The 72,089-nt window shown below is 42.1% G+C and overlaps 2 protein-coding genes across 3 annotated transcripts; both read left to right on the top strand.

Annotated features, from left to right (window-relative positions):
• The first annotated feature begins 1,436 nt into the window (after positions 1-1,436).
• Positions 1,437-25,810, top strand: CBY1 (chibby 1, beta catenin antagonist). 2 transcript variants are annotated; one of them, XM_089681984.1, is made up of 5 exons: positions 1,437-1,570; positions 9,263-9,402; positions 19,669-19,774; positions 21,672-21,784; positions 22,553-25,810. In XM_089681984.1, exons 2-5 carry the CDS (start codon positions 9,316-9,318, stop codon positions 22,631-22,633), a joined length of 387 nt encoding a protein of 128 aa, XP_089538110.1. In that variant the 5' UTR covers positions 1,437-1,570; positions 9,263-9,315; the 3' UTR covers positions 22,634-25,810. The 2 variants fall into 2 exon arrangements, with proteins under 2 accessions (XP_089538110.1, XP_089538111.1); XM_089681985.1 differs by having other exon boundaries at positions 1,489-1,558.
• An 18,215-nt stretch (positions 25,811-44,025) lies between these two features.
• On the top strand, positions 44,026-61,295 carry TOMM22 (translocase of outer mitochondrial membrane 22). The gene is made up of 4 exons (XM_089681983.1): positions 44,026-44,184; positions 48,590-48,708; positions 55,239-55,356; positions 60,308-61,295. The coding sequence occupies exons 1-4, from the start codon at positions 44,095-44,097 to the stop codon at positions 60,368-60,370; spliced, it is 390 nt and encodes a 129-aa protein (XP_089538109.1). The 5' UTR covers positions 44,026-44,094; the 3' UTR covers positions 60,371-61,295.
• Positions 61,296-72,089: the final 10,794 nt, after the last annotated feature.

Here is a 72,089-nt window from a genome sequence, read left to right as displayed (position 1 = left end):
AAACATCAGTGGGTGCGACACTTTTTTTTTAATGTAATTTCTTGTGTCACCTTCTTCTGTTTACTAGCTCAGTAAATACCAATGCTAATAAAAGAGTCTTTTAGAAGTCATCTAAACATGGCAATCACATAATGTTGCTGATTTTTTAAACTTGTCTCCAGTGTACTTACAGTAAAACGCATACACAGCCCACATAGTAAAACAGCACACAACACACAGTTAACCCTTTGATCGCCCCTCATGTTAACCCCTTCCTGACCAGTGCCATTAGTACAGTGTCAGAGCTTTTTATTAGCACTGATCACTGCATTAGTGTCACTGGGGATGTCAGTGACACCAAGTCAGTTCCCCCCAGTGTCAGAATGCCCGCCGCAGTCCAGCTAAAAGTCATTAATTGCCACCACTACTAGTAAAATAATTTTTTTTTTTTACATTCCAGTATATATACCGCCATTTGTAAACGCTATAACTTTCACGTAAACCAATTCATTTACACATATTGGGATTTTTTTTTTTAGCAAAGGCATGTTGCAGAATACATTTTGGCCTAAATGTATAACGAAATTTGATTTTTACATTTTTTTACTGGACATGTTTAATAGCAAAAAGTTCCAAATATTGTTTTTTTCCCAATATCGTCGGTCTTTTTTTGTTCACAGCGCAATAGATTAAAAAACAAACAGTCAATCAAATACCACCAAAAGAAAGCTCTATTTGTGGGACAAAAGGCCATAAATTTAATTTGGGTGCAGTGTTGCATGACCGCACAATTGTCAGTTAAAGTAATGCAGCACTGTATCGCAAAAAATGAAATGAAAAAAAAAGGGGAATCCTCTGGAGGGCAAGTGGTTAAACAATATGTACAATAATAACAACAACTATCTAAACAATACAAATTATAGTTATGATGCGTCACCTCTCAGTTTCTTGAAATCTGAGCTATTTCTTACCCAAGGGATTTAGGAGTTTACTCCTGGACGTTATCTCTTTATTGAGAACGAGGTCTCGCCTAGCGTTGCTGGTTACCATAGAAACGAGGTGGACTTTACCAAAGTTTTACGTCCTGCTGTTAGGAGGACTAGTTTTCTTCTGAATGCTTCATTAGAATATTATATAATATGATATAATAAAATTCACACAAAACAGTAAAAGAGCTTAGACCTCCTCAACGTTACATATGTACAGTAATAGGTTCTTTCGTCCTTACAGAATGGTACAACCCAGAATCACCGGCGGTTGAGCCGCAAACCGTTGTTATGGCAACGGAGGCTTTTGGACTGAACCACGTTTACAGTGTGGGGGTTATATTAGTCGTCTCTTCATTTATATCTCGGAGAGTTCAAATCTGAATGTATAGAAACTTACATTTGCGTTCTTAAATATTGTAATCAGAAACATTCAGACGTAGCCCAGGGAGCTGGTGAGGCGGACTGGTGGTTATTTCCAACCCGTCTTCGGTCTGTGGTTGTGACTGTGCCGTGCACATGCGCAGTGTGAGAGGCAGTTGGTGGTCTTAGAAGACTGGAGTGTTCGGTGGGTGCTGGGTGTCCTGAGCAGGGTGAGCAGTGAGGTAACTAAGTGCTGAGTACTTTGTTTAGCTTTAATAATCATCTCTTGGGTGCTTGTCATTGGAACTGCATGGAGTTCTTCCATGTGAGCTCGGTGTGGTATTAGGGTGTAGCTAATTGTATGTAAAGTGTTTCTGATGATAATGTTTGATACAAATTGCCACTACTGTGTCCATTGCTCCTAGATCACTGGTGGTCAGCATAGAAAATGTAAACAAATATAATTACCCTAAAGTATAACTACAAGCAAAACTTGTTTTCGTTTTGGATGGAGTGGAGAGGGATTAGAACCCCTGTCAAGTATTTATTGCTGCCTGTATTCTATTAGGGAGATTTGCCCTCTCTATTCGACTAGTTTACTAGTATCAACAAAAGTGGAAACAAAATCCCAAATTTTGGGTTGTCACCAGAACAAGAATTAAAAGGAAATCTTTCACCCCTAGTTCACATATATGTGGCCCTGCGGGCCGCATTTTGCACGGGCACGAGAGCCCATTCATTTGAATGGACTCCTGTGCCCGTGACACACAGGGAAGAAGTCCCTGCACTTCTTTGGAAAACGTAGCCCGAACGGGAACCTCGGTTCCCGTTGCGTTTTCCAGTGCGGGCGGCATGCCATTAGAGCTAATGGCACCCGCTCGCGGGTCCACATTTCTCTTTGTGGGTGGTGCGGCTGCACGGATTTTTGTGCGGATCCACAGCGGCACCACCCGCACAGATGTGAACTTAGAGTCAATGGGGACACTAGTCCTGGTGACAACTAGGGATTCCCTCACTTTGTAGGGATTTCCTCTCGTGGCTATGGAATGGGAAGTGAAGGGAAATTTCCTCAATGAAACCTAGATAGGGAAAAAAAAAATGGTTATTACCCTCCCTTAAGGTCCTTTTACACGGGCATTCCATTTCTTTTTTTTATCAGTTAAGTCACGATTTTCATCAGTTTATATCAGTTTTTTACATCCACTATCAATGCAAAAACAGGCGTAAAATCAGACCGTTTGTCTGTTTACATCTGTTTTTCCTCTGTTCCGTTATTTTTTTTTAACAGAACAAAAATAGTGCTTTGACCCGTTCCAAAAAAGGGATGTTGACAGATGCGGGTGATTATTCGTTTTTCCATAGAATTGCATTGCTGTCCATTTTTCATCTATCAATAGATGGAAGGAAAACGAAAAAAATGGACCACCCGTGTGAAAGGGGCCTTAGGGTCCTTTCACACAAATGCCATCCATTCATTCACATTTTTGCTAACAAATTCAGTATACATCAGTTTGTACATTCATCTTCAGTTCAGTTTCCATCTTTGTTTATGTTCGGTTCAGTCTACATCCGTTTTGTACCCTTTTTTTTTTTTTGCAGCAACCAATTGTAGGGGACAAAAGTATAAACTAAAAATGTTTCTTGAGTAAAAACGAATGACATTGGTTTACATCTGTTCAGATGTTATATAGTCTGGCTGAAAAAAGACAAAAGTCCATCCAGTTCGACCATTAAAAAAAAAAAAGTTATAATCCTATACCCATAGATGATCCGGAGCAAGGCAATAAAAAAAAAAAACAGTAAAGCAGGGTCCAGTTTGTTCCTGCAGGGAAAAAAATTTCTTCCTGATTCCCCGAGAGGCAATTGGATATTCCCTGGATCAACTTTACCTATAAATGTTAGTATCCAGTTATATTCTGTGTATCTAAGAAAGAATCCAGAACTTTTTTAAAGCAATCCACTGAGCTGGCCAGAACCAACTCTTGAGGGAGTCTATTCCACATTTTCACAGCTCTTACTGTGAATAAACCTTTCCGTGTTTGGAGATTAAATTTCTTTTCCTCCAGACATGAAGAGTGCCCCCTTGGCCTCTGTGATGATCTCAGGGTTAATAGCTCTACACCAAGTTTACTATATGAACCACTGATGTATTTTATACATGTTGATCATATCCCCCCTTAATCTCCTCCTCTCAAGAGAGAATACATTCAGTTCCTCTAATCTTTCCTTATAGATGTGCCTGAACAGAAAAGGATGCAGCCTTGTTCAGTTTAAAAAAAAATGGATCTGAACAGACACAGATGTAGGCAGATATAAACAAATACATCTGCTTGCCAATAGATATACACTGTGGATCAGTCTGGATCTGTCTGAAAAACTGACAGATGGATCTAGGCTGAACGCTTGTTAGCACAGCACCAAACAGATTTGTTATGTATAATGTTGTATATCCCATTATCTGCCTGGTAAAAATCATCCCTAGGGAGCTTCCTCATTGCTGCCAGATACTGCCTTGAGCAGCTGTCTTCCGATGCAGCCGCTGCTACTGAGAAAAGTTGCATCATTCACCACCTTCTGCCCTCTTTACCATTCATATTTCTCATTTTACTGCACTTCCACAGTGGATTGAGTTTTGTGAATGGAGGTGGAGCAGCTGAATGACAGGATCTCTACTGCCCATTCACAGAGCACAATGCTTTGTGGAAGTGTAATACAAGCAATATGAATAGCGGAGAGGGCAGAAGGGGGTGGCTGAGCAGTGCAACTTTGTTCAGTGGCAGCGACTGCTGTTAATCTTCATCGCACCGGAAGACAGCCACTCAGCACAGTATCCAGCAGCTATACAGAAAGTACAGCAGGGATGATTTCTACCAGAAGCTCCAGTCTGCAGATAATGGAATACACTCCATTGCACATAACTAATTTGTCTAGTGCTGTTTCGCCCAAAATAAACAAAATTATGTTTTATAGTGAAACTTTACTTAATGCAGAAGAAAATCCTGAAAACTTGTTAGCAGGTAGGGTCTTTTGGTACATGGGACTTACTCTCTTATATCAAAAAACTTTTACTTACATGCTAGCAAATGTTTTTAATGGAGCCAGGTGCTGAGATACTGTAATTCCAGCACACATGCACTGAAGTTACAACATCTGTACCTGCCCAGTGGGTGAAGCAAGGAAATTGTGGACCTTGCATAAGAGGAGAAGGACATGGACCCCTCGGGTACCAAGTGAATGCAGGGAGCTTGGACCTAACATCGTTGGAGGAGAGCACACCTAGAGGTTTATGTGTCATATTAATTTTGCAAGTATGCTGAGCAAATGCTGGCCACCTCACTTCCCTTTATTTCTGTTCTAATAAAAACAATTTGATGGCAGAAAGGCTTTTTATTGCAGTAGAGACATACAATTTTTCATCTGCAATTAAAACTACTTGCCTGTCTGCTAGCATACTAGAAGGAACAATATCGGCATTCTTAAGGACAGGATGAAGTAACTCCTGTGCAGGAGTAAGGTCATCCCAGGCTGAACCCAGAAAAAGACAAGAGAGCTTACAGAGATCACATTGCTGAAACAAGGGTGAGTTTAATTTTGCTCTAAGTTCCCCCCATGCATTCACAGTCCCTACAATGATAATGTGCAATTATTAATAAATGATGTTGCTATACACCAAAAAAAGAATCAATCTGTTATATCTATTAGTAGTTAGTCACATTTCTCTGTAGTGTTCAAGATTCTTCATAGCTTACCTAGCCACTTGTTCAGTTGCTAGAATATCAGGAAGGTACTCTACATTTATATTCATGCCAGTCACCATGGAGTGTGTAAATGTTGATTGTCCAAGACAGGGCTTGACAAATATCAGGAGCCAAGTCGCCATGGCTCTTGGGATTTTGTCAACCCATTCCTAGTTGCCTAATGATGGCTATAGCGTGGTCGGCTAATTCTGGGAGGACGTCTGTTAACATCATCCCAAAACCTTGCCCTCCCATGCACCTCAGGGGCTCGCATTGGGCGAACTCTGTGATCACTGTGTCCTTTGTACACAACTGCTCACAGATCGAAGTAATGGGCCAAACACAGCAGCCTTTTACCATGTGATCAGCTGTGTTCAATTACAGCTAACCACATTGTAAACAGACTTTGCCGTTTATCAGCAGTCCTTTCCTTACTCGCTATCACAGTGTGAGGACAGAAGAGCCAGTAACCAGCAATTCTGACACGCACATTTGCACTGATCATCAGTGCCATTATTAACAGTGCCTATCGGTGCATATTGGTGAAGAAGAAGAATTACTTATTTGCAAAAATTTTTTAACATATTAAGAAAAAAAAAATGTTTTCACAATTTTTAGTCTCTTTTTGTTTGTTTTTGCAAAAATAAAAACCCCAATAGTGATTATGATAAAAATTTCATTAGGGTAAAGTGATGCAAGACCTCACATTTGTTCAAAGTGTGACAGCGTTGAAAGATGAAAATTGGCCTAGGCAGAAAGGGGGTGAAAGTGCCCAGTGGGCAAGTTTTAACATGGTAAAAAAAAAAATTAGCTCTGCTGCTTACCTGCAACAGTTTTTTTCAGTTTTTTTTTTCTTCACATACAGGCATCTCCATGTATTCTCCGTGTGTCACGCATCTGTAAAGATACACATTGGGGCTACATAAGAGGAAGGCTTTTGTTGTTAGTTAAAAAAAACTGGCTCCTAACTTTTTTAGCTGGCTCCTAGATTCAAAGCAAGTTTAAGTTTTGGTCCAAGAGCAGGATGAGAGGTGTGAAAGTTGTAGTGCTATCCTGTCCTGGTTAAAATGCCTAATATAATATACACATAAAATACTGTTATAACATCTCTACCTTGGCGATTTGATGACAGATCACACCTTTTAGCCATGTAAATCGAGGAGCTAAAGCCAACCATAGACAGTTCGAATCTCGGCTGGTTCAACAGGGACTGGCCAAGATTGGAACCATGCATGGGCAGGCTTAATGTACCTAAGCTGATCTATTGATCAACCTGGGTACAACCAGTCTGTCAGATTTTATATGCGATTATTGCTAGTGGCTATTAAAACCGCTAGCTGTAATCGCTGTGTTCTTCGGGTGGGGATGGCTCCCACTGTGACTGTGATGTGGGAATTGAGCGATTTTGGTTTTTTTTTTTTCTTTCATTCTTGCATCGCATGCTTGCAGGAAAGAGAATCGCTCCATCTATGGCTGGCTTAATGCCTATACAGGTTTCCTGACACCAAAAATAGGGTTATGTAACTAGGAGTTCTGCTACAATCAAACCTGAATCATAAGCTATATAATACAAGAGAGGTTCTACAATATTGGATATTCCAATAGGTTTTTTTGAACTAGAAGTACAATCCTGTAAATCCTCTAATCCAATCTTGGCCATGGATTAACAGGATGAAACAGATAACCTTTATGCTATATTTGAAGCAGTAGCGTGTAAATGTACATATAGTTTTAGCTGTCCCTCTACATTTGGGCTGCTCATTTTAATTAATTTTGTCTTTCTGTGTATTTTTTATTTTTTTTAATGAAATGTTTTTCGTTAATTGTCCTCCCTGCAAAATATGTGACATTTGTTCAATGCAGTTACAGTTTGAAAGGTCTGAAATGGGGCTAGAAAGTTTTGCTGGATTATCCTAAATTAATTAAAACGCTTCAGCCGGAGATGGACTGAATTATGGGGATAACTTTCTTTCTCCCTTCCACTCCTCCCCCAACTAAATGTTTGGATTCGTTTTTTTTAAAAAAAGAAAATCTATAGAAATAGAAACCTCCCTTTTACATACCTAACTCCATTGTCAGGTGTCTGTTCCAGAATCCAGAATCTTCTGTCTTCCTCCCTGCAGAATAGTAGGGTCCTTCTATGGTTGTCCACATCAGTGTTTGGGTGACATGGACATTTCCTTTTGGCTGACCAGTGATGAAGTTCTCACAGGAACCAGAACTCTGCTTCAGTGTTTGACATTAGAAAGATGAAACATCGATGGTACTCCGTTGTAAATATAACTCGCTTTTATTGGTGCGAGTAACATACATACACATGAACCTTAATCTCATCCCAGTCTTAGTCCGTAGGGTTCAATATTGAGTTGGCCCACTCTTTGCAGCTATAACAGTTTCAACTCTTCTGGGAAGGCAGTCCCCAAGGAATGGGAATGTTTGACCATTCTTCCAGAAGTGCATTTGTGAGGTCAGGTACTGATGTTGGATGAAAAGGCCTGCCTCGCAGTCTCTGCTCTAATTAAGCCCAAAGGTGTTCTGTCGGGTTGAGGTCAGGACTCTGTGCAGGCCAGTCAAGTTCCTCCACCCCAAACTCGCTCATCCATGTCTTTATGGACCTTGCTATATACACTGGTGCGCAGTCATGTTGAAACAGGAAAGGGCCATCCACAAACTGTTCCTACAAAGTTGGGAGCATGAAATTGTCCAAAATGTCTTGGTATGCTAACGACTTAAGAGTTCCCTTCATTGCAACTAAGGGGCCAAGCCCGACCCCTGAAAAACAACCCCACACCATAATTCCTCCTTCCCCAAACGTTACACTTGGCATAATGTAGTTAGGAAAGTACCGTTCTCCTGGCAACCGCTAAACCCAGACATGTTCATCGGATAGCCAGACAGAGAAGCATGATTTATCACTCCAGAGAACACGTCTCCACTGCTCTAGAGGCCAGTTCAGTGGCGACATGCTCTACACCACTGCATCTGGTGCTTTGCATTGTACTTGGTGATGTAAGGCTTGGATGAAGCTGCTCAACTATGGAAACCCAGACCATAAAGCTCTGTACTCACTGTTGTGCTAATCTGAAGGCCACACAAAGTTTGGAAGTGTTTAGCTATTAACAGTTGGCGACTTCTGCGCACTGTGCGCTTCAGCATGCGCTGACCCCGCTTTATCATTTTACCTGGCCTACCAATTCGTAGCTGAGTTGCTTTTGTTCCCAGTTGCTTCCACTTTTTTATAAAACCACTAACAGTTGACCATGGAAAATTTAATAGCAAGGAAATTTCATGGATAGACTTATTGCATAGGTGGTGACCTATCACAGTACCCCGCTTGAATTCACTGAGCTCCTGAGAGTGATCCATTCTTTCACAAATGTTTGTAGAAGCAGTCTGCATTCCTGGGTGCTTGGTATATACACCTCTGGCCATGGAGGTGATTGGAACACCTAAATCCAATGTAATTGAGGAGTGTCCCAATACATTTGGCAATATAGTGTATGTTGTGTAGTCACCATTTTGGGGACGCACAGGGTACTTTCCTCATGGTGACATAATTAGTCATTATGTCACCTTGAGGAAGGGACCTTTGCTGACTCTGAAACTTGGCTACACATGACGTGTGAATTTGCACCAATAATAGTAAATATTCTTTGCACTTGAGCGCTGGTGACGTTTCCTCTTTCTATACTGTGGTCTATGCTGCACCATCCCTTAGTTTCACTACAAACACCTTTCTACTCTCAAGGTTGAACACTACGAGGAGTGCAGTCCACACCTACATTTTTGCCTGCCTCATTGTGACGACATCACAAAGAGGTGAATGGTCAGCCAAGGAACTGCAGTGGTGGACCCCTTGGATGTCCTTCCCAAAGTGACACTAGTGAGGACATGGATGATGGAGTTAGGTGAATTTTTAAAAGACTTATGTGCTGAGTGGGGAGATCTTTGCATGGAGCTGAACTTAAAGTGAGTAGCTGGATTTCGACTATAAGTGTGGATTACAACATCCCATGATACAACTTTTGATACAGTAAGATTGGCCATCAGATATTTTAATACATAAACTAATATTGATAGATGGAAAGTATGCAGTGGGAAAACCTAATTAAGAGGCTAAGAAAGAAACTTGCCCAGAGTTTAGATTGTGGTGAAAATATTTCTTTGTAACTGTGTTTTGTTTTTTGCTTCTTGAAGGAAAACTGCATTGAAAAGGGAGTTCTGGGTCAGCACTGGAGTCCAGCAGACTAATGGGCAAGATGCCTTTCTTCGGCAACACTTTTAGCCCAAAGAAAACACCACCCAGAAAATCGGCATCACTTTCAAACTTGCACGCAGTATGTTGTTAAGTATAGCCTTTGTCCTGTCTGTGTGGTATTGACATTGGCCATTATTCTGCAGTCCTGTAGGACACACTAATATATAAATAAAGGCTAGTAACTCAGTTTACAGAGTTACTATATACATGAACTTTGGTAAATGTATTTCTTTGGAAGATCAAATAAAACTTTAAAATACCTAACAATTTAAACCCTGGCAAAATTTTTGATCAAAGTAGCATTAAAATGACATAACTTTTCAGTCTGCATGTAAATGTGAAGAGAGATATACAGTACATAAAGGCATGTAAAATAAAAAAGGGAATTAATATACTGAATGCTATTATATCATTAATAAACCATATACTGTTATTAAAATAAAATAGTTTTCACACTAGTGTTCCTTTGGGGCCCTATTCATACTGGAGGGTTTTGTAGCTTGACGTTCAAAGCTTCAAAACACTCAACAGGTTTCTGTGATATAAAAAAATTAGACAAAGATAAATAATTTCTGAACTTTTTCCACCTTTTTAATGTAACCTATAAACTGTACAACACAGTTGAATAACATACTGAAATCCTTAGGTGGAGGGAAGTAAAAATAATTTGATTCCAAAACTCAGTCTTTTTTGGTATGAGTCCATCAGCATGACACATCTTGGCAATATTTGCCCACTCTTTCTTGCAAAAACACTCCAAATCTGTCAGATTGCAAGGGCATCTCCTGTGCACAGTCCTCTTCAGATCACCCCACAGATTTTTGATCGGATTCAGGTCTGGGCTCTGGCTGGGCCATTCCAAAACTTTAATCTTCCTCTGGTGAAGCCATTCCTTTGTTGCTTTGGATGTATGCTTTGGGGCATTGTCATGGTGAAAGATGAAGTTCCTCTTCATGTGCAGCTTTCTAGCAGAAACCTGACATTTGTACCAGTATTGACTGGTATTTGGAACTATTCAAAATTCCCTTTACCTTGACTAAGGCCCCAGGTCCAGCTGAAGAAAAACAGGCCCAAAGCATGATGCTGCCACCTCCATGCTTCACTGTGGGTATGGTGTTCTTTTGGTGATGTGCAGTTTTGTTTTTGCACCAAACATATATCTTTTGGAATTATGTCCACAAAGTTCAACCTTGGTTTCATCAGACCATAACACACGCATTTTCCGACATGCTTTTTGGGAGGCATATGTGTTTATGCGAAATGCCGGGCTTGGATGTTTTTTTTTTTTTTTTTCGTAAGACATAGCCCAGACATATGAAGAATACAGAAGATTGTTGTCACATGTACCACGCAGCCAGTACTTGCCAGATATTCCTGCAGCTCCTTTAATGTTGCTGTAGGCCTTTTGGCAGCCTCCTGGACCAGTTTTTTTTTCTTGTCTTTTCATCAATTTTGGAGGGACATACAGTTCCTGGTAAAGTCACTGTTGCGCCATATTTTCTCCACTGATGACTGTCTTCACTGTGTTCCATGGTTTATCTAATGCCTTGGAAATTCTTTTGTACCCTTCTCCTGACTGATATCTTTTAACAATGAGATCCATCTGATGCTGTGGAAGCTATCTGTGGACCAAGGCTTTTGCTGTGGGATGTGACTAAGAAAATGGCAGGAAAGACCTACTAGAACAGCTGAACTTTATTTTGGGTTAATCAGCGGCACTTTAAATGATGGCAGGTGTGTAATGACTCCTATTTACCATGATTTTGAATGTGATTGCTTAGTTCTGAACACAGCTACATCCCCAGTTAGAAGAGGGTGCAACCACATTATTTTAGTTTTTTATCTTTACCCCCCCCCAAAAGATTTCAGTTTGTTTTTGAGTTGTACAGTTTATAGGTCACATGACAGGTGGAAAAAGTTCTGAAATTATTTATCTTTGTCCTATTTTTTTTACATCACAGAAACCTGACATTTTAACAGGGGTGTGTAGACTTTTTATATCCACTGTAAATCCATTGTTTTCAATAGCCCAATTTCACATCTGAGTATCCTACCACTTGCAGCTGGGTGCCTATTGCTCAGAAAAGTACATGATCTACTTTTCAGGCAGAATTGAAAATTTTTGGCCTCAAAGACTTCAAATAAAAACACTCAATTTAGGATATTTTTAAAATTACGGATCTCCTAATTCTTTCTATTGGCTAAAACAAAAGTGCCCGAAGCTTGAATATGCATGTTAAAAAAAAAAAAAAAAAAAGCGTGAGGTTCCCCTTCCGCAAATCCATATCAGACCCTTATTCAAGCATGCAGTTTGGCAGGCCAGGAAAAGGAGGGGGGGGGGGCACATGCCCACAACATAGTGGTTTACAAGAGGAGGGGCCCTCCCTGGCAAAGTACCTTTTCCCCTTGTTTATGAGGAGAAAAGCTTGTTTCCCAGAACCCTGGTCCGGTGGTTGTGGGAGTGCAGATGGGTGACTTATCTGAATCTGGAAGCCCCCTTTAACAAGGGGCCTTCCAGATCTTGGCCCCCCCCCCCCTTGCTATGTTAATAAATAAAAAAAAAAAAAAAAAAAGTGTTCCCTAGAAACAAGCACACCAAAATGTTTGACAAATCCTTTATTAAAAAAAGTCTCCCCATGTACATACATTGTTAATCACGATGAACGCCGTCCACCAACCTGCACAAGAAAAGAAAAAAACTCAACCCACCGACTAACAGTCCACTTCCCCTCGCCACTTAAGTGATGTAATGGGTGGAGCCACCCAGTGATGTCATATCCATGTTGTGGAGGAGAGGCCCTTATCCTCATCAACATGGAGATGAGGTTCTGCTATGAATAGATGACCCAAATATCACATGTGATATCCTTTTAGTAAAGTGAAGAAAATTAATTATATCAAATTTATATTTCGGCACTTATATTGATGGCAAGCTTGCAAAATATTTAGTTTTTATGATTAATCATAATTAATATTAAAATGTTTGAATGTCGCCTTAAGCCGATGATAGTGTTTATTTTTTCAGTAATAAACTGAGAAAGCTGAGCTAGCTAACCAGCTGAAAGCTGAGTATAATAAGGCATAGCTGGTTATAGGACTCTGGTGGAATATGACAAGGGTGTTAGAAGTGACTCAGAATAGAATAAGTATTATAATGTATTTTATTAGTATCTGTGTGTATTTAGCATATGATTTATAAGTTGGTAATATTGTTACATATGTAGATTAGTGGTTATACATTATTGTGATGTTGTGAAGATACATTCTTAATTTATACTATCATTTAAATATGAGTAGCTGATGTTACATCACCAGCTTATTGTGGACATCACATATGTACCTGTCAATCAAAAGGCCGTATATGTAGCGTCCCCTCCCTTCTATGAAATTGCTCTGCTAAGCAGTATTGATTTTCATACAAGGTCCCAAGATCACAAGTTATGATGCTTACTTGCTTTATAAAATCACCTTAAGGGACAGTCTAGTCACACACTCATACATAATCACACACACGGCTGTCCAAACAGACACGCATAAGAACATTCTGAGAAGCTGGAACAGGTGCGTGCTGTAAGACAAGAAATAGTCATTAACGTCACTTCCTTCTTCTTGCTCGGACTCAGCTGCGTTGATCAAGACAAGACCACATGAAGGACAAACAGCACATGGCCGGACAGCCATGACAATAATGGTGACTTATCTTTAAACGTCTGCTTGATATTTCTGGTTTTATCTACATGGAACTGTTCATGATACGCTTTACATTGTTATTTTATGCCATTGTGTGATAGAATAAAATCACACTTTATTTTTTATTTCAATGGCTCTTTTATTCATAATTGCCTCAAGACACTAAAGAAGTATTATATGTGTCAGAAAATCCAACATAAAGTGAGCCCACACAGAGATGAAACAAATCCTCCTACATACAGCGGGTAAAATGGGTATTGAACATTACACCATTTTTCTCAGTAAATATATTTTTAAAGGTGCTATTGACAAAATGTTCACCACATGTCTGTAACAATCCATGCAATCCATACATGCAAAGAAACCAAAACAAATAGTTTCAGAAAATAAGTTATGTGTAATAAAAGGGAATGATACAGGGAAAAAGTTTTGAACACGCTAACTGAAATGTATTTAATACTTCGTACAAAATCCTTTGTTGGTAATGACAGCTTCAAGATGCCTCCTATATGGAGAAACTAGTCGTATGCATTGCTTGGGTATGATTTTAGCCTATTCCTATTTAGCCTAATCTTGAAGGTTCCGTGGGCCTTTTCTATGAATTCTGATCTTATTTCCGTATATTTTCTATTGGTTTCAAGTCAAGTGATTGGCTGGGCTATTCTAGCAGCTTTATTTTCTTTTTTTGAAACCAGCTGAGAAACCGCCCCACCATGATGTTCCCACTTTCAAATTTCACTGTTGGTATGGTGTTTTTGGGGTGATACAGCGAGGAACAGAAGTATTTGAACACCCTGCGATTTTGCAAGTTCTCCCACTTAGAAATCATGGAGGAGTCTGAAATTCACATTGTAGGTGCATTCCCACTCTTAGAGACAGAATTTGAAAAAAATTCAGGAAATCACATTGTATGATTTTTAAAGAATTAATTTGTCTTGCACTGCTGAACATAATTATTTGAACACCTAAGAAACAGCAAGAATTCTGGCTCTCAAAAGACCTGTTACGGTGCCTTTAAAAAGTCCACCTCTACTCCACTCATTAGTCTAACTTAGTAGCACCTGTCTGAGCTCTTTAGAGACACCTGTCCACCCCACAGTCAGTCAGATGCCAACTACTACCATGGGCAAGACCAAAGAGCTGTCAAAAGACACCAGAGACAAAATTGTGGACCTCCACAAGGCTGGAAAGGGCTACGGGGCAATTGCCAAGCAGCTTGGTGAAAACAGATCAACTGTTGGAGCAATTGTTAGAAAATGGAAGAGGCTAAAGATGACTGTCAGTCTCCCTCGGACTGTGGCTCCATGCAAGATCTCACCTCGTGGGGTATCACTGATGATAAGAAAGGTGAGGAATCAGCCCAGAACTACAACGGAGGAGCTGGTCAATGACATGAAGAGAGCTGGGACCACAGTTTCAAAGATCACTGTCGGTAGAACACTACGCCGTCATGGCTTCAAATCATGCATTGCACGGAAGGTTCCCCTGCTCAAGTCATCACATGTCCAGGCCCGTCTGAAGTTTGCCAGTGACCATCTGGATGATCCAGAGGAGGCATGTGGTCAAATGAGACCAAAGTAGAACTTTTTGGTGTAAACTTCACTCGTCGTGTTTGGAGGAAAAAGAAGGATGAGTTGCATTCCAAGAACACCATACCTACTGTGAAGCATGGGGGTGGTAACATCATGCTTTGGGGGTGATTTTCTGCGAAGGGGACTGGACGACTGCACTGTATTAAGGAGAGGATGAATGGGGCCATTTATTGTGAGATTTTGAGCAACAACCTCCTTCCCTCAGTCAGAGCATTGAAGATGGGTCGTGGCTGGGTCTTCCAACATGACAACGACCCGAAGCACACAGCCAGGATAACCAAGGAGTGGCTCCGTAAGAAGCATATCAAGGTTCTGGAGTGGCCTAGCCAGTCTCCAGACCTAAATCCAATAGAACATCTTTGGAGGGAGCTGAAACTCCGTGTTGTTCAGTGACAGCCCCGAAACCTGACAGATCTAGAGGAGATCTGTGTGGAGGAGTGGGCCAAAATCCCTGTTGCAGTGTGTGCAAACCTGGTCAAGAACTACAGGAAATGTTTGACCCCTGTAATTGCAAACAAAGGCTTCTGTACCAAATATTAATACTGATTTTCTCAGGTGTTCAAATACTTATGTTCAGCAGTGCAAGACAAATAAATTCTTTAAAAATCATACAATGTGATTTTCTGAATTTTTTTTTTTTTTTTTTTAAATTCTGTCTCTGAGTGGGAATGCACCTACAATGTCAATTTCAGACCCCTCCATAATTTCTAAGTGGGAGAACTTTCAAAATCGCAGGGTGTTCAAATACTTCTGTTCCTCACTGTATGCAGTGCCATTTGACCTCCGAACATGGTGTGTATTATGCCATCCAAAGAGTTCAATTTTGGTCTCATCTGACCAGACTATATTCTTTCAGTATTTCACAGGCTTGTCTTAACTGTTGTGCAGCAAACTTTAAACAAGATTCAACATGCTTTTTCTTCAGCAATCGAGTCTTGCGTGGTGAGCATGCATACAGGTCATGGTGGTTGAGTGCATTATTTAATGTTTTCTTTGAAACAAGTGTACCTGCTAATTCCAGGTCTGAAGATCTCCACAATTGGTCCTTGGCTCCTGGACAACTCTTCTGAATTTTTTTTCTCTTTTCATTCCTCTGTCAGAAATCTGGTCGTGGCAGGTTTATGGTGAAATGATGTTCTTTGAGCTTCCAGACTATGGCCCCAACAGTGCTCACTGGAACGTTCAGAAGTTTAGAAACCTTCTGTAACCAATGCCATCAGTGTGTTTTGCAACAATAAAGTTGCAAAGGTCTTGAGAGAGCTCTTTGCTTTTTATCCATCATGAGATGTTTCTTGTGTGACTCCTTGGTAATGAAAAAACTTTTTATAGGCCATCAGTTGAGACTGAACCAGCTGATAATAATTTGCACTGACGAGGGGTAGGATTCCTTTCTAATTACTGATAGATTTAAGCTGGTGTCTTGGCTTTCCATGCCTTTTTGCACCTCCCTTTCTTCATGTGTTCAATACTTTTTCCCTGTGACATTCCTTTTTTATTACACATAAATTAATTTCTGAACTTATTTGTTTTGGTTTCTTTGTATGTATTGTATGGGTTGTTACCGACATGTGGTGAACATGCTGCAACTCCCCATCCTATGCCAATAGCACCTTTTAGAAATATATTTACTTAGAAAAATGGTGACGCGTTCAATACTTATTTTACATGCTGTAAGTTGTACCTGTTTATCTGTAGCCATCTCTTTTGTATGCATTGCATACTAGCACATTATGTGAAACTTAGTGGTGCGCTGTCACTACTAACCAGGCTTCCATCTTCACCCGGTCTTCCTTCTGGGTTGGCGGGCTCTGGTCCTTTTGAATGGCCGAGCCACAATGACTCCTTTATGCAGTTTTCCCGACTGATCTTTCGAGGCTGTACCCAAACCCCATGATGCTAAAGATGCAGGGCCAGCTCTTAATGTGACCCTAGGGCACTGGGCTCTGCTTAGGGTAATTTCCAGACACCAGACACAATTATTTGTGAGTCGGCTGCAGAGTGGTTTACAAGTCCTTACCCTCAGTAAACCTGCTGGCCTCTGTTCCTGAAGACTTCCTATTGAGTGTGCCCTTCAGAGGGGTGAAGACTGTCTGGATGGGGCTTGTTCCCTGGGTCCTCTATTGGCACTTTTATATCATAAACTGCTTTGGTGGTCTGCAGGGTGCCTTTTGGACCAATGCAGCAGTAAGTCTGAAGCCTGCTGTTTGCCTTACTGTTCTCTGGCTGATGTTTACAACCCTGTCTGCAACTCCCCATTTTCAAAGGCCCTTGGCAGAAATGCCACTTTTGCATTGTATCACTCACGTCAGGCTTTCAGAACCTGCATGACTCCATTATTTTGTCACTTTACTGCACATGTGCCATACCGCTTTCAATATTGTGCGCATGTTTGAAGCCTTTCCTGTCTTCTATGCAAGGCCTCAACCATTGCCACAAGGCTCCACTGCAAGAGATCATCCATAGTTTCCCTACTGCTGCTTTACGGTGAGTTAAATGGCTATATAACCTTCCCTGCACCTGCAGTTAGTTTGTGAGTACCCTCTTGTGAGAACTTGCACACCTACATATACGATAATAGTCGGAGAGAAAGCAGGCCTGTGGGCCCTTCCAGCTCCTAATCCAGTAACAGCTCTGGGCCAGCTTGCAGTACCCCTGTCCAAGTTGGACTAACAGGTAGCATGGATATTCGCCCTCTGCTGGATCCCTCGAACTCCTTGTTCTTCCCAAACTTTCCCAGGTGTGACCTCTTCCTCTGCGTTTAGCCAGGGAATTGTAAACCTTTTTTGGCCAAAATCACTTCCAGGTTAACTGACTTGGAATGCTGAGGGTGTAAGCATGCTTCTTCACATTCTGCTTTAGAGTCTGTAGAGTTTGCTACTGAAACCTGTTTTGCATGGTGAGTGGTCTAATCCTCACACTATTATTATTAGTTATTCACTCCTCCCATGCAATTTGCTCAGCAGTAGTCCATTGAGAAGGAATTCCTTCAGAAGTAGGTTGTTCCCGTTCTGGCCAAACCCCCACTGTTTCTGTTGAGAACATTCCATTGTCTAAAGATCCTGTAGATTAAAGACTGGGAGCCCTTTCCAAGGTTTTTTTGTTTTTTTTTTCTCCTTAGCAAGGCCTGCTTCAGCCGAGCATTGCTGTCATATCTATCTGCCAGACCCATTGTGTGGGGTCCAAAAATAAGTCTAGAAATCCCGAATCGATTCTTGCTGATCATTTTGCTCTTAACAGTTGGAATTTTATACCTGCTGCCCTGTAATACTTTGTTGATGGGCTGGCAGATATCAGATATCATATACCTGATATCTATAATGAGCCTCCTATCTGTGTATATATGGAAGACCCTTTTGGCTCAAATTGCAGATCAGTGCAAAAAAGGCCTATTGCTCATGGCCTTTGATGATGAGCGCATCTTTGGTGCCTCACTGGATAACATTATTAAGGACACCACAGATGGAAAACCACCCTTATGCCCCAGCATAAAAAAAAAAAGACTAAGCTTCCGACTGGAAAATCTTTTCCCTCTTAGGCTAAGAAGAGTTTTTCATTTACCCCTAGAATTCTCAAGGTTGAGGCTCATCTGTTAGCCTTTGCTTCAACCTGGACCCACCTCATCTTGCGTAAAGGATCTGGTTTCCTGGTGCTACAAGCTGGAATTTCTAACCACACCTCTATCTTTCTTATGTAGTAGAACCTTCCAATATCCCTACAAAGACTAGCAGACGCCACATTGCCCTAGCACATTTCCTCTCTCTCCATGGTCCCAGAAAAAGAAATGTATCAGGGTTTCTATTCAAACTTGTTCACTGTCCCCAAAGCAAAATAGGGCGTTCACTCCATTCTGGATTTAAAGACACTCCATTTCTTCCTTTGTGCACCAAAATTTATCTTTTGAGTAAAGCTTTTTTTCTGGCAGCCTGACTCCATTTTTCTTATTTCAGAGGGACCCCATTAGGGACAGGCTGTTATTCATTCCAACATTGCCAACTGCAAAATCAATCAGTATGTCCACAGTGTATGAATATCCAGTGCTACAGTGTATCCACTTAAAGTGCACCCCCTACCCCCCAAAAAATGATTCCAAATGTGGCAGAGGTGGGTGGGGGAAAAGTGGAACTTTCCCTTTTGGGTGATCCGCTTTATTGAGTTGAACATACTGTTAAAAAAAACCCTGCAAAGTTGGCAATATGAGATGGTAAACAGTCATCCAGTGTCACTAATTCTTTTTGGCATATTCCTGTATAAATGATACACCACTCTGTATACAGATGATCCAAACTGACAGTTGTGTTCTCTTCAATGAATGCCTGATGGTAAAGCAATATGGCTCAAAGGGCAAGCACTAAGCCCTCTCTGAGTCCCAGTCGCTGACTTCCTGAGTGGTGTACGGTTTAGATGAGTGGCTCTTACTGACATCACCAGGTTCCCAAGCAGTACTTCTGACACATTTCAATCTTTTTCAAGAACAGCTGAAGATGCATAGAGCGCTCTAAATAATGTACTCTTCCACCTCTTCTAGCCATTAACCCTTAAACCACTGTGTATTTTAAAAATAAACTTTTTCAAATCTGTCCATTTTAAAAATGCACAGTGTTTGAAGGGATAATAGCGGGAGGGAAAAAAGCTCATTATATGGAGCGCTCTGTGTATCCATATCTCTGCTTAAGAAAGATTTTTAGTACAGTTGAAACATGTCAGATGTGATGCTGGGAACCTAGGGACATTACTCAAAACAGATCTAAATAATCAATGGCTTAACACACTTAAACCACCAACCTGTCAGAAAGTCAGTGGATAGGACTCCCAACAGAGATCAGTGCTCTCCCTCCCAGCCATATCACTTTACCATAAAGCATGCTATGAAGAGAACAAGGCTGTCAGTATGAATTATCTATATACAGAATGGTGTATCATTTTCGTCCAGGAATCTACTAGAACGAGTGAGTGACACTGAACTCTGTTTACCATCTCATATTCCCAGCTGTTCAGTTTAGGAATATTTCATGTTTTGTATGTCTTGTGGTCTACATTAACCTTTTTATTTTTTTGTCTTCTAGTTGGATCGAACAACCAAAGAAGTGGAATTGGGTCTAGATTATGGTGCTCCAAGTATTAGCATTGCCGGTCAAAGTTTAAAATTTGAAAATGGACAGTGGATAGCTGGTAAGGAATTATGATTTTTTTTTTCAGATTTCCATAAAAATTGGAGGTTTTTATGATTCTTCAAAACAATAGAGTAGGTTTTGAAAATTTCCATCAAGACCACAATACAAAGGTAGCATTTTGGCCTGAGTTGGCTACATTGTAACATAAGAAACATAACACTGATATAGATACTGTTAAGTATATCTATAGTAAAAATGTAAAATCATGTAATGTATTACAGTTATTTCTAGTTTACTCTATTAATCTGGATGATCTTGACATTTTTAAACTTACTTTGAGAAGCTCTCCACACATTTACTTCTGTGACACATGCTCACTATGCCTCGTGGGTAGGCTTTGCTGTGTCACAGAATTCACAGAGCCTGCCTTCTGAACTGCGGAAGTGCTGAGAGGAGGAGGTACATGAGGCGGAGTCAGAACAGGAATCAAAGTACCATGGGATATGTAGTCCTTCGTAAACAGGAGAGGAGAAGCTGAAAAACATGCAGGGAATCCTTGAATTTGTTGAAAGAGATGGCCAGCAGACAGGCAGCACACACGTCATAAAAGACTTCTCGCTTAAATTTATATTGGATTGTCAAACATAACTAACATTGCTATTACAATGCTGATGGTATAAAATGAAAGTGTATGCTGAGACCATAGATTTCCTTTTAAGTGTATTTTATTTAAAAAAAAAAAACATGTAAAATAAAAGATTTACATTGTATTCCATGTGTAGGATTGTTAAAAGTACAGAAATAGGAGGTTATAAAGTTCTGGGGTTATGAATAGTTTTGGAAATCTACCAAATTAGCTAAACACATACACATCTTGGTCAACGTTTAAAATTAATTTTGAGATGCATAAATTAAATCTTAAACCCAACTCTGGGAATTACAAAAATATCTAACGATCGTCTTCTGTTCAATGACCCTGTTGGATTTTCCCCACCTGATCCACGCTGCAAGCCACTGGTTGAACGAAAAAAAATGGACTCCTCTATAGGCTTCCTCATTCTTTACTCCCACAGGCTCCCTCTCTCTGCGAGATTGATTCCTCTTCTATAAGGCATTACAGGTTGTAGTCGTGCTTCTATTATCATGTACAATGCTGCACTTATAGCCCTGAATTGTACATGAGGACAGCAAGGGCCTGCACAAGCCAGAGGAGAGGAGAAGAGGAGAGTGTCAGAGCTTGTTGGATCAAGGAGTAAGGGAAGGTATTATACCTTATTCTTCATTCCCTAGAATCTGAACATTTAACCATTGTAGTGCTGTGGAACCCAATTCAAGGGTATTTATTTGTGATTCTTGGAGTTGGGCTTTTCATGTAATTAACACCCCAACTTCTGCAAAGACCTTTTCTGCTTTTGATGTAGTGTGGACAAATTAAATACAGCTGATACATTTTTATTGTTGGATTTGTCCCTGCTGAGTAGATTTCTGCTTTTTTCCAGTTAAGTGACCAAACATATGGGGAGAAGAATTTTCCTAATGCTGGCACCTACTGCATTAAAAAAGCTGCCAGAATTTCTAACCTTTCCTTCTTAAAATGAAATAGAGAAAAGTGCTTTTTTTTTTTTTTTTGTCGTCTGTGCCTCAAGTGGAGAGATTTCCCCTCCCTTTACAGACGACGATGACAGCCATTGTGAAGATTTTCAGCCATCTTCGGTCTACCGAAAAAAAAAAAATTTATATTTTGACTGGAGTTAAATTTACGTGATTTAAAATTTAGACCTACCTGCTAACCAGCAATTCAGTTTACTTTTAACCATTACAGTATTACTTCTTAAAGAGGAAAGATCATGGAGTTCACAGATTACACACCGTTTACACTATTTTCTAGAATTTTCTTTCTTCCTGCTGTTTAGCTTTATTTGTTCTCCTTTCAGTCTTTTAATATATTATTACAGAATCGGGTGGAACTGGTTCACAGAAAGAACTCCAACGTCTTCGAAAGAGAAATGTACAGCTGGAGGAAGAAAATAACTTGCTTCGTCTGAAAGTAGACATCTTGCTAGACATGGTGAGAGACCAATTAAAAGAAAAAACAAAAAAAACTATTTTAGTTCATTTTCCAGATCAGACACCTGGCTGATGAATTCACCCACAATTGCAAGGAACTGAAGTGCAAAAATGTTCCATCTTTTCTTATCCTAAGTGTATTTTTGTCCCCTAGGACACACTTGGCAGGAACTTGCTGTTGCGTTAGCTGTAATCCAGACTGTAGGGAGTGCACTCCCTGGAATCTTATTGGCTTGATGTATATTGAGTGGAACATGAAAATACTGGAAGCCTGAAAAATACATGTTTCTGCAGGGACACCAGTATTTCAGCACTTTGTTATTGCGTGGGAGACTGTAGAAATTGGCTTTGCCTATGTAGGCACCAGTGGGAGAGTGAGAGAAACTCCATTGTGAACTATTAAATTGTAGTGAGCTAGCCTACTGAATGTACATGCTCCTGCCACAGAAGGCAAGGGACCTGGGATACAGCTTTCAGCCACAGCCTGAGAAGGCAGGTGGTTGGGAGCAGGCTTTATAGAAATACTGGGGAGGCTGCCACTTTGGTCTTCTCCCTTTGCCAATCACTTTAAAAATGTATGATGCAGACTCCTGAAACAAGTGTGTAGGTTAGAATAAGCCTTTTAGTGCTCACCAGCAATTAGCTAGCCAGATCTTGAAATTAACAACAGATACCAATGTTCTTATCCTTGTGACAATATCTTTACTTGAGAAATAAAAACATTTCACAGATTATGTATGTCTTACATCTCTTGATATTTTTGTAACAGCTCTCAGAGACCACTGCAGAATCGCACCTTAAGGAAAAAGAGCTAGAAGAACTGAAAAGCCTGAGTGGGCGAAGGAAATAAATATGAAGCGGAGAAAATGCCCAAAGGATCAAAGTGCATTTGCCATCACTTAATGTCTGTCTAGTCAGCAAATACAACATAATAGACCCACTTTTTATCAGCTTTCTGCCTCAAATATCTTTTACTGACTGAACTCCATTACACTAGTTTGTTTTTTTTTTAAAATAAAATATATCGTATAAGAATTCTAACTAGTGTAAAATTCCTTTTAAAGTGTAAGTTCACCTTCAGCAATATTTAAAAAAAAAAAACCCATGCAGATGAATACTGATGTCCGCTTGATTTCATTCCTTCCTGCTTTTTGCCAGATAGGCTTGATGCTATAATTGTAGCTGCTCTGGGCCATTCAAACTGCATGCTGCAGCTAGAGAATAAGAAAGCACACTGAATTTTTGTAAAATGTGTTGAAGGTGAACTTGCACTTTAACTTTGTTGACTATTTTAGAATTGTACACCATGAGAAATCATCAATAGCAGAAATTGCAGGACACAATACAGTTCTGGACAGGAAAAGGGTAATGCAATATTAGCGCTTCTAAGACACCACAATACACCCTTTTTTCTGCTCCTTCTACATATACAAGTTCTAAGCCCTTGTTCAGATGGACATCTGGCATTTAGTTGTGGCTCTTGTCCTGCACTCTGCCATGAATGGTAGGCTTTGCTTGCCTCTGCTTTGCTTTGACCCAAGTGTTGGATACAATGTTTAGGCAGCGTCTGGCTATTAATATCTATTTCATTCCCAGTCCTTTGAATGCAGACCCAATAAAATGGGTTTGGGCTGGTTTCCTGCATTTAGTGCCTGTGCAAACAAAACTTGAGCCTTTTTTAGGCTTCTTGATGACCTTGATCCAGTTAAGCTTTGGATGGTAACCAGCATGCTAAAACTTATGACAGTTGTTCTCTGTCTGCCAGCTACTATTAATAAAATTAAAATCTAAATGCAGTAGACATTCTCCAGCCATCTACAGTCTGTTTATACTATTTATTTGATTTTGCAAAAATATAAAATACAGACAATAGCTAAACCGCCCCACCCCTTACCTTTGGAACAGGCCCTTCGAATAGATTACAAACAGGCATAGCTCCATAAATATGTCCTTTTGTAAAGTATGTAAACCAAAAGTAACTTTAATACCATGTTGTGTAGGACTAACAGGGAAAGTCACATACAAAAACATATATACCTTATACCCATTGTATGTAAAAATATTGTCAATGTTGAATCCTTTCACTATTCAGGGGAAAATTAAAAGGCTACTGTGCCTTTTGTACAAGTTGACCTTTAAGACATGGCCCTGAATGCAGCCACCTGGTCTTGATACTTACCACCACCAATCTTCACTGTGCAGCCCTGGTCAGAGCTGCACAGCCTTTCTTCAGAAAGTATCCTCACTTTGTACTTTACGTCCTGTGCATTTGCTCTGTGGCCCAATTCATTCCCATGGGGTGCTGTTCTCATTGCAGACAACAGCGGTTCTGCAGAATACAGCTATCCCCATAATAGTAATTATGGCTGCTGAGTGCATTCTTCTTGAAGAATGGTTGTGCGACTCCAAGCAGGGCTGCTTAGTGAAGATTGCTGTAAAGGCGGAGGGAAAAATTTCAGAACAGGTGAGCTGCATTCAAGGTGGTAAGGCAATGACTTAAAGGGCAAAGTTCATATACTTACCTGTATAGTTGTGACATTTTGGTAAAGTCTTGTATATCTGCAGTATAAAAAAATGAATGTTCTAATCTTTTACTTTCTGCACTAATACCCTATTTAAAAGGCAGTGCAAACAGTGGTGTGCTATACATAGCTGTCAGATTTCACTTTATAGTAGTCAGATCACATTAAATGGGTTATCTTACTTTTTACATCATCATTGTTCTTTGGATTCCTTTTCCGAATACATTTAACAAAGATGTTTCCACTTGCTTCATTGGGCATTGTAGAGCTTAATAATACGTTTTTGCATTTGAACTTCTTTTGTTGTTTGTATAGCTGTTCTTATTATTTTCAGTTTAAAAGCAAATTTTTTACATAATATTTATAAATACTCTGACCCTGGTTTACTAATGGAACAGTGCACGTTCACTTTTCGGAATGTTTTGCCTTATTCACCAAAATAAGTGAAAAGCCAAAGTGAAAATTTACATTGTAAAAAAAATCCGCAATCATGTACAAGGAAAATAAAAAAAACTGAATTTTTTTATTTTGCACATGATTGGATGATTGAAGTCGGCACATAACATGGGAGTAAAAATTAATTTTCTGGTACATGATTGGATATAGTTTGCAAAGTGAGCTTTCACTTTGTTTCACCTCATTTACTAAGGTAAGTGAAAATTCCTTTTGCAAAGTAAAAATTAATTTTAAAAGTGAACTTAGCCTACTTTATTAGTATATTAACCTAACTGTTCCCTTGCTCATCAAAGGCAAAGTTGATTGTTTCTTTGCAAAGAGCCTCTCTGATCCCCTTATACACCCCTTTGCCTGTGTTCTTTCAGCGTTCCTCCCTTGTCACAGTCTACACTGAGATCATAAGGGAGGTGACCCAGGGGAGTAGTGAAATCTTTCCTTCAGTCATATTACAGTGTTCTGATTTAGTGGTTGACTGCTAAACCTAAGCAGTGTCGGAGGGCAGGAGCTCACATGCTCCCCCTTACTCAGAAGTACTATGCAGTTTTGCTGGATTCAGCGCATAAAGGGTAAATGAGGAAGGAGAGCATAAGGCTATATTCACACTGGCAATTTAGGCAAAAGATCACTGGTTGTGCAGAGAGCCACTAATTGCTTCTGCTTCTGGTAACCTGTCATTAAAGTGAACAGGGCCAGCAGCTGCGCCTAGCTACTCAGAGCCGCTGCTACAGTTTGTACCGGCCTAAGCTGCCAGTGTGAATGTAGCCTAAGGAGATCGATTGAGGGGAATGGGGGGGTGTCTTTTGAATTGACTCAGGTGTCACTTTGCTCTTCATAGGCAAGGTGACAGTGTCTCCTTAATGTTTTAAATGTATTTTTAAAAAATGTTTTACATGTCTATTTATTTTCTGTATACTACTTTTAATATAATGATTGAAATAATGGTGTCTGTTTTGTTTTTTCTTAATTTTATTTTGTACTTTTTAATGAGATCATTACAGTTGCATTTGACTTTGTTTATTCAGAATAAAATTACGATTTTAGCTACTTTAGATGGATATTTCTTGTCATTACAATGACCCACCAATAAAAACACTAATATTGTTTGTTTGTACCTGTAGTAGGGCCAAGAAACAATAGTGCGCATTTGCTGTTTTTTATCCTACCTAAACACAGACACTAAAAAATATATATTTTTTCCTTTTATTTTTTTTTTTCTCACACATTTTTTTTTCTTGTTTACATTAGTCTTCTCTTGCGAGGAGAAAAACATTTAATGGGAGCAATTTACTAAAACTTGAGCAGACAGAAACTGAAACAGCTGTGCTCCAATCTTGGTGAATTCCCTTTACTGTATCTCTTTCTCTATTCAAAGGAGAGTGATCACTGTTAATCCAAGAACAGGCTATCGCTGATATCATATAATTGGGAGCTGGTCCTTTCGCCTCCTGATTGTTGTTAGTATGAGACCCGCAGCTGGCAGCAACAGCTCGGTCTCTGTGCTGGGAGCGTGCTATGTAGTGCACTTCCTGCACAAACACAAATGCACATATACGCATTGCCTTCAGAAGGCCTATGTCCATAACACCACATATATGTGTGATGCCGGTCTCCATGGATTAAATGTATTTTTAAAATGCAAGTAGTTAAGAACCTACATTTGACTTGGTATCTTCCTTTGGCAGTCTACTACACATCGTAACTCAGAGAGTGGGACAGAGTAGCACAGCAAAAGGGGCCAGGCAGGTGTGCTGCAGTGCAAGGAGCCATGCTGGTAGGAGAGATGAGCTTATAAGTATGCTCCTTTGCCAAGTAAAATAGCTTGCATAATATATTAACTGGTTTCAGACAGAACTTACATTTTAAGTGTAAAAGGATTTTGGGGGAGATTTACTAAAACTGGTGCATTCAGAATCTGTGCATGGTAGCCAATTAGCTTCTAACCAGCTTTTCTAATTAAGCTTTGGCAAAAAAAAAATCTTGAAACTGGTTTCTATGCAGAGCTGCACTAGATTTTGCACTCTCCAGTAAATCTTTTTGTGACTGTTTCTGATTTAAAGTGGAACTTCAGTCCTCTGTACTGGCTTACCTACCCTTTTCCATCGCTGCTATTATTGCTCCTGTGCAGATACACTCACAGGTTCTGCCTGGCCCTGGGTCTTGACAGAGGCTGTTGGTGCATCTGCCTGGGATTTTCTTCGACTTCCCTGTTGCCAGTCTTTGCATGTGCATCGGACTTCATGATGTCCAGGAAATCCGACACATGTACAGAGGTGCTGCAGGGCTCTCTTGAGTTCTGAGCCTGATTTGTTGTTTTTTTTTTGGTTTTTTTTTAATTCCTGTCATTTAAAGTGTACCTAAATCTTTTTCTATTTAGATACAGTGGTAGGGGGTCAATGTCAAGTTTTTATTGCTCAGGATCACAACCCTGTCCTGCACAAAGACTCCCTAACAATGTCAAAGATAGACAGGGTTCTTAGCAAACGTTGGCACCATGCAGAACTGTATTTTGGGGACAGTTTTTTTTTTTTTGTTTTGTTTTGTTTTGTTTTTATGCCTTTTGCTATCTGTGTTCCTGTTATTGAGATTCAAGTATAACCAAAGGCAGTACATTTAAGAGTCACCGTACACATTACAATCTGACCATACAATCTTTGTGCAATCAACTTTAGATTGAGGAAAACCACAGTATGTAATATTAACTGGTATGTAGTATTGTAACCAATATCACCTATATTGCTTGTATGAATACTTATCCAATCTTCAATTAAAACCTTGAAAATAAAATAAAACTATGTAGTATGAGAACTTACCTAATCTATCTAATCAATTTTTATGCAATCAAGCAGGCCCATATAAGATGGTATAAGAAGTGTGTACAATCAGATTGTAACGTATTGTAAACTTAAGGCATTGACAGGATTTTCTTGGTGTATGTGTTCCTGTTGGGGAAAATCACACTCTCTAATCATTAGCGTCACCAGGATGGAAAGTCGGGTAAATCCAAAATCTTTGTTGTCAGAACAGAAATATAGGACACCTCTTCCAATAGGGGGCACTTATTTCTGTGACAACTGTCTAAAAGGGGCATTTGAAAGATATCCTCTCACTTCCTGTTGACCGGACAGGAAGTGAAGGGAAATCTCCATAATTAAAGTGGCAATGGCTCAAGGTTTTTTTTTACCTTCATGCATGAAGGTAAAATATTTATGCATGAAGGTAAAATACCTTCTGTGTGCAGCATCTCCCCCCAATATGGAGAGAGGGGCTGGGCTGAATTTCAGCTCCATGTGTGAATGGACATGCAGAGCAGTGTCTCAAGAGTAAGCCTGCTCGGGTTCCCCCATAGCAAACTGCCTTCTCTGGGGGCACTTGGCAGGATGGAGGGGCCAGGAGTGCCAGCGTGGGATCTTAGAGGCGGATTGGGGCTGCTCTGTGCACAACTAATGCACAGAGCAGGAAAGTATGACGTTTGTGGGTTTGTTTGTTTTTTTTTAAATTGCCTTTAATATCACTTTAAATGGAGATGGCAAAAAAATTACAGGACCTTCCCATACTTGGAAAAAAATAAGTTTTGGCTTTTGAGCAATCTCTATAATTATCCTGATCACCAGAAATTAAAGTGAGGGTAAATCCAAATTCTGAGCTGCCACCAGAAGGCAAAAACTAACTGATGGCAGTTTTAACCACTTGCCCTCCAGAGGATTTACCCCCCTTAATGACCAGGCCTTTTTTGCTGTTCGGCATTATTTCAACTGGTAATTGCATGGTCATGCAATGCTGTACCCAAACAAAATTTGCATCCTTTTTTTCACACAAATAGAGCTTTCTTTCAGTGATATTTGATCACCTGTGCGCTTTTTATTTTTTGCGCACAAGTGATCAAATATATAGTAAACTCAAAGTTAGTCATAAATTTAGACCAAAATGTTTTCTGCTATGTCTTTGGTAAAAAAAATCCCAAGAAGTGTAGGTAGATGCTATAACTTTCACACAAAGCAATCAATAAACTATGGTATATATAATGGAATTTACACAGCTTTTACTTTCTGACCGCCTATCACATTTCTTGAGGTGCTAAAATACCAGGACAGTACAAACACCCCCTAAAGTAGACACCCTAAGCTATCTTCTGAGAGGCATATTGAGTCCATGGAAGATTTTTTTTTTTTTTTTCTACAAGTTTTTGTAAAATGACAAACTTTTTTTTTTTTTTTTTTTTTTTTTTTTACACAACGTTGTCACTTTAAATGATATATTGCTTACACAAGCCATTGGTATATGTGGAATTACACCCCAAAATACATTCTGCTACTTCTACTCAAGTATGGGGATACCACATGTGTGAGACTTTTTGGGAGCCTAGCCACATACAGGAGTCTGAAATCCAATGACCACTTTGAAAGCCTGAAGGTGCGTAACTTCCTCATTTCATTTCCTCACTACCTATCACAGTTTTGGAGGCTCTGCAGTGCCAGGATCGCACCAAACCCCCCAAAATGACCCCTTTTTGTAAAGTAGACACCCCAAGGCATTTAAAAAGAGGCATGGTAAGTATTTTGCAGATCTCATTTTTTTCTCACAAGGTTTTGAAATATAAAAAAAGAAAAGAAAAAATGTGTTTGTTTTTTCTTCATTTTCCAAAAACTTGTGGCAATAAACAATATCTGAAAAATACTCACCATGCTTCTTATCAAATTCCTTGGGGTGTCTACTTTCCAAAAATGGGTCATTTGGCGGGGTTTGGTGCTATCTTGGCATTTCAGGAAGTGTAATGAGGAAATAAAGCCCTTTTAAAAGCCTGAAGGTGCTTATTGGATTTTGGGGTCCTGTACTTGGCTAGACTGTCAAAAAGTCTTTCACATGTGGTATCCCCATACTCGGGAGAAGTAGCAGAATGTATTTTGGGGAGTATTTCATCATATACCTATGGCATGTGTGCGCAATAAATTATTTAAATGAAAGTTTTGTGAAAAAAAAAAAAAAAATTCTATTGACTTTTTGTTCACATGAAAAAAAAAATATTTTTGTTAGGAAATTACTTTGAACCTTGAAATATTATGTTTTTTTTTTTTTAAAGCAGACACACTAGTGAATAAAATGGTGGGTGTTGCAATTATTTATGTCACAGCACTCTCGCAGCAATTTTTTTTCAAACGCAAATTGTTTTTTAAAAATACACTTTTAAATTTTAATGCACAAAAATACAATATATTGGCCAATTATTTTGGTAACTTATAAAAGATGATGCTATGCTGAGTAAATAGATACCAAACATGACATGCTTTAAACTGCGCATGCCCCGTGCAATGGCGACAAACTCAGTGGTGTATTTAGGTTTCATGCTGCCCTAGGCAACACAAAAATTCCCCCCCCCCCCCCCACAGAGAGACCCTGACACCAACCAACACCCCCTCTCCCCCACGAAGAGATATGAACAGGAGCCAGGCGCTGTGTAGTTTTGTGATAGAAATAATACACCTTGTATGGAGACTTGACAAAGCGCATGCGCGCGAAACATGTTGTCCCAGCAACCGGCCTCTTCCTTCTAAAGCTGCGGCTCCAGCAAGAGTTCCCCCCCTCTGTCTCTCCACATCGTGGTGACGTCATCCAGGACGCTGGGACGTCGGGTAAACGTGGTCCCTGCACTGACAGGCATTCTACTCCACTGCTTCCCTCTGAGCGGACGGGCCGTCCATCTTGGAACCTGGCTTCCTAAAGCCACAGGCTGGTTATTTATTATTGTTTTACCATATGACTTATTAAAGACACACCTCCATACAAGGTGTATTATTTCTATCACAAAACTACACAGCTCCTGTTCATACCTCCCACAAACCGATGTGTTTTTACCATGGCAGCAGTGAGTTTTTTCCCCACCAATCATAGTTGACATATACCATTCACTTATTTCCTTTGGGACACATCTGTGCGCTTTTATCCAGACCGTTCCCCCACGAAGAGAGCCTGACATTGACCAACAACGCCCCAGCGCCCCCACCCCCACCCGAGATAGCCTTTTACTCTTTTACTACCACCACCCCCCACACACCGGCAAACGCCCCCCCCCTTTTATTCTGGCAAGAGATAAGACACTCACCTTCACAGCTCCAGACATCCCCTGAAACAAAAGTCAGGCTCTGCATACGCCCGCAGCCTCTCTCAGATGCCCATGCTGCGTGTGTCCCTTCTTCCTTTCCTTCTTTCAGGGGATGGTACTGCCCCCTGAAAAAAGCTGCTGCCCCCCAGAAAAATGCCACCCTAGGCAAATGCCTTGTGGTAAATACACCCCTGGACAAACTGCGTACTTTTCTAATATCCATAGGCAACGCTTTAAAAGCTTTTACAAGCTACCATTTTAGGTTTAGAGAGGAGGTCTAGCGCTAGAATTACTGCCTTTGATATGACGTTCATGTCGATACTTCACATGCATGGTGCAACCGCTGTTTACATACTGGTACGGGGTCAACTTTTGCGCACACAGGTATGTGTGCGTGTGGGGGGGCGAGGGTACTTGTTTTTTTTTTTTTTTTTAATTATTTGTGCACTGTCCTTTTTCATTTTTTTTAATCACTTTTAATGCTATCACAGGGAATTCAAATATCCCCTATAACTTCAATGGGCATTGTCAAATATTCTTTTTTGAGAAATCTGAGGTCTATCAGACTTTAGATATCTCCTCTGCCCTTACATTATCTAATATCACCAAGATCGGTGTGATCAAATGGCACTGTTTATATCCTGCGAAACTGAAGTGATGAAATGCTGGTAGCTTCCGATTTCTCAGACTATAGAGATGATTGGCACTATTCCGGTCTCCAATCAGCTCTATGGTCAGCTGGCAGAAATTCCGGCTGCATTCTCAGGTTCCCACGATGGCACGGGACTGCCCAAGAAGGCCATGGAAGGCAGCGGGGGCATCTTCTCCCGCTGCTTGTAAAAGCAATCCTGCAGCTAATTAGCCACTGGGATTGCTTTTACATCCTGGTATAATCACTCAAAGTCCAGTGATGTACCAGTACGTTCTTGTTTGGTGTATATGCTCTTCTTTTGTTTTTTGTTTTTTTAATGCAGTCTGTGGGCTGAATGAAAAAATGAAGACATCTCTGCCAGAAAGTGTGTGGTATGCCCACCATTAGAATATACCTCCTTGCATCAACCCACTTCTAATGGTGGGCACACATGAAATGTGCCAACAAATATTATAAAATATATATGCCAAAGCATAGGGGCCATCCACCCACTAGCCACCCCAGGCCCCCATGCTTTAGCATATATGCTTTTAACTGCTGCAATATTCAAAATATGGGCAGCGCCAAAAAAAAATTCAAATACTCAATATAAAAAATTAATTATATATATATATATATATATATATATATATATCAAAAACATATATAAAGCAGCATAACCTTAACCCTCAACAATGGGCGGAGCTTTTGGAGGTGACGTCACGACGTTTGGCGAACTGTCGGCATCTATGGATGCTGAAGGAGGCTGGGTTGTTTTGCTGTGAACGCTGTTTATGCTGGTGTCTGCTCGGGCACCAGTTATTGTGAGTTTGATACTATGTTTTACAAATAAATCCTTTTTTTATATTGCTACACTATGAGTTTTCTCCTCTCTTGCTTTCTGAGCCCATTCCGAGTTTGAGAAGATGTGTATGCTATTCTGAATTGTCCCATATACGCTGGTATTCATCTGCAGATTGTTGCTCCCAGAGCAGAAGCGCTTGTGCTGGTTTATAATCTGACCAGCATTGTGCTCTGGTGAGTTTATTCAATCTATTCGGTGGTGGATTGGAGCACAGTGTTTTGTGTTTTTTCACATGAAGATTTAATAATTGAAGATATTAAGCACGCTCAATTTTTGGTGTTGGACTTTTCACATTACATTTGATATTAAGGTCTTTTTTTAATTGCGGATGAAAAATCTCATCCAACGGCGCTGCCCACACCAGTTATGTATATTCTGAGAGCAAGTTCCTGTTGCTGCCAGAATAAACAGGTCGGTGCTGCAGCTGAAAGCATTCCTGCAAAGAAAACAGCAATGGTTAACAATAAAACAGTAAAAAGTATAACAGCACAACAATGACAACAAAAAACACTATTTTTGGTTTTTAAAAACTTTTAATTTTTTGGGGAATTTGTACTTTTTATTTTTTTTTTACTTTTTTTTTAAACTTTAACTTTTTAAAACAGATTGTAGGGTCTCTCGAAATGCGATAGCTAGTTTCCTGACTACCTAACATCTTTCGAAACCCTGTGTAAATATGTGCCCTGAACTGTGCCGTGCTGTACCCTATACTAATACTCCACTAGTGTGTGGTAGCAACGGAAGCAGTCCTTAAGGCAGAGACCAGGTTGGCCAGGACAGGAGGGACAAAAAAAGCAGCTGTCATGCCTAATTCCCTGTCTGGACACATCTTTTTTGAGGTTTCCTTTTGGTTGGGGTACCAGGAATGGCATCGGGAAAATGCATCTCATGCAGCCGGCTAACTGCATCTGGGTTGGTGGTTTGGGCCACAGCACCTTCTGGATACAAAAGGGCCATGATGATCTCTTCCTGGAATTTTAGGAAGGATCCACTACATCCAGTTGCTTTGTAAAACACAAAAGCATTATGTAGAGCCAATTGAAATAAATAAACAGATGCTTTTTTGTACCAGCGTCTGGCTTTTTGGGAAACTAAGTATGGCTTCATCATCTGGTCGTTGAAGTCTACCCCTCCCATGTTAAGGTTATAATCGTGGACTTCTCAACAACACCAGCTGTATCTGCGTGAATGGAAGACAGGACGAAAACATCCCATTTGTCCTTCCACTTCACTGCAAGAAATTCCTTATTTCTCAAGCAGGCTTTTTCCCCCTTTCTAAGATGGGTATTCACAAGCTGTTGGGGGAAGCCCCGATGACTAGGTCGCATGGTGCCACATGCACAAATTCCAAGATTGTACAAATGTCTAAATAGTGGCACACTTGAATAAAAATTGTTCACGTATAAGTGGTACCCCATATGGAAAAAGGGTGACACCAAGTCCCAAACTATCTTGCCACTGCTCCCCATGTAATCTGGGCATCCAGGGGGCTCCACGTGACTAAGATAAATATGAAACTTATATGTATAGCCTGTTGCCCTCTCACAGGTCTTATACATCTTGACCCCATATCTGGCACGCTTGCTGGGGAGAAATTGTTTGAATGCAAGGCTGCCAGAAAAATTAATGAGGGACTCATCAACACAGATGTTTTGCTGGGGAGTATAGACATCTGCAAATTTTTGGTTAAGGTGATTTATGAGGGGCTGAATTTTGTGGAGCCAGTCAAATTCAGGGTCACCCCAAGGATGACTGTGTTCTCTCTGAAATGCATAAAATGCATTATATTCTCTATTTCTGGCTATGGCAGCAGAGAACATGAATTGGGTCTGTGGACCAATACAACCGCAATTTACTTTTTTTTAGTAATGCCCATATTGAGGGTTAAGCCCAAAAACACTTTAAATTCGGAAACATTAATGGGTTTCCATGTGAATGGTCTGGCAAAGTTTGAATTTGGGTTGGCGGCGATAAACTGTTGTGCATATAAATTATTTTGATCCACAATTACTGCATACAGATCTGTGAAAAACAGCTCCAAAAAATTAAGGGGAATATTTAAATTTGCTGTTTCCACCAGAATTCCAGGTTGGGCAGTGAATGGGGGAAGTACGGGTGCTGCAGAATTTGTGGCCTGCCAATCGGGATTCGCAAGCACGTCTTCAAGGACACTATGGGTTCTATGGGGCTGTGTGCGAATTCTTGGTGGTTGCGGGACACTACTTGTGCTCGCCACTGCACCAGCTTGTACAGCACTTATGGGACTCACCACATCACCAAGTGATACTGCATTGTTGGTATGTGAAAGACCAGGATGTACTAGGCCACTGGTGCTCGTCAGTTCACCAAAAGGTGCTAACAGAGATCAAGCCTGATTCTGCAAACACTGCGGTTTTGTGTGCAATGTACCAAGTGACAGTGATCTACTGACACTGCACTTACTGGAGGAGAAGTGGGGGTAAGCGTAGGGGCCAAATGCAGGTGCTGGCAGGTGCCTGGGCTGATCCCGCTAACACTGCATTTTTGGGGATGCTATACTAATGTGAATGCTGGTATAGTGCTGATCTGATCAAAGACATTGAGCCGTTCAGACACTATACTTGCAACAGAGGTTTATTGTGTAAGTGAGAGTATTCCTGGCACATAAGAGGTTAAATGTGATTACTGGTGTACTAGCGGGCAATCTGACACTATCTGGGAATGGCGCTAACTGATGCTAATGTTATCTGAAGTGGCCTGTGACACTAATACAGTGATCAGCAATAAATCTGTACACTGTACTAATGACACTGGTGACAGGACAGTGAAGGGGTTAAATGGGGGGGGGTGATCAAGGGGTTAAATGTGATTACTGGTGTACTAAAGGGCAAATTGACGCTATCTGGGAGGGGTGCTAACGCTATCTGAAGTCACCAGCGACACTAATACAGTGATCTGCAAACAATCTGTACACTGTACTAATGACACTGGTGACAGGGCAGTGATGGGGTTAACTGGGGGAGCGATCAAGGGGTTAAATGTGACCTAGGGTGTTCTAACTGGGTTTGTGTGCTGTTTTTACTCACAGTTGATTTTCTTTCTTCTGTCTCTGGGACTGAATGTGCCCAGGCAGAGAACATTGACATCATATCCTGTCCTGTGTAACTGTCAACACAGGACAGGATAGGACAGGGACCGATCATCCAATTTAGGTCAGACATCACTGGCCTAAATCGAATGATTGATCCCTCGGGGATCCAATCGTGACACCCGAAGGTTGGCAGGGGCTCACACGCTCCCCCCCCCGGCCCGCGAAAACGGCAGGAGCACGAATCACATTTATATACGTGATCCTGTGCACAAGGCAGCAGTATAAGTACTGTGGGAGGTCCCCTAGTGGTTAAAGCGGTTGCAAGGGGAAAACATTTTTTTACCTGCATTTCCTGCATTAAAACAATGTTAAACCCAAAAGCAAACTTTTATTATATTGCAGCTTACCAATTTTTAGATGTGAAGGCTGCATTAGTTTCCTTTTTTTAGGCTTTCTTTCTTCTATGTTCATCTGGTGATTCAGCCAGTAAGTCTGCTGTTTTTCAGAAGCTCAAGCTCTCCAGCAGAGTGTATTAGTTTCCATGGATGAGACAATCGATTTACCACCGGCAGGGTGTTTAAAATGACCAGCTTTTATTTGTTCATGTAAAACCATTATTCTAAGCCCTGGTTCACATAAGTGCGACTTGTAATGTGGCTTGAGAGTTCAAAGTCGCATGACAAGGCTCACCCCATTAGCAGCAATGGAACCATTCAGATTGGTGCAATTCAATTTGAAAAAGGTTCCTGCACTATTTTTGTGCAAATTTACATTTGCAAAATGAAGTCACACAGAGTGTCAGCAAGCCACAATGAAGTTGCACTTAATAGTTAGCTTTGAAGATACACAAAGTAGAGCGATTTTAAAGCCGCACTGGAATGAACCAGGGCTAAATGCGTAAATTGATGGCGCTATATAAGTACCTGAAATAAATAAATAAAAAGGAAAAACTGTTACATTTAACACTCCTATCCCCCCCAGACTGGCAATGCTGCTGTGCCTCCTGTTCTCAGGAATGTTGAGGGAATAGAGCAGATAAGTATTAACTTGTTTAATTGTATGAGAGGCATTCACCTCAAACTGGGATATTTGAGTTTATATAATAAAAGAACAAATTTAAAGAGTGGAAACTTCATTTATTTTTCAATATACTCCCCTGCTCCATTTATACACTTATCCCAGCACTTAACAAATGCCTGGAAAGCTTCGGCATAGAAAGATTTGTCAGTATGCCTGAAACATACTAGGACAGCCTGCTTCACTTTGTCATCATTGTCTTCATGTTCCCACAGAAAGATTTGTTTGTTTTGTTATGTGTCAATTAGCCAGGATCAGGTGTTCCATGCACTGAATGTTCACCAAAAAGACTGCTATGGGCTGGGAACCACCACGGCTGAGATCGTCACTGACGGATGTATGGTCATCTTTGAAACATTTACACCATTCAAATGTCGTACTGCGGCTGAGTGTCTCTTCACCATACTGTACTAAGTCACTTTCCGCCTGCCTGCAATGTAGTGCGAACAGACGGCAGCAACAGAACCAGCGACATACCCGTACATTGCTGGTACTGTACCAACACAGGGGGAACCCCACGAATGTCGATCCCGGTAATTGTGACCCAGTGATCAATGTCATCGCTATGTGATCACATGGTCACAATGACAACAAAGCTATTAGGAATCAATTTGATTCCTAACAGCTTTGCTTCTGTTCCTAAACAGCCATGATTGGCACACAGCCCTCACATGGGGCTAGTCACAGCACCCTGTACCATGTGACCAGCTGGAGCCAAACACAGATGACTGTATTTTGAACTGTCATGAACTTAACCCATTCATAAAAGTTCACATCAAACCTTGCATTGCAGGAGCAATAATCTTTATTGCTCCTGCAATGCAAAGTGTAAAAAAAATATATATATCCATGATCACCCCCCCAGAGTAGTACAATGTTACTATGGTAACCTTGCACTACTCTGATGAAAGTATTTTTTTATAAATAGTAAAATAAAAAAAAAATGTTTTTAAAAAACTAAAAATATTGAGAGAATTTTTTTTACTATTTGCGTACCCTTACATCAAGTTCTATTTCCAGGTGTGCGTGCACCCCACACTGCCCCCTATGCCGATCTAGGGAGAGAAGAGAGAACACAACACTGAGTAAAAGCACTGCTTTTTACACATGTTGGATAAACATATTTAACCCTTTGATCCTCCTTATTACAGTTGCAAGAAAAAGTATGTGAATCCCTTGGGATTACGTGGAGTTTTGCATGAATTGGGCATAAAATGCGCTCTGAATGTCATCTAAGTCACAACAATAGAAGAACATAGTCTGCTGAACATAATACTACACAAACATTAGATGTTGCCATGGTTTAATTGCACATAACATGTAAACATTCACAGTGCAGGGAGGAAAACGTATGTGAGGCCCTAGCTTAATGACTTCTCCCAGAGCTAATTGGAGCCAGGAGTGAGCCAACCTTGACTTCAATCAGTGTGATGATATTGGATGTGTTGCTGACAGCTGTCCTGCCCTTAAAAACACACACCTGTTTTAGGTTTACTGGTTTCAAGAAGCACTGTCTGATGTGAACCATGCCTCGCAGAAAAGAGCTCTCAGAAGACCTACGATCAAGAATTGTTGACTTGCATGAAGCTGGAAAGGGTTACAAAAGTATCTCCAAAAGCCTTGATGTTCATGTGCCCACGGTAAGACAGACTGTCTACAAATGGAGAAAGTTTAGCACTGTTGCTACTCTCCCTAGGCGTGGTCGTCCTGTAAAAATGACTGCAAGAGCACAGCGCAGAATGCTGCATGAGGTAAAGAAGAATCCTAGAGTGTCAGCTAAAGACCTACAGAAATCTCTGGCACATGCTAACATTTTTGTTGACACATCTACAATAAGGAAAACATTAAACAAGAATGGAGTACATGGGAGGACACCACGGAGGAAGCCATTGCTGTCCAAAAACAATATTGCAGCACGTTTGAAGTTTGCAAAAGAGCACCTGGATGTTCCACAGCACTACTGGCAAAATATCCTGTGGACAGATGAAACCAAGATTGAGTTGTTTGGGAAGAACACACAACACTATGTGTGGAGAAAAAAAGGCACAGCACACCAACATCAAAACCTCATCCCCACTGTAAAACATGGCGGAGGGAGCATCATGGTTTGGGGCTGCTTTGCTGCCTCAGGGCCTAGACGGATTGTTGTCATTGATGGGAAAATGAATTCCAGAGTTTATCAAGACATTTTGCAGGAAAACGTACGACCATCTGTCCGTCAACTGAAGCTCCACAGAGGATGGGTGATGCAACAGGAAAATGACCCAAAGCATACAAGTAATTCAACAAAACAATGGCTGCAACAGCACAGAATACACCTTCTGGAGTGGCCCAGTCAGAGTCCTGACCTCAACCCAATTGAAATGCTGTGGCATGACCTTAAGAGAGCGATTCACACCAGACATCCCAAGAATATTGCTACACTGAAACAGTTTTGTGAAGAGGAGTGGTCCAAAATTACTCCAGATCGTTGTGCAGGTCTGATCTGCAACTACAGGAAACGTTTGGTTGAGGTTATTGCTGCCAAAGGAGGGTCAACCAGTTATTAAGTCTAAAGGTTCACATACTTTTTCCTCCCTGCACTGTGAATGTTTACATGTTATGTGTAATTAAACCATGGCAACATCTAATGTTTGTGTAGTATTATGTTCAGCAGACTGTGTTCTTCTATTGTTGTGACTTAGATGACGTTCAGAGCACATTTTATGCCCAATTCATGCAAAACTCCATGTAATCCCAAGGGGTTCACATACTTTTTCTTGCAACTGTAACCCTTTGAACATCCCATCACCCAGCCAGTGCCATTAGTACAATTTCAGTATATAGAATTTCTCGCTGATCATTACTGCCACTAGCGACATCAGATAGCGCCAGGGTCTGTAAGCTCCTCTCCCAGCCAAGATCAGCTAGTGTTAGATTGCCCGCACACTATCACACTCATACTATAGGTTGCTGATCACCGCTATTACTACTATAGTGTTTGTACGGATCAATATATTGATCACGAACAGAACTATACTAGTGCCTCCTTTGTATAGTGTTCCCAAACATGCAGTGTTAGCAGGATCAGCCACGTTCGCTGTCGGCACTAGTGTTTATCTGTTTCACTGTTTTTCACTGAAGATTTGTTTCAGTTGTGGGACAAAGCAATTTATACGCACAACAATAAATTTCATATTCAGCTCATGCCAGACAATTCACATGGAAGCCTATCCCAGTTTCTGAATTTAAAACTTTTTTGGGCCTAACCCCCAATATGGGCATTACAAAAAAGAATGAATTGCAGTCATATTGGTCCACAGACCCGATCATCATATGCCCGTGTTCTCTGCTGTTACATATACAGTGAGGAACAGACGTATTTGAACACCCTGCAATTTTGCAAGTTCTCCCACTTAGAAATCATGGAGGGGTCTGAAATTCAAATTGTAGGTGCATTCCCACTCTGAGAGACAGAATTTAAAAAAAAATTCAGGAAATCACATTGTATGATTTTTAAAGAATTTATTTGTCTTGCACTGCTGAACATAAGTATTTGAACACCTGAGAAAATCAGTGTTAATATTTGATACAGAAGCCTTTGTTTGCAATTACAGAGGTCAAACGTTTCCTGTAGTTCTTCACCAGGTTTGCACACACTGCAACAGTGATTTTGGCCCACTCCTCCACACAGATCTCCTCTAGATCTGTCAGGTTTCGGGGCTGTCGCTGAACAACACGGAGTTTCAGCTCCCTCCAAAGATGTTCTATTAGATTTAGGTCTGGAGACTGGCTAGGCCACTCCAAAACCTTGATATGCTTCTTACAGAGCCACTCCTTGGTTATCCTGGCTATGTGCTTCGGGTCATTGTCATGTTGGAAGACCCAGCCACGACCCATCTTCAATGCTCTGATTGAGGGAAGGAGGTTGTTGCTCAAAATCTCACAATAAATGGCCCCATTCATCCTCTCCTTAATACAGTGCAGTCGTCCTGTCCCCTTCGCAAAAAAGCACTCCCAAAGCATGATGTTACCACCCCCATGCTTCACAGTAGGGATGGTGTTCTTGGAATGCAACTCATCCTTCTTTTTCCTCCAAACACGATGAAGTTTAGACCAAAAAGTTCTACTTTGGTCTCATCTGACCACATGACTTTCTCCCATGCCTCCTCTGGATCATCCAGATGGTCATTGGCAAACTTCAGACAGGCCTGGACATGTGATGACTTCAGAAGGGGAACCTTCCGTGCAATGCATAATTTGAAACCATGACGGCGTAGTGTTCTACCGACAGTGACCTTTGAAACTGTGGTCCCAGCTCTCTTCATGTCATGGATCAGCTCCTCCCTTGTAGTTCTGGGCTGATTCCTCACCTTTCTTATCATCAGTGATACCCCACGAGGTGAGATCTTGCATGGAGCCCCAGTCTGAGGGAGACTGACAGTCATCTTTAGCCTCTTCCATTTTCTAACAATTGCTCCAACAGTTGATCTATTTTCACCAAGCTGCTTGGCAATTGCCCCGTAGCCCTTTCCAGCCTTGTGGAGGTCCACAATTTTGTCTCTGGTGTCTTTTGACAGCTCTTTGGTCTTGCCCATGGTAGTAGTTGGCGTCTGACTGACTGGGGTGGACAGGTGTCTTTAAAGAGCTCAGACAGGTGCTACTAAGTTAGATTGATGAGTGGAGTAGAGGTGGACTTTTTAAAGGCACAGTAACATGTCTTTGAGAGACAGAATTCTTGCTGTTTCTTAGGTGTACAAATACTTATGTTCAGCAGTGCAAGACAAATAAATTCTTTAAAAATCATACAATGTGATTTTCTGAATTTTTTTTTAAATTCTGTCTCTCAGAGTGGGAATGCACCTACAGTGTGAATTTCAGACCCCTCCATGATTTCTAAGTGGGAGAACTTGCAAAATCGCAGGGTGTTCAAATACTTCTGTTCCTCACTGTATACCCAACAAGGACCAGCAACGTGCTGGTACGTTGCTGGACCTTGAGTAGTTATACCAGGATGAAGTCTGCAGTCACAGGCATCATCTTGGTATCATTTTTTTGAGATGGCAGCTGCTGGATTACTTTTCAAGCAGCAGGAAGGGATGTCTTCCCCCCTCGCCTTCCACGGTTTTCTTGGGCTCTCCTGTCCCACTGGGGAACCCAAGAATGCAGCCGGCAGGTTCCGAAGGCTGACCATAAAGCTGATCGGAGACCAGAATGCTTCCAATCATCTCTGTGGTCTAAGAGACTGCAAGATGTGAACATTTCATAATTTCCATTTCGCCAGATATAAGCAGCTTCATTTTAAAATTGAGAAAAAATAAGGGCAGAAGAAAGATATAGAGTTTAATAGACCCCAGCTTTCTCAGAAAAGAGTACCTGTCACTGCCTATTGCTATCGCAGGAGATATTTAGATTCAAAGTGATCAACAAAAAAAAATTAAAAGGGACAATGTAAAAAAAGGCAAACACAAGCGGCGGTCCCGTGGTAGTATGTAAACAGAAATTGCACCATGCATGTGAAGTATTACCGCAAACTTCAGATCAAGGGCAGTAATTCTAGCACTAGACCTCCTGTGTAAATCTAAAGTGGTGACCTGTGAAGGCTTTTAAAGCGTCACCTATGGATATTAAAGATTTACATAGTTTATCCCCATTGCATGGGCGTGCACAATTTTAAAGCATGTCATGTTTGGTATCCATTTACATGGCGTAACATCATCTTTTGTATTTTATCAAACAATTGGGCAATATATTGTCTTTTTGCGCATTCAAATTCTAAAAAGTGTTTTTTCCAAAAATGTTGCTGCGTAAATACTGTGTGGTATTAAAAAAAATTTAACACCCACCGTTTTACTCTCTAGGACCTCTGCCTTAAAAAAATATATACTGTTTGGGGGTTCAAAGTAAGTTTCTAGCAAAAAAAATGTTTTTCATGTAAACAAAAAGTGTCAGAAAAGGCTTGGTCTTCAAGTGGTTAGAAGAGTGGATGGTGTGTGGCATAAACTTCTAATGTCGGCCCTGAAATGCCAGGATAGTAGAAACACCCCCCCAAATGACCCCTTTTTAGAAAAAAGACACTCCAAGGCATTTGCTAAGGGCCATGGTGAGTATTTTGCAGATCTCATTTGTTGCCACAAGTTTTTGGAAAATGAAAAAAAACGAAAATGTATTGTTTTTTTTTTTCCAAAACCCTGTGACAAAAATACTCACCATGCCTCTTATCAAATTCCTTGGGTTGTCTACTTTCCAAAAAGGGGGTCATTGGGGTGGGGGGGCGAGTTTGTACTATCCTGGCATTTTAGGGCCTCTAAAACTGTGATAGGTAGTGAGGAAGTGACATGAGGAAACATGCCCTTTGAAAGCTTGGAGGTGGTAATTGAATTTTGGGGGGTCTTGTACTTCCCTGGTATTTTAGCCCCTCAAGAAATGTGATAGGCAGTCGGAAAGTAAAAGCTGCATAAATTCCAATATATATACTATAGTTTGTAAACACTAGAACTTTCACACAAACTAATTAATATACATGTATTGGGACTTTTTGTTACCAAAGACATGTAGCAGAACCCATTTTGGCCTAAATTTATGACTAACTTTGAGTTTACTGGGGGTTTTTTTATAACTGAAAGTAGAAAATATAGTTTTTTTTTTAAATTTTCAATCTTTTTTTATTTATATCACAAAAAAATAAAAAAAAACCCAGTGGTGATCAAATACCACCAAAAGAAAGCTCTATTTGTGTGAAAAAGGACACAAATTTTGTTTGGGTACAGAGATGTATGACCGCGTATTTTCCAGCTGAAATCGGCCTGGTCATGAAAGGGGGTAAATCTTCTGGAGGGCAAGTGGTTATAATCTTCTGTAGATATCCACGGGTTTTATGCCTTCATTCACGAGAAACTTCATCAGCACACGTTGTTCCATGCACGCACTAAAATTGTTGTCTGCCATCTTGATTCACAGTCTCTGGACTGGTCCGAACACATGAGCTACTTATCAGTAACAGGACACGCTAGCATCCCTTTTTATACCTGTAAAATTAAAAGTCCCGGTTTGACGAGAACGCCCCTCGTATTAATGAAGGTTAACAACCCCTTTAACCCTTCAATATGAGTTCCAAAATGAAAAAAAAAAGGTTTGGCTTTTGATATGCTAAATCTACAACCTAATTAAGAAAACCTACAAAAGAAGCTGAGGGCCAAACTGGAAAAAGGTTGAACCAGGGGTGGACTGACAACTCATGGGGCCCCCAGGCAATAGGGGATCATGGGGCCCCTGTGTCCTTGCCCAAACTCAAAAAAGCCTATGAAAAAGGCACCAAGGGGCACCTCATGGGGCCCCCTACTGACCCCGGGCCCTCAGGCAGTGCCCGAGTTTCCAAATGGTCAGTCCGCCCCTGGGATTAACATACTTCAAACCGTGAGAAAATGTGTTTCTGACAGATGCTTGTATCAGCGGAGTTGTTCTGAATACACAGCAGCAATAGAGGGCGCTATTCGCTCTCCTCTTCTCTCTGTCCCTCTATGTCGGCTTCCTCTATGGTGTTTTGCTGGGCATTTCCGGTGACGAAGTTCCTGGTGGGTGACCCCTGTGTGTGTGCCCGCACGTTGTGAAGTCATGTCACCCTCGGATCCTTCTTTGGAGGGCTCGCTCATCGCAGCCAAGAACCCGGACATTGAGGATGAGGAAGATGATGACGACGATGAGGTGATTCTCGTTTTAGTGGAGTTGGTATATTTATCGGTTTCCATTGCAGGTCCAGCACACTGAGCACACTCTGTGCCATCCTCCGGTTATATCTGCTGAGGGACTGTAGAAGTAAACGCGCTGAGACCTTCTGTTCCACAACAGAAGTAAGACTGAGGGTGGCTGGCCTGCTCTACCCACCTGGCTGGAAGAAACAAAGCACACCTAGGTAGAGAACAGGCTGCGGCAGTACAATGGGAGGGGGCTGCTCTCTATGCCCAGAGCTACCGGTGTCAATCTTCCAGCATAAAACGTTGAAGGGGACTTTAGCTCCATCATGCTAGGCTCCCTCCCTGGCAGCCAACCCCCTCCTCCTTGTGCTGCTACTATTCTCTAGTTGAGAATGACGTGTCCAGATCTCCCAGCATCTTGGGATACCTACATCACATATCCCAGGGGACCAAGAAACAATGGAGCTGGAACGTGTCATTGTGGGTCGGTAATTGGAACCCAGAAGAGGCAGCCTATTAGTGATGACGGAGGTGGACCAAAATGGCGATGTCGGACCCAGGCTGGTACACCTGAGCAGCGGATCGCAGTAGGGCAATGCAGAGTCTGTTCGGAAGGTGAGTATGTGAATTGAGGACGATGCTGCATGACAGGAAGGAGAGCTTAAAGTGATTGTGAAGGTTTGATTTTTTTTTTTTTTTAAATAACCATAGTATACATACCTGCTCTGTGCAGTGGTTTTGCACAGAGCAGCCCCTCTTCTCAGTTCCCCCACAGGTGCTCCTGGCTCCTTTCCTGATTGCCCCCACAGCAAGCCACTTGCTATGGGGGCGCTTGTGCTAACTTGATCCTAGGCCAAGTTCTCTGCTCGCTGACAGTGATTGAGAGCAGCAGGGGCTAATGACTCTCAATGCTATCTCTGAGCCAATGGGGAGGGAGAGAACTGCTACTCTTGTGCACAGCACTGGATCAACATGGGGCTCAGGTAAGTATAAGGTGGTTGGGAGGGAGCTGCACACAGTTGGTTTTTTACTCTAATCCATTCATCCCTTCCCCGCCACCCTAAAGTAGAAATACTGCTACAGGGTGGCAGGGCAGTGCAAAATCACGTATTTATACGGGACTTGCATTTGGGTATAGGGAGCGCATGCACCGTCCTACCCACGCCGCCATTGGCGGCTACAGATGTCAATCACCGGGTCCCAGCCAGAGATCCCCTGTTGCCGAGTAATACTGATGACAACACTGTAAACAACACAGGTCTCTCTCCTGCCAGCATGAACATGCTGCTGTGTATTTCTCTGCTAGTAGAACACACACAGCACATTATGTAAAACAGCACACCGGTAACCCTTTGATCGCCTCAGAGGTTAACCCCTTCCTGCCCAGTGTCATTGGTACAGTTTCATTGCTTTTTATTAACACTGATCACTGTATTAGTGTCATTGGGATGTCAGTGACAGTTCCCCCCAGTGTCAGAATGCCTGCCACAGTCCCGCTATAAGTCACTGATCGCCGCCATTACTAGCATAAAAAAAAAAAATTCCAGTATATATACAGCCATTTGTAGACGCTATAACTTTCATGTAAACCAATTAATTTACACATATTGGGAACCTTGTCCCTGTCAGGAGCTTCATGCCCCGGGGGATCAGGGTAGTGGTCCATACCCTTCGGGGGAAGGACAAAGCACACCCCTAAGTGCACTTTTTCGTGTGGTGTTTTTGCACTTGCACTTTTTTTGTGAACACTTATGGGTTTTTTCGTTATAGTTGCACGTTTGCGGACTTAAAAAAAAATTAATTTACACATATTGGGATTTTTTTTTTAGCAAAATACATTTTGGCCTAAATTTGACGAAATTTGATGTTTACAATTTTTTTACTGTATTTGTTTTATAGCAAAAAGTCAAAAATATTGTTTTTTTGTTTTTTTTTCAAAATTGTCTGGATTGTTTTGTTTATATGCTAAAAAATTAAAAAACGCACAGGTGATCAAATACCACCAAAAGAAAGCTGTATTTGTGGGGAAAAAAGGACATAAAGTTTATTTATGTACAGCATTGCATGACCGCGCAATTGTCAGTTAAAGTAATGCAGTGCGTTATCACAAAAAAATGGCCTGGTCAGGAAGGGGGGTAAATCCTCTGGAGGTCAAGTGTTTAAGGTAAAAAAAAACTTCAGCATTTAATACCACTTTAAAAGAACAGCAGGGGAGCATAGTTCCTCTTTAAATTGGTTGTAAAGGCAGAAGATTGTTTACCTTGCTGCATAGAATGCAGTAAGGTAAAATACCTTGTGTATGCAGCAATATGCACAAGATCCAAGGCTGTCTTGGCTCTCTCACTCTTCATTGGCTCGTAGAGCAGTTGGCTGTGACTGCTGTCAATCAGAGCTAGTGACGAGGAGCAGCAGGCAGGGTTGAGCCTCATTCTTTGTGTCATATGGACACACAGAACAGGGCTCAGGAGCTAGCTTGCATGAGTGGCTTGCTTGGGGGGAGATTGGGGAGTGGCGGAGTCTAGAGTGCCAGCGAGAGACTCCAGAAGAGGATGGTTGGGGCTACTCTGTGCAAAACAATTGCACAGAACAGATAAGTATGGCATTTTTTTATTGAAAGAAAAAACAATGAACCTTTATTATCACTTTAAAGTGTATCTGTACCCTGAACTGGTTTTCAGTTTTGGATAGAATGGGGAAGGGTGTAAATGCCTGTCAGGTGTTAATGCAGTCTGGGGCTCCATAGGAGAGATTGCTTCAATTCCTGTCTGGTAAAAAAAGGTTGTCTCCAGGACAGAAAGTGAGGGGAAATCTTTTCAACACTGGAGAACTAAAAATGCTTTTTTTAAAGTAGGAAAAAATATAGTATAAGAAGTTGTTTGGAGCTGTATGTCACAGGTATTTTATATTACTAACAGGTTTACTTTAAAGGGTACCTGTCCCAATGATGGACGTCCTGTTTCTTAATCCTTTTCATTCTGGCAACAATAAACACATGATATATCATATGACAATGATTATTATAATTCTCAATAGATTAGTAGTTTAACCACATGCTTACCGCGCTATAGCCGAATGACGGCTACAGCGCGGTTGTCCAGTTCTGGGAAGGTGACATATGATGTCCACCCATATCGTGCTCTCCCACGTGCCCCCATCGGTGCGCACCCAGCGATCTCCATGATCGCTGTGTTCTATGGACAGCGTCGCCCATCAGTACTGCATATCAGTGCCTCCTCATAAATACCCACCAGTGCCACCTCATCAGTGCAGCCTGTCAGTGTCCATCAGTGCTGTATATCCGTGCCACCACATCAGTGCTGCCTATCAGTGCAGCCTCATCAATGCACATCAGTGAAGGAGAAAAATTACCTGTTTGCAAAGTTTTATAATAGAAACAAAGAATAACTTTTTTTTCAAAATTTTTGCTCTTTTTTTTATTTAAAGTGCAAAAAAATAAAACACCCAGTGGCGATTAAATACCACCAAATGAAAGCTCTATTTGTGATGAAAATAATTATAAAAATGTCATATGGGTACAGTGTTGCATGACCACGCAATTGCAAGTGTGACAGCGCTGAAAGCTGAAAATTGGCCTGGGCATGAAGGGGGTAAAAGTGCCTAGTAAAGTCCTTATTACTTCTTGTCATGACAGGAAGTATTGGAGACACAGAAATTTTTTTTTTTTTATGAGTGGGAAAGGGTTAGATCATCTAGCAATGTTTTTACTGCTGTACCCTTGCACCCCCCCCCATTTCTTGTGGCACCACAGAGACAAAGTTATGGAAGATCTTCCTAGTTGGGTTACAAACTGAATCCCAGAATGTCAGAAGACAGGCATTCATTTTACCTTTCCCCTACTCCAAAATGTGAAGATCTCTTTAGACAAAAGTGAACTTTTCAGTTATTTATACATTAAGTAATAAAGTAGGATGCCTTTGCTGGCCAGCAGGATGGTGGGTGGGTGAGTGGGTTGGTGTTTTTCAGCAGTAGTAAATGCTGAGTAGCTGTTCATACCTGTAAAAGACAAAGATCTCTGCTAGTCCCCACAGAAATTCCTATGCAAATAGTGGCTCCTTGAAAGTTTATTTGCATATGTTAAGGCATGCCCCCTAGCTGGTATTGCTAACATAAAACACTGTCACCTTGTGGGGATGAATACTAGTTTCAAGGATCAGGGCCCTACTAGCCCTCTTGTATTGAACTGTATTGTTGCTGTATTGTCTCCCGTTATATTGTAAAGCGCTGAGCAAACTGTTGGCGCTATATAAATCCTGTATAATAATAATAATAATACCATCTTTCCCCAAATCCTGTATAATAATAATAATACCATCTTTCCCCAAATGGTCTGGGTGGTTGTGTAGAGTCACTAGATAATTTTAATCACATTGCCTCAACTATTTGTGTTTCTCTAGCTGGATGAGACTTTATCAGAAAGACTTTGGGGGTTGATGGAAATGTTTCCTGATGGTGTGCGTACTGCTGCTGGTGTAACCTTTGACTTGTCCATTTCTGCAGCCAAGAAGCTATATAGGTGAGTAAGCAATGTTACAAAATGGTAAAAGTAGGTGTTTCACCAAGAATACAGTAAATACTTAATGTTGAAGTCTGCAAGCAGAATCTGGGCTGTGTGCAGGACTTTTTTTTTTTTTTTTCCTGGACATTGATGTTAATTTGGAAATTGATTTTTTTATCAACTATACTATAATTAAAGTGTTATTAAACTCACAACAGTAAAATCAGTCTGCATATTCAGTAAAGCATGCTTGATATACTCACGGTGGAACCTAAGGGGTTAATCCTCTGCATTATGTAAAAAGGCTGATTGATCCTGACTTCTCTATCCCTCTCCTTCTTCCAGTGTCCCCTCTTATCTCCTGATAAGACATATAGTGTGGAGACCCTACACTTTGCTCAGTTTGGTGTGTATTGCTAGAGAGGTTTTTTTTACTTGGGAGATCAGCACTGTCCAGACAGAGGTCAGGGGTTCTGCATCCTCCTAGAGCAGAAAGTAAAAGTGATCCAGTGGCTAGTTTGCTGCTAGGATTGCTTTTACAAAACAGTTGGCCGTCGGCTCTAAAAATGGTGTCAGAATAATGCCTGCGGCTGTAGGCTTCCTCCGGGTGTAACCGCTTGAAGTCCAGCAACATATGGTGCTGGTCCGCAAGTGGATAAACAACAACTGGATACTAGTGGGAACTGCCATTATCGTCTATATTACCAGCATAAAATGTAAGTTTTACTCCAGTTATGTTTTTCATTTAAAGTGTTACTAAACCCAGGACCCTGCATTCCCTCTATCTGGGCTCCCACAGTACACGGAAATGCAATTATTTTAGTAAATATGAACTGCTAAATACCTTTTCTCATCAGCATTAGAGCAATCTTGTGACTTTTATCAGTGTTCAGCAGAGCACTGGTTAAAGCTTGTAGGAGTTTTTTTTCTGCAGTAGGAGAATGCAGAACCCCTGACCTTTGTCTGGATAGTACTGATTGGTCCTGTGCTGATCACTGTACTCTCCCAAGAAAAAAAAACTTTCTAGCAATACACACCAAACTGAGCATGTGCAGAGTGTCTCCCCACGATATGTCTTATCAGAAAAGAGGGGGAGGATCAGAGAAGTCAGGATCAAACAACATTTTTACAATATGCAGAGGATTAACCCTTTAAGTTCCACAGTGAGTAAAATTAGCATGATTTACTGCATATACAGACTGATTTTACTATTGTGGGTTTAGTAACACTTTAAGTCACCCCCCTCCCTTTCACCTGCAACCTTCTGGGATACATCACAGGTCTCAGAAGATTGCAGGACCATTAATAATGCTCAGCTCGCCGTCATACCACTTCACAGCTGTTTTCCCTTAGTTAAGATGCCGGCGCCTGGACCCAAAGTCCATTAAAGTCCATCTGCTCGAGCGAGGACAGCGCTGGATCCCTGGACAGGTAAGTGACTTTATATTAAAAGTCATTAGCTACAGTATTAGTAGCTGCTGACTTTTATTTTTTTTTGGGGGGGGGATACTGGAGCTCCTCTTTTAATCATTTGCCATGCACTTGTTATGCACTTGCAGTTAGCAGATGACTTTTACGTCTCGCACACTGATCAGCGTGTGAGAGGAAAAAGAGCTTCCAGATCGCAGCACTCAGTATAAACTGGTACCAGTATCACCCAGCCCTCTGCAGTATATGTTGGCTCTATCCTGTCTTTGATCAGACCTGTACAATAAATTGGTTAAGGCTCAAGGTTTTTTACCTTCATGCATTATATGTGTGTACAGTGCCCCCACAATCCTTGCCTGATCCCCCTCCAATCCAGCGATGTTCTCGACAGCCTCTGCTGTCTGGGGACTCTAACTCATTGGCTGAGACAGCAGCAGGAGTCCTTTGGCTCACACTGCTGTCAATCACAGCCAGTGAGCCAATGAGGAGGGAGCTCAAAAAGCTATGGCAAAAATTAGATCGGGGGTCAGCAACCTGTAGATTGTGGCCAGGTGACTGGTAGATTGCAGTTTGAGTTTGCTATCACGTCAAAAAGTGTGTAATGCAGAGGGACTACTTGTAGTAGGAAGCAAGAGCCACATAAGCCAACTCCTCCTCTGTAGTGCTGGCTTCTGTCCTATGCAGATTGATACCAACTGCACTCCACCTTTTATCCCAGCTTGTGGTCTCCAGCGTGGTGCCAGCACCGGAAAAGAAGAGTACCGTATTTTCCGGCGTATAAGACGACTTTTCAACCCCTGAAAATCTTCTGAAAAGTCGGGGGTCGTCTTATACGCCGGGGCGAGCCGGTGTCAGGGCGGCACTTTTTCGAGGGGCGGCGCGGCGCCGCCCCCCCTCCTCCTCCAACGGACACTAAGTACAGGGGTGGGCAGAGGGGCTGCTGTACCTTACCTGGCTCCGGTCCCACGACGATCCGGTCCAGGAAGCGCGGCTGCTCCTTCTTTCAGTTCGGCCGCTCGATGGGTCACGCGGCCGCTCGGCTCCGCCTCCTCACCGGTGATTGGGCGCCAGCACTGGAAAGGCAAACAGGCGACCAATCACCGGCGAGGAGCGGAGCCGAGCGGCCCCGCAAAAATCGAGCGGCCGAACTGGAAGAAGGAGCAGCCGCTCCTCTCCCCCATTGACACTAAAGATGGGGCACTATTCCTCCTCCACACTGACACCAACGATGGGGCACTGTTCCTCCCCCACTGACACCAACGATGGGGCACTGTTCCTCCCCCACTGACACCAACGATGGGGCACTGTTCCTCCCCCACTGACACCAACGATGGGGCACTGTTCCTCCCCCACTGACACCAACGATGGGGCACTGTTCCTCCCCCACTGACACCAACGATGGGGCACTGTTCCTCCCCCACTGACACCAACGATGGGGCACTGTTCCTCCCCCACTGACACCAACGATGGGGCACTGTTCCTCCCCCACTGACACCAACGATGGGGCACTGTTCCTCCCCCACTGACACCAACGATGGGGCACTGTTCCTCCCCCACTGACACCAACGATGGGGCGCTGTTCCTCCCCCACTGACACCAACGATGGGGCGCTGTTCCTCCCCCACTGACACCAACGATGGGGCGCTGTTCCTCCCCCACTGACACCAACGATGGGGCGCTGTTCCTCCCCCACTGACACCAACGATGGGGCGCTGTTCCTCCCCCACTGACACCAACGATGGGGCGCTGTTCCTCCCCCACTGACACCAACGATGGGGCGCTGTTCCTCCCCCACTGACACCAACGATGGGGCGCTATTCCTCCCACTGACACCAACGATGGGGCGCTATTCCTCCCACTGACACCAACGATGGGGCGCTATTCCTCCCACTGACACCAACGATGGGGCGCTATTCCTCCCACTGACACCAACGATGGGGCGCTATTCCTCCCACTGACACCAACGATGGGGCGCTATTCCTCCCACTGACACCAACGATGGGGCGCTATTCCTCCCACTGACACCAACGATGGGGCGCTATTCCTCCCACTGACACCAACGATGGGGCGCTATTCCTCCCACTGACACCAACGATGGGGCGCTATTCCTCCCACTGACACCAACGATGGGGCGCTATTCCTCCCACTGACACCAACGATGGGGCGCTATTCCTCCCACTGACACCAACGATGGGGCGCTATTCCTCCCACTGACACCAACGATGGGGCGCTATTCCTCCCACTGACACCAACGATGGGGCGCTATTCCTCCCACTGACACCAGCGATGGGGCGCTATTCCTCCCACTGACACCAACGATGGGGCACTATTCCTCCCACTGACACCAACGATGGGGCGCTACTTCTCCCCACTGACACCAACGATGGGGCACTATTCCTCCCACTGATACCAACGATGGGGCGCTATTCCTCCCACTGATACCAACGATGGGGCGCTATTCCTCCCACTGATACCAACGATGGGGCGCTATTCCTCCCACTGATACCAACGATGGGGCGCTATTCCTCCCACTGATACCAACGATGGGGCGCTATTCCTCCCACTGATACCAACGATGGGGCGCTATTCCTCCCACTGATACCAACGATGGGGCGCTATTCCTCCCACTGATACCAACGATGGGGCGCTATTCCTCCCACTGATACCAACGATGGGGCGCTATTCCTCCCACTGATACCAACGATGGGGCGCTATTCCTCCCACTGATACCAACGATGGGGCGCTATTCCTCCCACTGATACCAACGATGGGGCGCTATTCCTCCCACTGACACCAACGATGGGGCGCTATTCCTCCCACTGACACCAACGATGGGGCGCTATTCCACCCCACTGACACCAACGATGGGGCGCTATTCCACCCCACTGACACCAACGATGGGGCGCTATTCCTCCCACTGACACCAACGATGGGGCGCTATTCCTCCCACTGACACCAACGATGGGGCGCTATTCCTCCCACTGACACCAACGATGGGGCGCTATTCCTCCCACTGACACCAACGATGGGGCGCTATTCCTCCCACTGACACCAACGATGGGGCGCTATTCCTCCCACTGACACCAACGATGGGGCGCTATTACTCCCACTGACACCAACGATGGGGCGCTATTCCTCCCACTGACACCAACGATGGGGCGCTATTCCTCCCACTGACACCAACGATGGAGCACTATTCCTCCCACTGACACCAACGATGGGACACTATTCCTCCCACTGACACCAACGATGGGGCACGATTCTTCCCACTGACACCAACGATGGGGCACGATTCTTCCCACTGACACCAACGATGGGGCACGATTCTTCCCACTGACACCAACGATGGGGCACGATTCTTCCCACTGACACCAACGATGGGGCACGATTCTTCCCACTGACACCAACGATGGGGCACGATTCTTCCCACTGACACCAACGATGGGGCACGATTCCTCCCACTGACTAATGATGGGGCACTATTCCTCCCACTGACTAATGATGGGGCACTATTCCTCACACACTGACACTAATGATGGGGCACCATCATTGGTGTCAGTGGGGGGAATAGTGTCCCATCATTGGTATCAGTGGGAGGAATAGTGCCCCATCATTGGTGTCAGTGGATGAAATAGTGCCCCATCATTGGTGTCAGTGGGAGGAGTAGTGCCTCATCATTGGTGTCAGTGGTAGGAATAGCACCCCATCATTGGAATACCATACTGAAATAGCATACCATATTGAAATCAAATCTGATGTTTTTTCATTTTTATTTGGTGTGTGTTGGAAGAGGGGTAGTCTTATACAGCGAGTATAGCTCAAACCCTATATTTTAACAGGAAAAGTAGGGGGTCGTCTTATACGCCGGAAAATACGGTACTTCAGATCATTGTGAAGGAATACACTGGGCATTATAGTATAGGGCTTTTACACTGATTCACTGTGGTTTACCCATACCTTGGGTGCAGTGCCGTGTACCTACAACTTTCCTGTAGGTTTGCTGCGCTTAGCCATAGACTTCTATTATATCCTGCGGGTTTGGTGCACTTTCTGAAAACGCACCAAAACTCCTGAATGCAGGCGTTTTGATGCGCTTTCAAAATGTGCATCACACCTGCAGGGTCTAATAGAAATCTATGGCAAAGTGCAGCTAACCTACAGGAAAGTTGCAGGTAATCCACAGCACGTCAGTGTGAAAGCAGCCTTATAGTGGGCTCAGAACAGTAAGGGTTCATTTACATTTGCAATTCAGAGGGTTGTAAAACCCCATAGTTAAAATGTGTTTTTACCACCCCTGCCCCAACCTCACCCCCTCTAGCTGCAGTTGCTAGGGGTGTATATGGCGCAGCAGGAGTTATATGCCCTGTCATGGTTGGTGAGTGTAGCACCTACCAAGCATGACCCATTCAAGTGAATGAGGCCTCTCTGCAAGGGCCCTGCAACCTTGTGCAAAATAGCAAACATGGGGTTAAAGCAGGCAGTGTTGTGTTTCTGTCTCACCACCTGCTTTAACCCCATTGACCCCACAGAAGCATGCAGTTACGGGGTGCTTGCATTTACTTGAATGAGTTGCAACAAGCAGGCAATAGAACCCACCAAAAGCAAGAGTGGGTATAATTCCTGCTGCGGCATGTGTACGCCTTTGGCTGCTGCCTCAACAGCTAAAGGCGGTAGTGATTGGGGGTTGTAAAACAGACAGCCAACTGTAGGGTTTTACCACCCCCCCCCCCCCCCCATGTGAATGATCCGTTAGGGTGCCGCTGCCGAATGCAATTAAGGACTCATTCACAAGTGCAGCAGGCCCTGCTACGCCTCTGAAAAGCGATCAGAGTGTGTTTGACAGGTGGTGAGGAGGTTTTCTCAAAATTATTTTCTTTTTATTTAGTAAAAAAAACAGTGGTGATTAAATACCACCAAAAGAAAGCTATGTCTCTAAAAAGAAAAAAAAATTATATATATAATAATTTTTTTATTTTTTTTCATATTCATTTGGGTACAGTGATGCATGTCTGAGCTTGTCAGTCAAGCTATCACTGTGCTGAAAAATGGCTAGACAGGTAGAGAGGAATGGGGTGTAACGTGCTGGTCCTCAAACTAATACATTTTTCTGTATACTTTAGTTTTTCCCGGTCAGCACTGTGGATAGGAACCACCTCCTTCATGATTCTGGTATTGCCTGTAGTGTTTGAGACCGAAAAATTGCAGATGGAGCAACAGCAACAATTACAACAGAGACAGGTGAGAATGAAAATTACTGATGTAATAAAGTGTATTAACAGCTATTGCAAATATTGCAAGGGAGCCTCTTTCCATGTCTATATACATTTGTGTTAAAAATAGTTGCAGTGTGTTTAAAAAGAGTGAGTAAAGCTCAAAAGCCTTATAGTAGCTTTTATTTCCAGATACTTAAATGCATTGGGAACACTTCACAGTCTATTACAAATCAAAACATGAAGCAAAAAGTTTGAAATTTGGTATTACTTTATAGAAAGTGAAGAATTAGGTATATTCGACTGTTCAAAAAAAACAAAAAACAAATAGCAGTGTCTGCATTTTTCTTTACAAACTTACACATTTACTGTATAAACTTAAAAATGCTTGAAGATTTGGCTTTCCTGTGAATCACTGAACTAATATTTAGTTGTACAACCCCTGGCAAAAAGTATGGAATCACCACTCTTGGAAATTGTTCATTAAGTTGTTTAATTGTATAGAAAAAAAAAAACACAAATCATAGACATGCCTCAAAACTATTTTCATTTAACATTCCAACCTTCTGGCTTTAAGAAACACTCAAAAACAGAAAAAAGAAAGAAAACTGTGGTCAGTTGCAACTGTTTTTGTAGATCAAGCAGAGGAAAAAAATATGGAATCACTCAATTCTCAGGAAAATATTATGGAATCATGAAAAAAACCCACTACAGTACACCACTAGTACTTTGTTGTACCGCCTCTAGCTTTTATAACAGGTTGAATTCTCTGAGGCATGGATTTAACTATCGACAAACATTATTCTTCATCATTCGGCTCCAACTTTCTTTTCTTGCAGTTGCCAGATCAGCTTTGCAGGTTGCAGCTTTGTCATGGACCATTTTCTTTAATTACCACCATAGATTTTCAATTGGATTGTGGTTCGGACTATTTGCAGGCAATGCCATTGACATTATGGGGTTTATTTACTAAAGCTGGAGAGTCCAAAATCAGACTCCCTTCTGCATAGAAACCAATCAGCTTCTAACCTCAGCTTGTTCAATGAAGCTTTGGCAATGAAACCTGGAAGCTGATTGGTTTCTGTGCAGAAGTGAGTCTGATTTTGCACTCTCCAGCTTTAGTAAATAAACCCCTATATGTCTTTCTGGAAGGAAAGTTTTTATGGCTATGGCAAGATTACCATCCTGAAAAATGTCATCATCACCAAACATCCTTTCAATTGATGGAATAAGAAAAGTATCCTAAATCTCAATATAAACTTGTGCATTTATTGAAGATTTAATGACTGTCATCTCCCCCGTACCTTTACCTGACATGCAACCCCATATCATCAATGTGGAAATTTGTATGTTCTCTTCAGGCAGTCATCTTTATACATTTCATTGGAACAGCACCAATCAAAAGTTCCAGTATCATCCCCCTGCCCAATGCAGATTCGTGATTCATCACTGAATATCACTTTCATCCAGTCATCCAAGTTCATGATTGCTTTTGTTTAGTCCACTGTAACCTTGTTTTTTTTTTCTGTTAGGTGTTAATGACTGTTTTCATTTGGCTTTTCTTTATGTAAATCCCATTTCCCTTAGGTGATGTCTTACAATTTGGTCACAAACATTGAATCCAGTTTCTGCCCATTTGTTCCTCATTTGTTTTGTTGTGCATTTTCTGTTTTCAAGGCATACTGCTTTAAGTTTTCTATCTTGACTCTTTGATGTCACCCTTGGTCTGCCAGTACACTTCCCTTTTACAACCTTCCCATTTGTACTTGGTCCAGATTTTAGACACAGCTAATTAGGAACAACCAACATCTTTTGGAACATTTCGTGATTATTTACCTTCTTGAAGAAGTTTTATAATCCTCTCCTTCGTTTCAACTCAATTAAATGAACATTTTTCAAGAGTGGTGATTCCATACTTTTTGCCAGGGGTTGTATAAGCACTGCTTCTGAGAACTGCTGTACATCTGTGTTGCATGGAGTCAACCAACTTCTGGCACCTGTAAACAGGTATTCCAGCCCAGGACGATTGCACTACATTGCACAATTCCTCTGCATTTCTTGGTTTTACTTCAGAAATAGGATTTTTTATGTCACCCCACATTTTCTATTGGATTAAGGTCCAGGGGGTCCCCCCCACCCTTCCTGACAAGGCCATTTTTTGCGATACAGTGCAGCGTTACTTTAACTGACAATTGCGCTGTCATGCAGCGCTGCACCCAAATGAAATTTTCGTCCCTTTTTTCCACAAAAATAGAGCTTTCTTTTGGTGGTATTTGATTGCCTGTGTGGTTTTTATTTTTTGCGCTATAAACAAAAAAAAGACAATTTTGAGAAAAAAAACAATATTTTTGACTTTTTGCTATTAAACATGTCCAGCAAAAAATTTTAAAAATCTAATTTTGTCATAAATTTAGGCCAAAATGTATTCTGCTACATCTTTGCTGAAAAAATATCCCAATGCGTGTACATTTTTTTTTTAAATACTAGTAATGGCGACTTATAGCGGGACTGCAGTGGGCATTCTGACATTGGGGGGAACTTGGTGTCACTGACATTCCCAGTGACACCAATACAGTGATCAGTGGTAATAAAAAGCACTGACACTGTTCTAATGGCACTGGGCAGGAAGGGGTTAACATCTGGGGCGATCAAAGGGTTAACTGTGTGCTGTTTCACTATGTTGGCTGTGTGCACAAAGCAGTGTGCAGGAGCTGACGGGAGAGATCTGTTTTGTTTATACACAGGTCTCTCCCCCTCAGAGATACTTGGCGATTGCCAGGTGCTGGCGAGTAATCACCATCCGGGGCCTGGTGATTGACAGCCAAGGCCGCAAATGGCGTAGTGGGTAGGGCGCACGCCCCCCCCCCCCACTCCCACCCAGAACTACAAAATCACGTATGTATATGTGATTTTGCACACCCATGTGGTCTTGTAGCAGTATTTCTGCTAAAGGGTGACGCGGAACTGGTTGATCTTGTTGGTCTGGAACCAAGATACTGCTTGCTTACTGGTGTTTTTGGGGACATGGTCTTGTCACCCATTAACACCCATTTCAAGGGATTTCCTCTTTGGCATAAGGCAACATGACCTCTTCAAGTATTTTGATGTATTCAAACTGATCCATGATCCCTGGTATGCAGTAAATAGGCCCAACACCGTAGTATGAGAAACATCCCTATATCTTGATGTTTGCACCACCATGCTTCACTGTATTCATAGTGTACTGTGGTTTGAATTCAGTGTTTGGGGATCGTCTGACAAACTATCTGCAGCACATAGACCCAAAAAGAACAATCTTGCTTTCATCAGGCCACAAAATGTTGCGCCATTTTTCTTTAGGCCAGTCAATGTGTTCTTTGATAACCTCTTCAGCACGAGTCGGTTTTTCAACAATGGGACTTTGAGTCTTTTCCATTTTAGCTATTCTTCGATCCGTTCAAATGGTAGTTTTCCATTTTCTTCTACGTCTTTCTGATTTTGTTTGCCATTTTTAAAGCATTTGAGGTCGTTTTAGCTTAGCAGCCTATCAGTTTCTGCATATCTTTATATATGCTTTCCCCTTTCCAATCAACTTTTTAATCCAAGTACACTGTTCTTCTGAACAATGTCTGGAATGACCAGCATGTAAAACATATGCTGCCTTTGTCCTCACCTAAGGGCCACCTGTTTGACAACTGTTTTTCACAGTCTGAGTGACCTCACTAATTGAACTCCACACTGCTATTATTTTGAACACGCCCCTTTCAATTAATGATTCAGTTACACAGAATCAACAGCATGCATGTTATCATTGTGTTGGGTCTGTTGTTTTTCTATTACTGTACTTACACCTACTAGTAAATTTTTTGCCATGTAGAAATATAATTTATACCAAAAACAGTGACTGATCTGGTTAGTGATGTTTGACTTCTATTATTTTGAACAAAACTGTACATTATATTTTTTTCACACAAATGCACATCTAAAAACTACATATCTATTTTTAAATGATGCTACAGTGCTCCGCATAAATGACATCCTAATAGATTTGTCAGGACTTTTTTATTCCCGAATTGTTTATGTATTAATAAGATAAATATATTTTCTGCACAATATTGTTATATGTGTGTGTATATATATATGTGTGTGTGTGTATATATAAGCATGTATTTGTGTTTATACACATATGTGTATATGTATGTGTGTGTGTGTGTATATGTATGTATGCATTTAGCACTTTGTTTTGCACTTTAGCATTTTTTTTTATGGTTTGCATGCCTATATAAGCTTAAGTATTCAGAAAAGTATACTAACGGGGTGTTGGGGAGCACTGTTTAATTCCTTTTATTCAGTTATATTGCTTTGGGTTTCCAGAGAGAAAACAGCTGCTTCCCTTCTTTGTTTCCTTTGGGTTTAGCACCCTTATATATGTCCAGTGGTGCTTTCTATAAGAAGTAATTTTTTATAAATTCAGTTCTGACTATTTATGGTTTAGGCGTTGTAGAGTGCAGGAGATTTTAAAGGGTACCTAAACCTAAGAACATATAGCTTGCCAGTCTTAAAACGGACCCTTTCAAAAATCCTTGATTCCTCAACGAGACAACCTTTACATTTTTTCAGACAACTGCTGCCTTGTAGTTGCGTGTGAACAAGCCTGTTGGGTGTTATGTTTATGTCCTTCGGCTGTTCAATATCAATTTACCTGTGTCAAAATTAAAGCTGTGGGTGATGAATATTGATCCTTATCAAATACCAGCTATATCAAAGATCTAGCAGTTACCCATTCCAGCCAGTTATTAGTTTTCAGCTATTTTTTTTTTGTAAGGCACAACAAAAGCAATGCAATCTGACTGAAATGTTTTTGAGTGGAGTACAACTACACCATTGTTATATGCATGACCGAGCTGTAGACTCTGAAAAGTTAAAATTTTGCAATAATTACAGATTTGTTTTCAAAATGTTTTGTTGTATACTGATTTTTAGTGGTTTTCTTTCATCAGATACTTCTGGGCCCATCTACAGGAATTTCTGGTTCTCTCCCTCCACTCCCTGGAAAAGTATAATTTCCAATTAGTCCTTTAAAAAAAATTTTTTTGATTCGGTTGACTGGGAAACAGGAAATAAAGAATACCGATGCTTCCTTGGTCATCTGCCTCCTTCAGCGCTCTGCATTGAAAACATTTGCTCTACCACTAGTGCGCAATGCTATTTGCAGACAAGGGAGCTTGAGTAGCGCCTGTTTTTTCTGGTATGAATATTGTTAAGGGAGGGGTTAAAGGATAAAAAAATGCCTGTGGACAGTTCATCTTTAACATGTCGGCCAATCATTCCACAACCACATTGGCACAGACTTGATTATGTATGCTGATACTGATTTGGTGTCATTGTAAAAATATGTATAATGTATGTGGATTATATGCAGGTATGTTGTCAAGGTTTAAATACATGTTTAGCCCCCTAATCTTACACAGTACTGGCGGTATCAGTCTTTAAAGCAGATTATATGTGCCTCCAAAAATCTAGACATATACAGTGCATTTTCTATGTTTGCTAGTCTGGAGTGAGAAAATCACAATTTACACATAGTCTGTGCCTTGTAAGGAACAGTCTGCCTATAATGTGTCAGTTGTAACAAAATTTTAAATTTTTGCATTTGTAAAATTTCTGTTTAAGGATTATGAGGCCACTAAATTCCTGCCTACAGTTAGGCACATGAAAATCGGCATGAATATTTAAAACTCCCATCCAAAAGCAACTGCAGCATACTGTTCATTTACTCTCTCTGCAAGAATGTTATCATGGTATTGCCACTGTTTGACCCAGAGAAGAATGTCCATTTATTCACTGTTTTATTTATATAGCTGTAGAGGCTCCATCCATCTGCAAGACTTGTAAAGCCTGAAGTGATGACTTACTGTAGTTAAATAGTTTAAGATCTTTTTTGTGTTTTCTATTTTATTTTCAAAATATAAAACTACAATGAACAAATATACTTTTGTGTTTATTAAGGCAGTTGTTTTATGTGTCTACAGGAAACATGAATGTACACCTGGATTAAAGACCTAACAGAAGAAATGTAACAAAATAGGGTTGATTTACTAAAACTGGAGAGCGCAAAATCTGGTGCAGCTGTGCATGGTAGCAAATCAGTTTCTAATTTCAGCTTGTTTAATTAGGCATTGACAAAATAAACTGGAAGCTGATTGGTTTCTATGCAGAGCTGCGCCATACTTTGTACTCTCCAAATTTAGTAAATCAATCCCAATGTTAGAAAAGAAAATAATAAGGATATGATATTTTATAACATGGTTTTCACAAAAGTTAGAGTACATGGAAGTGCTCCACATCATCGCTGCACTTTGCAATTTATGTGCATGAAATAACATTTAGGGTACATTCACGCCAGATGTGGCAGAACTGCAAAATTGTCTCCTTGCATAATGCGTGCAGCCACAATCCTGGTATAACCCCTTGCTGTCCAGGATGTTTTTACACGTACTGTGGACATAAAGTAGTTAACCATTTGAATACCGGGCAATTTTACACCTTCCTGCCCAGGCCATTTTTCAGGTTTCAGCGCTCTCACACTTTGACAATTGCGCGGTCATACAACAATGTACCCAAACTAAAATTTTATCATTTTCTTCACACAACTAGAGCTTTCTTTTGGTGGTATTTAATCACCGCCGGGGTTTTTATTTTTTGCTAAATTATCAAAAAAAGACCAAAACTTAAAAAAAAAACACGTTTTTCTTTGTTTCTGTTATAAAAGTTTGCAAATAAATTGTTCTTCATAAATTTAGGCCAAGATGTTTTCTGCTACATGTCTTTGGTGAAAATAACCCAAATTAGGATGTATTTTTTAGTTTGTAGGAAAGTTATAGAGTTCACAAACTATGGGATATATCTGAATATTGATCAATCCTGAAGTACTGACAGCCAATCTAATTTCTTGAGGTCCAAGAATGTCAGAACAGTACAGATATCCCCCAAATGACCCCTTTTTGCAGAGTAGACAGTCTGACGTACTTCATAAGAGGCATTGCGAGTTTTTTGAAGTTTTATTTTTTTCGTCATAATTTTTCGAAAAATGCAAAAAATTATTATTTTTTTTTTTTACATACTGTCACCAGTGCAGTAAGTGTCATCATATAACTGGCATGGCGGTGATCAGGGACACTGACTGGTGACAGTATGGAAAAAAAATATATTTTTTTAATTTTTTTTATTACATTTTTTTTTTCTTTTTTTTAAGATTGTTTTTTCATATTTCACTATGTCCAAAGTAGTACTTGGGGAAGTGATCAGTATTTTTTTTTTTTTTTTTTACACAATTTGCTTATAGCAAAGAATTACTTTGCTATAAGCAAGCATTTACTTGAATGACATCGATTCATTCAGGGTTTTTTTTTTGTTTTTTTGTTTTTTTTGTGCTTAGCTGTGATTTGGCCACAGCTAATCACATGACATGTGCATGTGATTAGCTGTGACCATTCACAGCTAGAGAGTGGTATACAATGGATGGCATGAATAAAGCCATCCATTGTATACAACTGTCATGTGACCTGCTGTGATTGGTCACAGCAGGTCACATGGTACCGGCAATGGGGCCGATACTCAGATCTGTCATGGGCCGTGTCTGAGGTACATGGCCGGTGACAGATCGCGCCGCTGCGTGGCTCTGCAGGAGTGCAAACTGCGCATGTGTGGGAGGATGCCATTTGGCAGCCAACCCGGAAGTGCAGTACATTTTGCCAGCCACCTTTTGGCTATTGGCCGGGCGTGTACTGGTTAATAGACTCCAAGAAATTGATTTTTCGGTAAGTACAAAAATCCTATTTTCTTTCTCGTTCATTAAATGATGCAGGATCAGAACTAAATTGTGGTGTCCAAAAGTAGTCCAACTGAGTAATGGGCAGCAGCAAAAAAAAGTCCCCATAACAGTGTAAACACTGGGGGTAGCCTGCAGCTCCAAGAGCTGTCTGGGCGATCTTCTGGCTGAACCTTGCATCAGCTGAGGCCTGAATTTACCTGGTAAAACTTAGAAAATGTATGATCAGATGACCAGGTGGTGGAGAAACAGATGCCTGATTCCAGAAAACCCATGAAGCAGATCTATTAGAGTGTGCCTTGACAAGAAAAAGTACCTCCTCTTTAAACTCATAGGCTTGAATGATCATCGTTCTGAACTATTGAGAGATGGTGGAGTGAGAAGCTGTTTACCATTTAGGGCAACATTAAGAATGACTAAATAAAGAATCAGTTTTTCTAATGCACGCACCTGCTGCAAGGCTAGTCCTACACGTTAATCTCTTGTTCAGCCCCTCAGCTGAATGAGAGAAATCAGATTTCCAGTGTTAATTTTGATGTCAAATTTCAATTTAGTTTTAGTCATAGTCTGACTAAAATGGCATTTTAGTTTGTCGTATTTTAGTCGTCTGAATTGTTTGTTTTAGTTGACTAAAATCTACAGTACATTTTAGTCGATTAAAATGTAATGGGTTTAGTTAAATTGTAATGCATTATTTAAGAATTTCTCTAGAATTTCCAAACTCATTATGTACTCCTGGAGTAAAAATCTAATAACGTTATTATTTATGGTAATAAGGTTTGAACATGCACTACAGAAACAGTTAGTTGTTGTGATATATAACCAGTGTTAATTTTGACGACAAATTTCGATTTAGTTTTAGTCAGTCTTTTGACTAAAATGCCATTTTAGTTTTAATTGTATTTTAGTCATCTGAATTATTTTCATTTTAGTCGACTAAAATAGTGTTAAGTTTGTCGACGAAACTAACACTTTAGATTTCCCCATCCACACAGAGTGAAAGGAGGAATCTCCCTTACCAGCTATTGTATTCTGCCAGCCACTGCTCTCATGGCTGCCTGAATACCCAAACAGTTACTGCATCTGATTGGCTGCTGTCACTGTTGGGTTGAGAATTCCCCACCAGGCTTTGTTTATTTTTCTATGGTGCTAGAATGTTTAGTTGTCAAGATCTGGAATGGATTTGGGCAAACAAGACTATCTTAAATAAAGCTACCATCAAGCCTAGAACTCTCCTGCAAAAGCGAAAAGTGGGAAGGCTCCCGGATAGGAGGGAGTTGGGTATTTGTCTTTTGAAAGAAATTCTTTGGACTGAACAGTATCCAGAATGAGACCCAGGTATGGAAAATCATTATTTGGTTCCAGTGCTGATTCTGGACCAAACAATTGCTTGATAGAGTCAGTGCTGACTGGTCCCTCAACAGGAGATTGACCAGGTATTCTAAAACAGGAATGCCCTAGGAGTGTAGTAAAGCAATACTGGAGCCAATACCCCAGTGAACACTTGGGGTGTGAAGAACAGACCAAATGGAAGGGCAGCAAACTGATAGTATTGCGTGACTATCACAAAGTGAGGATAGCATTGGTGCACTGGAAATATGAGGACATGCATGTATACATCCTTGATGTTCACAGAGCCTAGAAAATATCCCTGGTGAGGGGATGCAATGATAGACTGTGAATTCCATTAAAAAATTTGTAGAAGTGGATGAAGACAAGAAGGATTTTAGATCCAAGATGAGAACAATGCCGTCTTTTGGTTTGGGAACAGTAAACAGGTTAAGTTAAAAACTCTGAAACTGGTTGCTGGAACAATGGTAATGACTCCCTGACATGAGAGCTTGTAGAGCAGCATGGAGGGCTGCTAGCCTATGCTCAGACACAGGTAGGTTGGATAACCTAAAGCAGGGTGGAGGCTGAGAATAAAACTCTAGCTTGTAGCCTCTGAACCATGTATCCAAGGTGCATGCTGACCAGGTGTCCGCAAAGGTCAACAGACAGCCCCCTCCACTTTGGAAAGTTGGAGCATCCATTCAGTGTGAAGTGGATTTGTTTGCAGGTTTGGATGTTTTGAGAGCCCAGGGGTTGCAGTGGAATGGGATGCCTGTCTTTCATCTGGTTTTGGAATGGGAGACTTGGAGGAAACAAAATTAACTTTTATTTTTTTTTTCTTTTCATCAGGCAGGAAAAGTTTTCCCAGTTTGAGGCCTAGGCCTCTTGTTGAGATAAAAGGGTACTCTTACTGCCAGTGACATCTTTAATAAAAATTGTCCAAAGAAGCATCAAAGAGCAGTTATCTGTCAAAAGACCTTCATATCAATCGTTCTTTGCATTGTTGTTCCGCAGACCAACAGAGAGTTCTCATCAACTGCAAGGAGGCTTAAACAGGAAATGAAAGGGAAAATATTCACTAATCCATATACACCCAATAGTGTAATGCAGCAGGCATAATTTCTAAGTGCGTCTGGTCCCTCCCATGTCTGACAAATTGACATGACCGATATGGCAGGTGGCATTGCGAGCCCTGCCAGGGAGAACAAGGATTTATATAAAATGTATCTTTTCTGGGTTACTGTAATTCTCCTTTTAGTGCCCGTTCAAACCATACCCGCACTAGAATTGCACAGGAATGCACTGTGCGTTCCTGTGCGATTTAACACGCATCCAGAATGCACTGCTTTCTCTTTCGCTCATTGACGGGCACAGCTCTTCTAACTCTTGGTGAGTTATAACGCCACCTACAGGAGTAGGACACTAGGCAGAAAAGAACTCTGCACCGCCTATTGACCGTCCCAGCTGGTATAAACCCCTCTCTGCTTTAGGCAATCCAGTCATTCTGCCTAGTGTTTAGGAGCTAGGACCTAGCTCCCTGCTGGGACTTCTGGTTCCATAGTCTTTTTTTCTCCCTTTTTTCCTGTCACCCCAGTCTGGCCAGCATGTGCATGCAGACCTTTAGCTAAGCACTGGGTTGCCCGTGACATGCCCCATCCTGGACTGGCGCAGGCCAGTGAGTTAAACCTCTCACGGGGACACATGAATGGGCGTTTGAGTCCATGTCACAGTGCTACCCAGACCAACAGGCCTTCCCACTTCAGCAGGTCTGAGTTGCTATTCTGGGTACTTAGAATTGAAGCATCTTCCCCGCAGCCCCCCCTCCCCCAATCCTAGGGTCCTGCAGAGACCGCACACAGTACAGGCTGCTCCTGGGGACACTTTCCTTGCTATGCCAGGTGCACGGGGGTTCCCTCAGTCGCTGTGCAGTGTAGGGGGGCGCCAGGTCTGGTTCATGGGGGAATGCCCTCCTCCCATTGTTTCCTTGGTTGACATAACCACGTTGTGGGGCGGACGCATTTTGTGGTGTCACGTCCAGCATTGGTGGCTCTTGCTCGGTGATTCAGCATGGAAAAGATGAGCATTTGATTGTATCATCCTTTTACATACCTGTAGTACCCATCTGTGGTTGTCAGGCTCCCTGTGGAGCAGTTGCATCCTTGGCTACGCTCGCAGTCAAACATAGGGGCTGGTGGCGCACTGTTTACCCCTATGCTTCCTAAGAGGAAGAATGCCTTGGGGGCCCATGGTACAGTGGCCATCCCCTTTGGTGCACATGAACTGGCCAAGCAGGTTTGGACTCCGGCATACTTGACTGAATTTGTGTCCAGGGCTTGGGAGTGTCCAAAGTAGCCCTTTTTTATGGTTCCGTGGTACGTTTCCCCTTTGCGGAGGCCCCTCTGGTGCAAGCGTGCTTCTGATGTAGGCATTTCCCTCCTTTTAGCGTCCTGCAGATTGCAGGGCAAGTTTGGTTATGTGCTCTAGGTTTACAGTTGTGTGGTTGGTGTTGCAGCCTGTGTTGGCCACATCCCTGGTGTCTCATATGATTCTAGATGGGCAGTACGGCTAACCACTGGACGTGCAGATCAGGTGCGTGTGCATCTGGCAGACCAGTTGGTCCAGGGCCTGAAGTATGTGTGTGATGCCTCCTCAGGTGCTGCTCTGCTCTTTAAAAGCTCTCCGTCTCTACGATGGTGCTTCGGATCAAATGCTGGGCCGCTGCCCATGCTTTAAACAGGGCCCTGGCGGACCTGCCCTTCCAGGGGGATGTGTGCTTGGTGCTACCTTAGACAACTTCTTCAGGTACCTCACGGGCAAGAGGACCTTTCTCCCATGAGCCAAGATGGGGAAGGAATTGCTTTGGAAATTACAGGCCTTCCTTCTTTGCACACTAGAGTCTTGTTTCTTTTCACTCCTCTGGCTCCTCTGATTAGTGCTCCAAGCCTTCAAGTCCCCCTCACTCCTGGAGCCATAAGTATTCCAGGCCCACAGATAAGTCCACCTCAACATGTAGGTTTCCTGGGTAGGGAGTTGTCTTGCTAGGCTTGGGTCTGTGGACCTCCCTCCTTTTCCCGACAAATAGGTCCCCGAACTGGTTGTGTCTGGCCACGAAGTGGAATAGCTTCTTATCCACTAGAGCTATTCTTTCCCTCCACTTTTCATCCCACACCATTGCTCCTTGAGGCCCTGTGCTGTGCAGTACAGGCCCTGCTTCACCAAAGAGTGCTTCTACCTGTACCCATGACTGACCGATTCTGATGTTTTTACTCAACTCTGTTTATGGTCCAGAGAAAGAACAGAACTTCTCTGATCCTGGGCCTGTAGGCCCTGCATTGCCTTGTGCTGGTCTGGAGGTTCAAGCTGGAATCCATCAGTTTGGTTGCGGCTTGCCTTCTTCAGGGCTTTATTCTAGCATCCATAGACATCAAGGAAGAATGCCTGCTCATTTGCTATGTGGGAAGGACATCAGCAATTCCTATGCTTGTATATTATCTAGTTGTAGTTCTCTATTTTTGGGCTAGCTTTGACTCCCCAGGTGTTCTCCAAGGTTCTGGCTCCACTCCTAGCGTTGCTGAGACAATGAGGGCTCGCCGTGACTGTTTTTTTGGACGTCCCGCTCCTGCGAGCGAACTCCCTGGTAATTCTGATGGACAGCAGAACTTTGGATGGGTCTTGAACCTCAAGAAGTCTGCCCTGTCCAGGAGACTGGAGTCTTTGGCCTGCTCCCAATCAAGAATCAGGCACAAAGTGTTTCTGCTGGTTGTCAAACCCCGGAAACTTTGGACAGTGGTCCAACTGTTCTTGTCCTACAACAGCTCTTCCCTGAGGTCTTTCGTACAGGCTGTGGGCCTTATAGTGTCCACTTTAGAGGTGGTCCTATATGCACAGTTCCAAACCAGCATGCTGCAGGAGGACACCCTGTCCACATGAAATGAATCCGCAGCCTCCCTGGACAACTGTATTGTCTGAAACAGTCGATGAGGGCCTCCCTCCTATAGATGGGAGTTTTCAGTTCCCTGCCTGTAGGTCAGGAAGTCCTTTCTTCCCCTTCTTTTGGTTTATGACCCCGACGGATGCCAGTCTGGCTGGGGAGGTGTCCTGAATTTGAGATCTGCATGAGGGCTTTGGATTCCTGAAGAAGCTTGCTTGTCCATCAATGCACTGGAGCTGTGAGCGTTTAGGTTCTCTCTGGAGCATTGAATGCACCTTCTCCGGAGGCTTATGATTCAAAGTCTGATGGATGATGCTGCCACAATTGCCTATGTCAATCACCAGGGTGGTACAAGAAGTGTGGCACTTCTTGTAGGGGCAGGCCGGCATGTTCTGGCTTTCTCCGCCGTGCACATTCCTGGCATCAAGAATTACCAGGCGGATTACTTCAGTCATCAGTCACTGGCTCAGGGGGAGTAGTCCCTGCACCCAGGTGTGTTTCATCAGCTCTGCCTTTGGTGGGAACCCCAGACGTAGATCTGCTGGAGCCCTGCCTTGCCAGGAAGATGTTGCGGCTTACATGCGGAACTCCTGTTGGATGCAACGACTGTGCTGGTGGCGTTGTGGGACCAGTATCATCTCATTTAAGCCCTTCCTCCTCTCAGGCTGCTCCCTAGTCTGCTGCACAGGATATAGACCGAAAGGATTCTGGTGAGTCCAGACTGGTATGTGGGAAACCGTCGTGGTGCAGCAGGTCGCAGTCACCACCTGGAGACTGCCCCGTCTGGAGGACTGCTGATTCCAGGTTTTAGGCTCTTGCCCTGCATTACTGTCTCTGGCCTTGGGGGCGTGGTTTTTCCTAGTCAAAGTTTGTGAAACAGGGTGTTGTTCCCTACAGTGTTGGTGGCTCGTGTGTATGTCTCTTGGAGGATATCATCATGTCTGGAAGGATTATATTGCCTAGTGCAAGGCTCTGGGTGTTCCTCCAAGTCCCTGCTTGGGTGCTGGTCTTTCTTTAACATGGCATTAACTGAATTCTTGCTATAAGTACCATTACTAGTCTTGTTTTCCACCTCACTGTCTTGTTTCAGTGTGCCTGGGTTGTGTACCTCCTGCTTTGCGCTATTCGTCTAGGAGTTCATTGTCTAGCGTGCCCTGTGCGTTCCCTTTTACCATCACAGAACCTGAAATTGGTGTTTCTGCGAAGCAGGTGTCTGCACTGGTGGTCTTCTCTTATAAGTCCCTCTATTTTATCCTAGACATGGATAGGATGGTTCTTCATTGCTGCCCCTCCTTTGTACCAAAGGTGGTGCTGTACTTTTGCCTGAGGATATTGTCCTGCCTTCCTTATACCCATGGCCATATACAGTGGGGCAAAAAAGTATTTAGTCAGCCACCAATTGTGCAAGTTCTCCCACTTAAGATGAGAGAGGTCTGTAATTGGCATCATAGGTAGACCTCAACTATGAGAGACAAAATGAGAAAAAAAATCAGACAATCACATTGGCTGATTTGGAAAGAATGTATTTACAAATTATGGTGGAAAATAAGTATTTGGTCAATATCAAAAGTTCATCTCAATACTTTATTTATCCTTTGTTGGCAATGACAGAGGTCAAACATTTCCTGTAAGTCTTCACAAGGTTGGCACACACTGTTGCTGGTATGTTGGCCCATTCCTCCATGCAGATCTCTAGAGCAGTGATGTTTTGGGGCTGTCGCTGGGCAACATGGACTTTCAACTCCCTCCAAATGTTTTCTATGGGGTTGAGATCTGGAGACTGGCTAGGCTAATCCAAGACCTTGAAATGCTTCTTACGAAGGCACTCCTTCGTTGCCCGATCGGTATGTTTGGGATCATTGTCATGTTGGAAGACCCAGCCACGTTTCATCTTCAATGCCCTTGCTGATGTAAGGAGGTTTGCACTCAAAATTTCACGATGCATGGCCCCATTCATTCTGTCCTGTACATGGATCTGTCGTCCTGGTCCTTTTGCGGAGAAACAGCCCCAAAGCATGATGTTGCCACCCCCATGCTTCACAGTAGGTATGGTGTTCTTTGGATGCAACTCAGCATTCTCTCTCCACCAAACACAATGAGTTGTGTTTCTACCAAACCGTTCTATTTTGGTTTCATCTGACCATATGACATTCTCCCAATCTTCTTCTGGATCATCCAAATAATCTCTAGCAAACTTCAGACGGGCCCGGACATGTACTGGCTTAAGCAGGGGGACACATCTGGCACTGCAGGATCTGAGTCCCTGGCGGCATAGTGTGTTACTGATGGTAGCCTTTGTTATGTTGGTCACAGCTCTCTGCAGGTCATTCACTAGGTCCCCCCCTGTGGTCCTGGGATTTTTGCTCACCGTTCTTGTGATCATTTTGACCCCACGAGGTGAGATCTTGCGTGGAGCCCCAGATCGAGGGAGATTATCAGTGGTCTTGTATGTCTTCCATTTTCTAATTATTGCACCCACAGTTGATTTGTTCACACCAAGCTGCTTGCCTATTGCAGATTCAGTCTTCCCAGCCAGTGCAGGTCTACAATTTTTTGTTTCTGGTGTCCTTCGACAGCTCTTTGGTCTTCACCATAGTGGAATTTGGAGTGTGAATGTTTGAGGTTGTGGACAGGTGTCTTTTATACTGATAACAAGTTCAAACAGGTGCCATTGATACAAGTAATGAGTGCAGGACAGAGGAGCCTCTTAAAGAAAAAGGTACAGGTCTGTGAGAGCCAGAACTCTTGCTTGTTTGTAGGTGACCAAATACTTATTTTCCACCATAATTTGCAAATAAATTCTTTCCAAATCAGCCAGTGTGATTGTCTGGATTTTTTTTCTCATTTTGTCTCTCATGGTTGAGTTCTACCTATGATGCCAATTACAGGCCTCTCTCATCTTTTTAAGTGGGAGAACTTGCACAATTGGTGGCTGACTAAATACTCTTTTGCCCCACTGTATATGGCCTCACATGCCTGACAAAGGGGTCTTGCACGGCTCCAAAACATTGCACTTTTCTTTGTGATGTGATCTTTTTGGAATAAAAATCTTTTTGGACCATATAGAGATCCATGGTGTGCTGGCGAATATGTACATTTGCTTATACCCATAGCCGTCACATCATGAAGGGGTTTGCGTTGCACTTCTTGGCTGTGGTCTTGGTGGTTTGTGTATGCCTGTCCACCGCCGCCTCCTGCTGGAGGTCACATTCTCTTTTTATGCTCACAGACAGCCTATCAGAAGGCCTGGCAGCCTCCTGTGCCACAAAATCCCACTGGATCTGGCAGACACCTGTTCAGGCATGCATCGTTCAGGGGCAGGCTATGCCCTTTACCAATATAGCACATTCCTCTAGGTAGATTAGTGCTTCCTGTGTTTGGCATCTGGCTCATGTGTCTCAGGTTTGCGAGGTGACTTCCTGGTGGTCTGTGTGCACTTTTGCAAACTTTTCAATGCATTTTCAGATGCTTGTTTGAGCTGAAAGTTAATTGACGGACACAGCACCTGCCCCTCCGTTTAATTTAATTTTTTTTTTTTTTACTTCTGACATTGCTTTGTGACTAACTGGATTGCCTATAGCAGAGAGGGGGTTTATACCAGCTAGGACTACCAATAGGCGGTGCTGAGTTATTTTCTGTCTAGTGTTCTACTCCTGTAGGTGGTGATATAACCCTATTGCCAAGATTT

Source organism: Staurois parvus, unplaced genomic scaffold, assembly GCF_062004578.1.
Source record: "Staurois parvus isolate SC_StPar_1 unplaced genomic scaffold, SC_StPar_1.0 ptg000282l, whole genome shotgun sequence".
NCBI lineage: Eukaryota > Metazoa > Chordata > Amphibia > Anura > Ranidae > Staurois > Staurois parvus.
This window is presented reverse-complemented; position numbering and strand designations above follow the sequence as displayed.

Excerpts from the sequence above, each read along its gene's own strand:
- TOMM22 (XM_089681983.1), top strand. The coding sequence starts at position 44,095 with ATGTCACCCTCGGATCCTTCTTTGGAGGGCTCGCTCATCGCAGCCAAG. Across the intron at positions 48,709-55,238 it reads GCAGCCAAGAAGCTATATAG|TTTTTCCCGGTCAGCACTGT; the intron begins GTGAGTAAGCAA and ends TGTATACTTTAG. Across the intron at positions 55,357-60,307 it reads AACAATTACAACAGAGACAG|ATACTTCTGGGCCCATCTAC; the intron begins GTGAGAATGAAA and ends TTCTTTCATCAG.
- CBY1 (XM_089681984.1), top strand. The coding sequence starts at position 9,316 with ATGGGCAAGATGCCTTTCTTCGGCAACACTTTTAGCCCAAAGAAAACA. Across the intron at positions 19,775-21,671 it reads AAATGGACAGTGGATAGCTG|AATCGGGTGGAACTGGTTCA; the intron begins GTAAGGAATTAT and ends ATATTATTACAG. Across the intron at positions 21,785-22,552 it reads TAGACATCTTGCTAGACATG|CTCTCAGAGACCACTGCAGA; the intron begins GTGAGAGACCAA and ends TTTTTGTAACAG.